General features: G+C 42.3%; 1 protein-coding gene across 1 annotated transcript; it reads left to right on the top strand.

Moving 5' to 3' along the window:
• Positions 1-36,764: 36,764 nt before the first annotated feature.
• Positions 36,765-55,735, top strand: CHMP1B (charged multivesicular body protein 1B). The gene is made up of 8 exons (XM_065410391.1): positions 36,765-36,904; positions 42,309-42,406; positions 45,849-45,995; positions 50,072-50,140; positions 50,226-50,333; positions 51,151-51,194; positions 52,628-52,700; positions 54,007-55,735. The coding sequence occupies exons 1-8, from the start codon at positions 36,889-36,891 to the stop codon at positions 54,049-54,051; spliced, it is 600 nt and encodes a 199-aa protein (XP_065266463.1). The 5' UTR covers positions 36,765-36,888; the 3' UTR covers positions 54,052-55,735.
• The last annotated feature ends 14,046 nt before the right edge of the window (positions 55,736-69,781 follow it).

Below are 69,781 nucleotides of genomic sequence, written 5' to 3'. Positions count from 1 at the left end.
TACAGTGCTTTGTGACCCTCAGCGGGACACAGATGTTTACCAGTTCGTGGTCATACATTTCTTAATAGGGAATGATTTGTAACTATTTAGCTTCCGTTCTGGTCCAGAAAGGGTTCTGGGTTGGTTGGAGAAAGCTGTGAATAGCAAATACAAGTCTGCTTGGTGTGAGTGCTCATTTTATCTAAAACCAGGACCCAGCACAGCTTCCAAAAAAGATCAATAGAGAGATGAGAAAGAAACTTCAGACTAGGCAAGTATCAAAGGGGTAGCCGTGTTAGTCTGGATCTGTAAAAGCAGCAAAGAGTCCTGTGGCACCTTATAGACTAACAGACGTATTGGAGCATGAGCTTTCGTGGGTGAATACCCACTTCTTCAGACTGGGCAAGTTTCCATTGACAGATCTTGTTGCATTGATAACCACAAAACTTTCTTAAGCCCCTATCTATCCTTGGCTAATGTATCTCTTGTAAACTTAATTTTAAAATGTAAACATTTGTTTTCCTTGGCTGCCGAGGGTGAAATTCCTCACGGGGCAGAGAGCCTTTATAAGGCCTTTCCATAGAATCATAGATGTGTAGGACTGGAAGGGACCTCAATAGGTCCTCTAGCCCATTGCGCTAGTCATTGTACACACAAGAGACAATCCCTGTCCCAAAGAATTTACAATCTAAACAGACAAGACAGAGAGAGAGCAGGAGAAAGGCAATATCATTATCCCAATTTTACAGACGGGGGATTGAGGCCTAGAGAGACCCAGAGACTTGACTAAACTCACACAGGAAATCTGTGTCAGAGTCAGGAGTTGAACACGGGTATCCTAAGTCCCTTGCACCCTATGTCCTAGTGGATCTTGCCCCACATTGACTTTGCTGTAGGAGGGCCCCTCTATACATGCAGGATATGCCCCCTTTTGGTGTAATATGAAACTTGACTTGTTTGGTTTCAGTTGCAAATGGCAGATTATAAAAATCAGTCTTTCAGCAGTGAGCGTTTATATTTTATTATCTTTGATCAATTACTTAATTGACTGGAATAAAATCTACACTGAATGAGATTACAGTGTTTGTGATTTTTTTTAATCATCTGTATCTTTTATTGTAATATTAAATGTCTTAATTTTGTTGTTGTACATCTCCTTAGTTGAACCACAGGCAACTAAAATGGCTAAGACTTATATCGTGATTGATTTTGAAAAAAAGACAGATTCAGTACTGCAATGACTCATACCAATGGACATACTTGGGAAAAGGTTTCAACAATATATTAAACCATATTTTATTATAACTACTTAAATAATATATAGGAGTACTACTCATTGGTAGACACTTTATCTACTCTTTGGCTGGCTCTTGGGCATAGTACAGACTCATCATTTTCATCTTATATCTCAGGAGCTGTACAGTCCTTTGCAATGAAATCTGGCACATTTAAACATAAAACCTCCAGATCAGCTGCTACTTTTTAGAGCCCTTAACAAACAAAATCAGTAGCTCCTTCCCTTTCAAAAACAGTTTTGCTCATCCAGTGATAAGTGCTGTTACAGTAAAACTGCATAATTGTACAGGAATTTTAAAATATTTCTTGGGAATGGCCTTCTTTAAATCTTTAAGGTGTTGCAAATAAACAATAATTTAGTACTCTCATTACTTTATGCTTTGGAGTTTTCCCCATGAAAATAAATTAAAATTAGATGTTTTATTGCTCCCAGATGCTCTTAAAACTGAAATTTAAAGCAATTCTTGGTTTTAACAGCTCTGTTTTCCAGCAAATTGGCTCTGCAGTAGCTGGCCTGTTGAAGCCTTGCTAGAAGCTAAGTAGGCCTAAATAAACAAAACATTGTCACAGCAGTTATTCTACATGTCCCCTCAAACCAACCCCCTCATCAGAAGGAAGCCTGTAGCTCTGCAAAACCCAATTATCTTCCATAGCAATCAAGTGATTAATCAGTCAGATTAATTAGTTAGTGGTTTTACTGCATTTTGAAAATAAGTAAGTGTTAAATAAGAACTAAATATTATTCACTTATGTATTTATTTATTATTTAAATATCATTAGGCAGTTGCTAGAAATGTCAGGTGGCTGGAAGGGAGGACTCCTCTGTATAGATACAGAGCTGGGCTTTCTCTGAATGACTGACAGGTCTAATTATGATGTCAGCCAGGCGGAGCTGTATATCTTGGCAATGTGCCTTTACCTCCTTAAGCATTGTAGAGGAGGTAAATATACAGCCCCACAGCTCATCCTTGATGTCACCATGAACAGACCTGTCAGGCAGGCCCGGGAGATATTCAAAGGAATAGCAGCTATCCACATGTTTTTGAAACAATACAAACATGAGAGGGGGCATTAAATCACGGGGAAATATATCCACAGGATGAAATCCTGGCTCTACTGAAGTCATTGGAGTTTTGCCATTCACTTCACTGGAGCCAGGATTTCACCCATAATTGCTTTATGTTTGTTTTGGAAATGAGGATTCTAAAGACAAGCCCCCAAGCTTGAGTTCTCCACTGCAACAGTGTTTAGCACACCACTGCAGAATGTAAAAGAAATGTCACTTTAAAATCTGGGTTTCTGTCCTCTCCCTTCACTCTGGCTCTGATTTAGGAAAGCACATGCTTAAATCTATCCCAAAATAGCAAAACATTTTAAGCACATGCTTAGTTTTAAGCATGTGCTTAACTTCCATTGATTCAGTGGGACTACTTATGGAGTAAGTTACTCCTCACTGTGACTTAGAATGCAAGAATATAGCTCTGAATCTTTATTGTTTATACCAATTATTATAACCTCAGCTTAGTTGTCATTTGGCAAAGTGACACAGGATCATTGATTTCTTCCTTAATAAAATTTTGGATGTGCAGCCAGTTTCCCACAAAAGCCTGAAATTATATTTTCAGACTGTTTTTATGAATACACAGCTCAAAGCCCATAATAATGTACCTGCACTGAGGATAACTTAATGTAGAGTAATATCTTTGTTGACATAAAAACACTTACATTGTGTTAAACATCGTCCCTAGTTGCAAAGCTTTGGACCCGGTCCAAGTTTCAAATTTTCCCAAATTTCTTGAGGATTTAGATGTGGGGATTTTGTATTGTAGAGAGAGGGCCGAAATGTAAAGGTCAGATCCTGATCTGAATTTCCATAGTGCTCAAGTGTGTTTAGATCTTGGTTATATAACAGGACCCCCTCTCTATATCATGCATAACTATAGTGGAAGAAAATAGTTTATCTTGTTACCTTTTAAAATTCCACCACCGAAGTACATTTTACTTCAAAAGCTCCAAGATTCTATGTAATTTGATGTATTCTCTGTTCCAAAAGTTGTTGTAAGAGGAAATAAACCTATGACCTGACTGCTAAGTTAATACAAGAAAAAAGAAATGCAGCTTCCTTATTGCAACTTTAGACATTCACTTTGCTGCTCCACAAAATGCTTCCAAGCACAAATCAAAGAGCCAGTCCTTTCCAGACCACCACAATGATGTCACCAGATTCCACACAGTGCTGTCATCCCATTCTATGCTTTCCCTGTTGCTATAGAAGACCCTCTATTGCTGAGGGCCCTAAACTCAAATTCCAAAGGACAATTTTCACTTTTCTTTCCTGCTCAATATCTGGGTTTATATATATACGAGGCACTGTGTGATAATCAGCTCTCACTGAGTCAGAGTGAGTAGCAGGGGACCATTTAATGTGCACATCTCTCTTAATGAGAGTGGAAGAAGTCCTGTCCCCTAGGTTTAGAGTTTCTACAACTCCTATTGCCTGATTGGACTTCTGTAAAGTTTTGCTTTTCAGGGTGAAGAGAAAAGGATGGGTTTTCCACCTTTCCTTTTATGTTTATTTATTTTTTGTATAGACCTCAGGTGGGAATAGGGAAGGGCTAGGGCTATCTTTCAGTTCATTTTAAATGTATGTGCTTTTAAAATTCAGGTTGTTTTTTCCGCAACTGCTGCTTAGAGCAATAGCAAGAATGAGAGTGGCATGACGAGAGATTAAAAAGAATGGGACTATTCAGCTTGGAAAGAGCTGAATGAAGGGGGATATGATAGAAGTCTATACAATCATGAATGGAGTAGAGAAAGTGAATAAGGAAGGGTTAGTTGCCCCTTCACATCATAAGAACCAGGGGTCACCCAATGAAATAAATAGGCATAGGGTTTAAAACAAACAAAAGGAAGTACTTCACACAATGCACAGTCAACCTGTGGAACTCGTTGCCAGGGAATATTGTGAAGGCCAAAACTATAACTGGATTCAAAAAAAGAATTAGATAAAGTCATGGACGATAGGTTGATCACTGGCTATTAGCCAAGATGGTCAGGGACACAACCGCATGCTCGGGTGTCCCTAAGCTTCTGACTGCCAGCTGGAGCAATTGGACGACAGGGGATGGATAATTGCCCTGTTCTGTTCATTCCCTCTGAAGCATCTGGCATTGGCCACTCTCAGGAGACAGTATATTAGGCTAGATGGACCATTGGTCTGACCAATATGGCCATTCATATGTTCTCATGGTAACAGTTAGATCTTTTGTCTCAAGTCTTTTCCTGCCCAGAGGCTCAACTTTGATTTGTAAGTAGCTAGAGAGTTTTGTCACTGTGCTGAAGGGAAAAAGTTCAAAACTCCCCAATTTTAAAAAAACAATATTTTAAACTTTTGCTCAGAAAATTGTGTGTGTGTGTGTATTCTGAAGCAATTTTCTATTGTAATTATTTTAGTTTGAAATAGCTTCTAAATTGTAAGAAAGGGGAAAAGACACATTCAGAGCCCTATACAGAGCAAGTTTTGCAGATGCAATAGGCAACGCACTATAAAGCAGTTTAAAGGGGCATATGTGTAAGGTTTAATTTTAAAGGGAATTTAAATTGGTAGGTTCTGCATGAAAAATATGAATACAATAGCTGTCTATTCAAAGATGTGCTGTCTTCAGTCTAGTCCAGTTTGAACAGAATTGAGTTTGGGATGAATAAAGGAAACCCAAAATAGTGCTGTTTGAAAGGGAGTGGGGGAATCCCCTGACTGTAACTAGAAGAGATATCTTATTATTCAGAAAGGGGATGAACGATGTGACAGAAGATATGGTTCCCTGTACTATGATTCAAGTGAGGAGCCAAGATGGAGAAATGGCTCTGGGACATTTACCTCTCTCTGATCCATCTCTTGGATTTCACAGAGGCACACATAATTACAGTTTTTAAACTTAACTTTAACAATACCCCTTGTTGTCAGGCTATATGCTGTTGAGAATGAGCTGGGTATCATGACTGTGTATCAGTGTTTGTACAGTAATTTAGTAAAGTGGGGAAGAAGCTGATAATTCAAAGAACAAAGCACAGTGAGTTCAGTTCTGCTGTCTTGAGAAACAGGAAAGAATCTGGGGTCATAAACCTGATTATCCTTCTAAATACAGCCCATAGCAACATTAGACAGTATTGGAAACACACATAGTCCAGTGCAATGTGCACAACACAGCATATAAACTTAATTACATGGTTACATGAAAGAAGAAGATCCTGCGTCATGTTTTGATTTAAATAGTAGAGTATTATGATGAATCAGCAAAGTGCTATTGCTTACCTCCTCAAACATCGACAATGCTGAAGTCTGGAGCAATTTAAACTAATTTGACTGCATATGTAAATAGAATACGTCCTCACCAGTTGAATTTGAGTTCAGTGTAAACTATTATCCACCTGTGATGAGACAATTGGAGAGCTGTTCTATCAGAGGCAAAGTATAGAATTGCTTGGACCTCTAACCTCCTCTTGACTTCAAAATGTTATTTCCAGAGAAAAACATTCATACTCAAGAAATCTGAGAGAGAGATTTCCATATATTTTTTGCTAAAACATTCCCAGTCAAATTTTGGTCTGATTTAGAACTGTGGAGCCACATGGCAGGAAATGGGACTGCACAGACATAAATGTTTTGCCCTGGTGTTTTAGCTATTAGGGGTCAAATTGTCCTCCTTGTGCAAAGCTCAAGGAATTTGGTTTTGTGCAAAGGAGGTCCTGTAACAGCTGGGGAAAGAGATGAAATCCTGCCCTGCATGCTGTGACTTGACTGAGGAGTCACTCTGATGTCACTGCTAGCTCCCTGCGTAGCTATTGGAGCTACAGAGTTAGGTTTCCATCGGTCACTCCTAAACCCAAATACAATCCCACACCTTTCCAATATTCCCTCCGAAGTTATCATGGATGGAGCTCTCTTGGAGCATAGCTCTGTGGCACAGAGGGGATGTAGAGCTTTCTGTTGGTTGTCCTTGTCTGCTTCACACAATATTTCTGCACTCTGGACCACACAAAGCCACTGACAGGAAGCATAAATGTTTGTTAATGAGTAAACAGCTTGTTGCAGACTCTCAGCTAGATTTACTAGTATGCTCTAGTTGTTTTTGTGCTGCTATAGCAATGTCAAGCAGCTATAAACTCAGATTAACCAGCCACTGGATGATTTCCCCTTGCACAGGAGAATCCTTAGGCAGCATAGAGTTGTCTTGCCTTCTCTTGGCCCCTGGCACAGGAGGCATACCTGAGGAAGTAAGAGTCGTGTGGGGGATATTTCTGCACCCACCTGATCCCTAGCTGCTGTAGCTGCCTCTGGGGGGCTATTGGCAGATGCTGCAAGACAGAGCAGCCTACAGGCTGCTCTAACATGCTAGGAAGTGGATTGGAAGTAGGATGGCCACAGGATTAGATTCTCCTGCCCTCTAATCATGTATTGATTATAGCTCAGCCAAACTGGAGGATCAGTGTTTGTACAGTAATTAAGTGAATGCCTCTATCTTTCACCATATTAAGTAGCTCCAACTCAATCAAATATACTACGTCATCTTTAAAATAATAATAAAATATTAGGGGAAAACAATTCTGTTATTTCTCACAGGCACAGATAATAAAGTATCCCTTATTTTTGGAGGACAGACCTCACTTATGATGCAATGTTTATTAATGACTTTGATTTGCTTTTACTGATTATTTTCGCCATATATATATTTTAAGCAGATATTGACTTCTGTGGAAGAGAGCATCAATATTTATTGATTTGAGGTGTAAATATTCACCACGGTGAAACTGAAGTCAGTGTTTACCTTGAGAAACAATAAATCTGGAAGTTCACTGATACACAAAGTCAGTACACAGTATGTATTAGCATGTGTATGTGTGCATATTCTGAAGGCCAAATCCTCCTCTTAGTTATATACATGAAAACTTGTAAAAACCCAGTGAAGTCAATAAAGTTGGCTGGGTGTTAATGAGGGCAAAATCTGGCCACAAAACTCTAATTCTGCATTCATCCTATTGGCCAAAAAGTATCAGAGCTCATGGTGAGGTGTCAAATGGTGGCTGGCCCCTTTAAGAGGAGATGGGCCCAGCCCCATCTGTCACATAACCAACTTTCCTCCCCGAGTAGGGAGAATGAGGAGGGTCAAGTGGCCAAATCAGGCCTAGCATAGATAAGGAATGGGCTTTGAGAGAGAAGGTGCCTGAAGAGAAGGGGATGGGTGCCTGCTGTCCCCTCTCAGTTTGGAGAGGAATAAAACAAAGAGGAAGGCAATCAGCTAAGTGAGGGCTGCAGCTGATTGGGATTAAAACAGCCTTGAGGAGACTGTGGGGCTCCTTTGTGAGGAAGAGAAGATAGCAGAGAACCAGAGAGGACAGTTCTGCAGGTAGGAGGACCTAGGCCTTGTTGGGGACTGGGCAAAAGAGACTTTCCTTTGGACTTAAAGTAGACCCCAAGAATGGGAACTTTCTTATACTTTTGAACTCTCTATAGTCTTATTAAGGTGCCCTGAGAGGAGGTGACCCTGTTTACAAGGGGTTTGAAGAGTTTCTTAAGAAAACTACTGAACAACTGGCAGAGCAGGTAATGACAATTCCTGCTTTTTGAATTCATCACCTTTTTCAGCTGAAGGTACTGTATTAACATCCAAAATTATAGTCAGCATGAAGCCTTGTATGTATATTAAGTAACTTAGATTTACTCACCTAAGGCTAAATCCTTAAGTGCCTCTTGCAGTCAGCCAAGGTCAAAATGCAATTGAAAATAAACAATTATTGGGAAATGGTGGTGGGGGAACCTCCCATCTGTAGGGGATCTATCTGTGAAGGAGAATTCCCCAGCCCTCTGTGTGCTAAATAAATGATTTTTATGTCACAGGTGTGTACAAGAAGACATGAGGGGGATGAAAAGTGGGTGTGTTTGCTGCACATTGGAAAGCAAGCAGTGGTTCCAAGTATAGTGCAAATCTTCACAGCACAAACTACACACAGTAAGAAGCAGCAGGTGTTTCCAGTACCCTGGCCCCAGTGCTTAATTTGTAATGAAAGAGGTGTCTGGGCTCAAGCAAAAAAAATTTTTTAACTTCCGTAACTGACACAGCACGCCCAGAGGTGCTGGGGCTGTGAAGTGTCAAGCCTAGAGGAAGCCCTGCAAGAAATTAAGCACTGTCTGGCCCCCAATATCCAGCAAGATCTGTCTGCAAGCCAAGTACCTGAGTATTCTAGATCAGCATCACATGTAGGGTCTGAAGATTCTTTTCCTGAGCTCCATCAAGCTGCAGCAGAATTTCAAGTAGACAAAGCTTTTCTGTTTAGGATTGGGTCCCCATTGAATAAGTATAACTAGACTGTCAGTATGATTTCATTCCTCCAAGATAATACGAGTTAAATATGAAATGGCTGTGTTGTGTTTACTGTAAAACAATGTATATACTCTGAATCCAGTGTCATTGCAAAGTGACTAAGTGCTCCTGTAACCATGACTTGACTTAAGTGTGCACAAAGTTAAACACAGACAGAATATTTTATACAAGTAAAATGTTTAAAAGAATATTGATCTGTATGAATGATCATTATATACAATGGTATTTGTTGGTTAAATCACATACATTTTGTCATATCAATGTAGAAATTAGAACTGGTAAATAGTAAGAATAATACTCAGAACTTCTATAGTACTTTTCATCGATAGTCCTCAAAGCATGCTATAGAGGTGGGTAAGTTTCACTCTCCCCATTTTAGAAAGGGAAATTGAGCACCAGGAGTCTTTGCTTTGCCTACAGTCACACAACAAACTAATGATTCCCAATTCCTAATCTTTTGTCCTATTCACTGACCACACTGAGATCAATTAGTCAGTCTAATCCATGCTCTTGTTTCTAGTGTTATGTCCAACTTACTCTTAACCACGCATTGAAATAAAAATAAAAGTTTTACTTAGAACTTGTCTAAACACAAAAGTTGTTCAGCTTTAACTATACTGGATAGTTAGTGATGGGTTGATGTGGGATGCCACCTGATGTGCTGTGGTTCCACTGAGCCTGTTCATTCCACCAGCCTGGGCTTCCTCACCCTGTCCTTACTGGGCCAGGTCCTCAAGCCTTCTCTAGCCCACACACAGGTAAGGCCACACCCGGCTGCAGACACAAACTGAAATCATCTTTGTGAGGGAGGATTCAGCTTGGGAATTTACCCAGAACTCACGTGCACACCTCCCTGGGGGTGTAAACCCAAAATAATACTGTCTTGTGCTGTATAGCAAGATCTGCACAGCTCAAGCTCATAAAAATTCACCCCCTCCCTCAATGTGGAGAGCTTCCCCTCCTCTCTCCCCCCCGCCCCAGATATGAATTACACAAACTGGGTTTTTAAATAAACAAGAAATAAGTTTATTAACTACAAAAGGTAAATTTTAAGTGATTATAAGGGATAGCAAACAGAACAAAGCAGATTACTAAGCAAATAAAACAAAACACGCAAACTAAGCTTAATACACTCACAAAATAGGTTACAAAATGTAAGTTCTCACCCTAAATGTTGTTTTAGGGAGATTGCAGAGTTCCTGTAGCATAGAGTGCCAGTTATTTCTCTTTATAGACTGGATCTCTATCTCAGCCTGGACTCAGTCCCTGCCTTTCCCTTCAGGTGTTTTTTTTAGCAATCTTCCTTCTTGGACAGGGAGGCAATGGAGAAAAGTCCTGGTTACCTTACTCCCCAGCCTTAAATCAAATTTACATAAGGCGGGAACCCTTTGTTTCCAGTGGAAAAATACCAGCAGTGTCCAAGGTTGTACTATGTGCCAGGTGACATCATCAGATGACCCTGAAGTGTCAAAGCAACATCCCAGGAAGCTCCTCAGGATGGTGGGAGATTAGTATCTTCAAAGTTCTATTGTCCTTCTTAAATGGCTCATTCAGGCTGATTGCCTGTTGTCTGGTGGGCGTTCCCCCAAATACACACAGTTGTAATTGTTACAAAGTCAATATTCCTAACCTCAGACACAGAAATGATACATGCAGACAAATTGGATAAACACATTCAGTAGATCATAACCTTTTCAATGATACCTCACATGACCCATCTTGCATGAAACATATCTTAGTATTGCCATATATCATATCAATGTTTCTATGAAGAATATGGGATGTAATGTCACAGTTAGCATAATACAACTTCCCTGGTGTGGACAAAGTTGTACCAATATAGAGGTGTTTTATACTGGTATAGCTTATTCTTATAAGGGAAGGACAATAAGCTACATGGGTATAATATACCTTTATACCAATATAACACCATCCATACTAGGGGTTGTATTGGTATAACTGAAAATTATTCTGGTACAAAAACTGTATGTAGACTATGTCTTATTTACTTATTATGGGCAATATCCTGCATTCCTTACCCAGATGAAATCAATGGAAGCTTTGCTGGAGTAAAAGGTTAAGAATTTGGCTCCTACAGTAACTGGAAGAAATACTGATGCTTTTGGGGGCTGTTTTAACACTGACAGATATGAGTGCAAAGCGAGCAGCTCCCTTCCTGTGTCTGCATACCCACAGTCCCTGACAGATTCCTGCCTGCAACACCCTCCTATACTCTGGAAACTCTCTTTCAGGGTCTCTGGTCTTCTAGTAGACTCACTAGATGTACAATAAATGGATGCCCCCAGAGGACATAGGAACATAAGAATTCCCATAATGGATCAGGTGTGAGGTCCAACTAGTCCAGTATTCTGTCTCTGAGAGTGGCCAGCACCACATGCTTCAGAGGAAGGTGTCAGAAGCCTGGATCTCATCCTGCTCTGTAATGAGAGAGCTGCGGCAGGAGAATGAATTCAAAATATTGGACCAGTAAATAGAAGGAAGATTGGCAGCTACGTGGAATGAGCCCAGGACAAGAAAGCAACAGAGATAAGGGAGATCTGTTAGGGAACCTGTGCCTGATCTCCTGGATAGAGTATTGTATGTGAGATTCCATCTTGAAGCAGATCATAAAGTGTTCTGCTTAAATAAAATATACAAATATAACCTGTAATTCTTCTGCAAGGCTGTATGTTTGACTGCAGGAATAGAACAAGAATTGCTAAGAAAACTTGTGAAATATCATCTAAGTTCAGTCCATACTCCTAGTACAAATCAAGCCTTGCAGGACAAGGAGAAGAAGAAACAAGTCTTGATAGCTGAAGTTCAGCATGACCGGCTCTAGAGTATGTGAAGTAATTGGCAATGTCCTGTACTCTAAATCCTTTATTGGCGGCACGCTCAAATGTGACACTTGTATCTCCTTCATGCAACGTCCAGTACAATGTGAGTACTCATAAAATCAAGGAGTTGCAAAACCGCATTTAAAGTCAGGTTAAATCTTCATCACTCAGTTTCCAAATCTTCCTCTAAATCAAATGATTTTGGTTCCCTAGCGTGGGTATGTGAAGATGCCACGCAGTGACGTTACTCATTAATCTTGTTGCCTTCGGATCAAGGTATAGGAATTGTTGTTGTGGCCAGATGTTACTGCCCTGAAAGGGTAGGTTAAATTGGGGTGTTGCCGGGGTCTGAGCTGACTGAGGCAGAGATGAGGAAGAGTGCATACTGCATCTCCAAAAGAAGATGTCACTTCTAGCATCACTGCCTCCAACATCCTCAGAAACATTGTGCCTGCCACATCACCCCACAGGCAGAATGGCTCTGGCCACTCTGTCTCTAGTGCAGTGTATCTTTGTATCTGCACTGCTAGCATTGCTCCTTGTTTGCAAGGAGCAATCTAGCACTTAGCAAGGTCTTCGAGATTAATTTGAATTTGTTCCTGGCACAGGGTGTTTCAATAACTGTTCTCATGTTTAGTGTTAGAAATATGTAAACATTTATTTGGTCAGATAGGATACCATGATCAGACCTGAGCAAATAATACATATACATTGATTTGACCAGCTTAGTTTCTTTTTGTCCTTTCTGCTTCTCCACAAGCAGCTTACAATATTCTTGATGATATTTGCTGAAAAAAGTCTGCAAACAACTTTCAGTATGTTGGTTATTTGCAAGCAATTAATTGATTAATTGAAGATATTCCATAGTTTTTCTTCCAGCTAGAGTTATGCAACATTTTTGTTATGAAACCCAACTACATGAAACTCTCAAAATGTCTGATTTAGATAAAAATTCAAAACTCAGTTCGGGTTAGTTGAAAGGTTTGCTAAGTTTCTTGAGCTTCCGTGTGAACCTTACAGTGATATTAATTTCACACTAAAACTAGAAGAATGTTGGTGTTTCAGCTGAGTTTTACTTTGTGTTTGGGGGTTTGTTTGAATCTGAAACTCAAAGTAAAACTCAATATTATAATATGTGCAGATGAGAACTCAATAAAAAATCACACAAGCCCCAATAAGCCAAAATAACCCCATTTTGAATTTTCGCCTTATTGCCATATAATTGACAAAGTACCTGATCTTGTGGCTCTAACAATCAATGGTATTTGCTCTGGTTCTGAGTCAGACGATGTTGCGTCTTACAGAAGCAAAGCTATCATTTTCCTAAAACTTCAAAATATGGTCTTACCAATTTTTTTTTTTTTTTTGAAGAAAATTAAGTGAAGAGTAACGCCTAATGCAGTTTATCACTTGATGTTTGGTGTAAATTTACTTGATGTAAATACTGACAGCACTGCACTGTTCTCTCCTTTCTTATGAGAGTAGATGAGGCTATTTTTGTCAACAGGTAGAAATGTTTCACAGTACAGAACTTGGATACCTTATTAGCTCTGAGTGTTTGGCAGTCTCAAATAGGCAGAGTGAGAAAATCAGGTGTTCATTGTATAATCTGTCATGTTCATCAGAGGCTTGTCTGGATTTTCATGAACAGATTTTCTTCTATCTGTATGTGTGTCTATCAACCCCTTCTTCTCATCCCATCCAAAAATCGCAAACCCCATGTTCAAAGAACTTTAAGGTCTCGCACTCAGAAGTTTGGAAATGCCAGTATTAAGGCTGTGTATGGAACCTTAATTTGGCCTGCTTCTAGAAGTGCATGTAACTAAAGACGGTATCCTAATGCAAATGCTTAAGGGGGCTGAATGAACGTTGTACAGGCAACTTTAATTCTGGCATTGCCAAACTTTTGAGGGCTTGACTTTGCAACCTCAGTGTTCTTTTAACATTGTTTTTTAAGTGTAATTTCCTATTAAAAATTAATATTTAAATTTTGCATCGTGAAACCATATTGACCCCAACATGGGTAATCAACAGGGTTGGGTTCTTAATGTTCACAGCCTTGTCCTGTACCACTTGGGCTAACAGTAGCTGGTAGCAGGAGAAGGCTCTTGTCTTCTAGGTGGAGCTGTCATTAGAGGGGTATGGAAACACAGCACTGGTAGTCACATCTATTTGCTAGACAGCAAAGGAATGTTAAGTCCCATAAATAATTGGTTTAGCTCCAGGTTTGGGAGCGGAGCGTGCTATAGTGGCTACAGACCCTTCTGCCCATGTTCCCCCAATCTCTCCCTGTCCCCGGCTTCTATTCCCAACTCCCCTGTCACCATCCCCTCCTCAGCTCCTGCCTGTCCACATCATCCACCCAACTCCTGACCCTGTCCCCCTGCTCCTATCCTTCTGCCCCATGACTTCTGCCTTCCCCTCCACTCTATACTTCCCCCATGTTTCTATTTTCTCCTGTACCTGTCCTCACCTCTTAGCCCCCACTCATAACCCTCTTTGCCCTGGTTCTTTTCCCCCTCCTTTACCCCCATTCTTCACCCATTGACATTCAAATCAAGCTGCTTCCACAGTGTCTGAGCACCAGCAGGGGAAGTATGGAAAGCACAATAAAGTCTCCCTGCTCTCAGTTCTGGTGCCCAATACCACAGTGGCACCCTGGCAGCCCAGAGGAACAATTGTAGAGAAAGTCCTGCTCACCTCCATCCCTAGGAGGGGGCATGCTCCATTGGTTTGGGGGTGGGGGTGGCGCATTTGCAGCCTGGACGCAGTTGAGGGCTACAGCATGCTCAATCTTCAAAGAACTGAGCTGCCAAATTCTAATGAAAGTACCAAGCATGTGTGAACTGAGTTGTTTTTTTTTTTTTTAAACTTGGCCAAATTCAGATGAATTTTCACAGGGATGACAAATCATGTCCATGACATGAGGGCAACCCCTCTGCCAAATTTCAAGTCCCTACTCCAGAGTTTTGAGGCACTAAAGCTTCTCACTGAAACAGTAAGGTTTATTGGGCAAAATATGTTTTTCTCTAATCACCCTGTTGGAAACAACTAAATCATTTTAGCTGAAACTTTTCAAAAGAATTTGGCCTGAGGCAGACTCCCAGCATAGGAAACTTTATCCCAAAAAGTATAGGTTTGGCAAAGTTATAAACAACTGAAAACAGGATTTTTATAATAAGTGTCAGGAAACCTTAACTGTAAACTGTGCTGTGTGGGATTTTCAAATGCCCTGGGGTGGGACATTTAGAGCTGCCAATCTGTGTAACTTCACAACTACCAGTGGAACATTCTGTCAGAAGTAGAATAACCAAAATATATCCATTGCTGAGGGGCTTTCTTTAATATGTATCCATATTTGTCTTAATAGGATAGTATCTCTAGAATCTTCTGTTACAGCAATATGAGTAGTCCCACTTGAATCCTTTCAAACTTTCTCTGTCCTACTTAAACCATCTTTGGCTGGTGATATAAGCCCCTCTTTAAAGATCTCCAAAATATTTTCACAGTACAAGGCACCATTTTCATCACTACCATGCCAATTGTTCCTTTCCTGCTATTGTTCAGAGTAAACATTGTGGTGGTTTAATGCATGAACCAATAGCAATTGTGCATACACAGTGCTTTCTTGAGTGCCAGACGGTCACATACATTCATTGGATATCAGAATTAAATGACACAGGGAGAAAGACACATTTAAAAACTGTTCTAAAAGGCTGTGGAGAGCAGATTGGTGGCTATAATGAAGTCATGTGAGAAAAGGCTCATGCCCCTCCCCTTAATGATCAAAGTTCTAACGTGTGTAACAAGATTCTAATTCAGGAACACTATAAAAACACTGCAGGGAGTATAACCTTTGGAACACTATGGATGACTACACCTATCCATAGCACTTTTCACCCTATAGATTGCTTGATTCCTGTCAATCCTCCTCCTTCTTCTCTCCTTCAGAAGGAAAAGGAATGAGATCAATTGATATTGGTAGGGAGAGGTAACAGTCACAGAAGAGGAGGGGTATAAGAAGAAAGTAGGAAGAGTAGAGGAAAAGATATTTGAAGGATTGACTAACTGTTGACTCTTAGTGTTTATTTGGAACAAGTACCTATGATTAAAAACTTCAGCTTTTCCCATCTGAATAATCCATGTGCCAGCTACCATTTTATAAGGAGAAGAAAAGAATTAAGACAGTCCTTTACAAAGTTCTCCATATGAGCAGCATATGTGCTAGTAGCTGGGGGACAGACTTGGCTCTGAGTCACATCCAGTGTAGCCCTACTAGAGTCACTGAGTTCCATCAGATGTAAGTAAGGGTAGGACTTGGCCCTGGGTGACTCCATTTGTAATCAAATGGGAGATCAATATGACTTGACAGGTATGCAGCTGTGATGCTCACACTGACTTCAGAGCCCATTTCCCTCTCCTATGCATGACATCAGCAACTCATGAGTCATTCTGAGTAGACAGGAACATTAGTGGTTTCCACATTTACAAATTGGAAAATCTTGGACCAGATTATATAGTATCTCTAATAGAGAAATGGCCCAGAAAAACAGCAAAGCATATACAGTAGGTTGTCTCTTCAGGGCTATCCATGTATTTAAAAACATTTCATGCATCTTGTGACAATTTACTGTTATATGAACTACTGTAGCAATAACAACTGAAAAGAATAGTCAAGAGTGACAAACAGAGCAAAAAACAATCTTTTACTGAAGAAACCACCCTGACAAACTCTGATGTACTTTGGTCAGTTTTGAAATAGCATTTAAAATATGGAAAACATGTTAAGTGAATTAACTTGTGAAAGGTATTGGATTGACAGCTCTGATGATGCACATCCTCTGTTGATTCACCGAGCTGGCAGAGCATGAATAACAGTACTGCAGGCTTCCCTGCACTGCTGTCAGGTGGTTTTTTGTTTGTTTGTTTTGTTTTGGAACTCCAAACAACAAAAGTGCCAACCAGTGACAACTGTGATGGTAATTTTGAGAGGTTGAAACCACAAGCTCATGTCTAGAGCTGAGCAAAACTCAGCTGTGATTTGCAGAGGTTCCTGCTCAGAGCTCTCAACTGTAAGGCATCTTACATTGCTGTTTTTCTCTGCTGCACAGAATACTCTCCTGTGTTCTCCAGCCAGCCAGCATCCCTTCCTGGGGAGGGGGGCTGGGGGAAATGTTCCTGTTGTTGCAGCTCTACAAGGCTTCCTGTCTCTATCTTCCCCATCTCGCCACCAGACAAGAGAGCTGCCCAGGAACTGATATTAGATTTTTAGGTAGGAGAAAGGGTAAAGCAGCTAGGCTGACTCCCTATTCATGAGAGGGCAGGGAGGAATGAGAAGATCTGGCTCTGAGCTGGTGGTAGGGTGACCAAATGTCCCGATTTTATAGGGTCAGTCCTGATATTTGGAGCTTTTTCTTATATAGGCTCCTATTACCCCCCCCCCACCCCTGTCCTGATTTTTCACACTTGCTATCTGGTCAGCCTAGCTGGTGGGCTCTTTCTATTTCCTCCCATTCAGGCTTCTGTGTCTCAGGAGGAGAGCTGAGCAAGGAGCCCAGAAAAACTGCAGCAGTAGCAGGACCAACTTCTCCATCATTTCCCTGGAGAGGAGCAGCAGATTGAAGGTCCACAGGCTACAGTATGCAGTGCAACAGTTGCACCAGCCCTAAAGTAAGGGTTGGGGCTGTTTTAATTTTGGGGGGTGGGAGAAGGGCAGTCAGCAATAATGTTGGACGAGGCAGCTGGAATTAACTGCATGTCACTGAGTTGAATGGGTTGGCTGTACTGATTGACTTTAGAGACAGTTACAGCAGGTCCTTACTTTCCCCCTGCAGACTTTCTTCCTCTGATGCACCATGAAACACCTGCAGAACAGGAACCTCTCCTCTAGTAGGGCCTCCCAAATGACCCAAAGTGAAACAAGTGTATTTCTTTGTGGATCACACCATAAACCGTATTTTTTGTCTGAAATATGTTTTAAGACTGCTTTCTCACCTTGAATCAAGTCAACCAGCTCTGCAATCTGTAAACAGCTGTCCCCCACAACCTGTTGCCATTAACTTGGTACAGATTGCAAAACTGCCTTACTTGTTTTAAGGTTGTTTTCTCACTGTGTAAATCAAGTTTTAATGTAATCTTTCAATTATGGTGCAACATGAAATGCATGCCCACATTTTGGTCACTTTACACATTTCAATGCACGTGTCTCACACTGGCAGTTCTAAGGACTGAGAAGCATTGTTCATACCAAGCTTTCAGTTTTGGTTTCAGTTCAATGGATTCACACACTTGGAGTTTCACCTTGACTTTCAGGTTTAATCAATCCCACAGATTGAAAACTAAACAGGCCCAGTTTCATGTGAAAACCCATGCAAACTAAGCTTCAAACAAAAGCATAAACTAGGTCTGTGTTCATGCAATTTTTAGCAAACTGGGCTCAGATTTGTAACACAAACAGGCCAGATGGACATGATTTTAAATGAAAAGTTTGTACAGTTCTGTTCATCTCATATCTTCCACCAATGAGAATAACTTTAATTCATTTCTGAATGGGGCTGGATTTGGACTGGTAACATATAGATGAAAGTCTCATTCACTGACCCATCTGCATAGTCTCTGTCACATAATTTAATGGCCCAGATCTGTCTTTTTCACTGCTCAGGCAATGCAAAGTGGCCAGATTCTGGCCGGAAATGACTAGTGAAGAATTTCCCTTTCAGAGGCAAGCTCCCTTCTGCAATAATGCTGGTGGAGCCTGCTCAACCAGCAGGCTCGCCACCCCAACCCTGATGTAGGGAGCATGGTGCGGGAGGCAGATGCGGCAGCGCTCCATTACACTGATTCTCCACTAGCCTTAGCTTCTCTAATTAATACTGGGACAGGGCTGGCACTGAATCAGTGAGAACTGAACCCAATATGTAACTCACCCTAAGGATGCAAAGGAGAGCTGAGCTGTGCAGCTCTCTTCTGTGACACATTGTCAATACAAAAATAAATACTGAATTGAAATAGTACAACCCAAATGCTCCATTATTTCACTGAAAGCGGTCCTACAGATTTTCAGATATTGTTCATGTGGTGATTATTTTATGGGGATCTAAGATATTGTTTGACTGAGTCATAAAGATTCTCACTTGTCAAAAATCCCAGCAACTGATTGTATGTACATCATCACAAATCTGTAGTTTCCTTTAGTAGAAACATTCAATTGCCAAAATAGATCTTTAGGAGTGAGTGTGTGTATGTCGTCCTTTTGTTTGTTGTTTTTTAAATGCAAAGGATTAACTCCTTTGAAGTAGTAAGTAATAAGATTATAAACATTCATCCTAAGTGTCAAGATGTCAATTTTAATACACCGTACCAGAGGGAGGCAATAGTGTGCATGCGCAGAGGCAGGAATATAGGTGCCTAGTGAACTTTTACTGCAAAAACATAAGAGCTGAATGAGTTTAGGTGCCTACAGGGTTAGGCAGTAGCCAAGCGGGAGTTTTGTGGATCGCAGTGGTGGTGCCTAAAAATGGGATTTAGGTGCCTAAGTGCCTTTGTGGATCTTATCCCTAGGGCTTGGTTTTCCAGAGGCTCTGAGTACTCACCACTCTAACTGAAGTCAACAGGAGCTGAGGGAACCCAGCATTTCTGGAAATCAGGTCCTGAGAATTCTGGGAATAGAGCACAGATCATTTGACTCTGTCCTGCACCTTAACTACAGGAATACTCCATTTCTGTGAAGAAACCAGATTAAACTGTCTTAAAATGTATTTTAGAAATACACACCACTTGTTCTTTTCTTTTTTTTAAAAAAAAGAAATGTTAAATAAATGATTAGAAATTAACATTTACTGACACTTTAAAATTGGCTAATTTTAGTCAGCTTAGATTTACAGTGTCTTTCACTTAACATTAACAGAGGAGACAGCAGGCTGGGAAATGGTAACAGTAGCTCTGAAGAAGGGAGACAAAAGTAACTGCTGCACCTGGTTCATTAGCACTGTAATTACTTCTCAAAACTCTTCAGCTGTTAACTGGCCATCAATAATTAATTTGTATAATAAAGGACATGAAACAATAGCTTTTTCCTGTTTAAAATATTGATTTATTAATCACTTGACCAACTGATAGCTAATGGATAATTTGCATTTTACTGACATCATTATAGTTATTAACAGGACTCTGTACATACAGGGCCAAACCCTCTGCCCAGCACTCAGTGCAAGTCACTGGTCTAGCCACTGTGGAGAAATCCTCCCTGAAGTCCTTGAAGTAGCGATGGAGTTGTTCCATGGAGGCTAGTGATAGCTCAGATAGATGAAGTAACTTTTTTTGTAGGCCATTACATGATCCCCTGAATGGAGAAAATATGGTGGGAGCAGGTCTGCCAACCTCGCCTATCCCCCTAACCTACCCAGGCCCCAACCCCTCCTGCTCCATGCGTCCAGCCTCACTCCTGCACTGCAGTAGTGTACCAGTTCCACTGCTCTGGAAGCTTCTGCACTCAAGGAGGATGGAGCTGGATTCTTCTCAATTTTGCTCTGGTTATGGCTGGATTAAGCTTGCCTTGGTTTCCAACAGAGAGATCTGTGGAAGTAATACGCTGAATACAGAGGAGTCGCTGTTGGGGAAGTTCCAGGGAGCACTATGTTCATCCAAGGTACAATGCCTTAGAGTGCAGCCTGTGTGCCACCCTTTGGAAAAGGTCATCACCCCTTCTCTGCTGTACAGGGCCAGCACTATTGACTATGATGGACGGGACTGAGGCCAAAGTCGTCCTCCTTCCTCTAAGTCAAGAGAGAGCCAGCAAGTGGAGATTAGACTTTTGAAGTGGTTGCACAGCACTCCCTGAGGGCAAGGACTAGGATTTAGGATGCAGACCTTGCATGGGGTATGTGGAGGTGGTGGGCAGGGCCGACGAGAGGAGGGGAAGCCGGTACAAATTACCGGGGCCCGGCGGTCCGGAAGGGGCCCCGGCTTCCCCCCCCCCCTTGTCAGCCCTGTTTAGCCAGTCCGCCCTTGCTGGGGGGCAGGAAAATTTTTTTTCACCGGGGCCCAAACCCGCTCTCGGCGGCCCTGGTGGTGGGAGAGGTTCCTTGTGCTTTCTTGGCCTTGCCAAGCGGGCACAGTGGGGCTGAGAATTTAACATTCATGGGCATTTTAGTCCATCCATTTTTCACACACCCCCACCCACCCACCACTACAATTATGTAACCTCTTACATATATTCATTCCTGGTCCTACAAGTCACCTGCTACTCTGTCAGTGAGGGGGAATAAATCTCTAGACCAGTGGTCTGCAAAGTGGGGTGCGCAAGAGGATCCTTGGGGATGCGCGGCAGGAGGAAAGCTCGTGAAGCTCGTGAAGCGTAGTCAGCTGCTACAGGCTAAACGTACGGGGATAACATGTGTCCATGGGACAGTTAGTTAGAGGTGACTTCAAAGGAGGAAAAAAAATGAGTCAGGGAACTACGTGATTGTTTTATTCCCAGACTGGTGCTCTAGCTCACAGTTTCATTTTAAACTGTCTATACATGCCTGGTTGTAATGTGGGATAATAAATGAGCTATAATTTTACTGGGAGTGATTCCGTTTTTGACATAGTAGGCTCGGAATGATGATCGGTAGGCTTGCACTAATAAATCTAAGGTAAATTTTTCAAACATCCCTAAGTGACTTAAGAGCCTAAGGGCCATTGACTTTCAATAGCTTTTGAAAATGTTACACAAGTGATTGATTTGTAAACCCCAAATTTATTTCATTGTCCTTAATATTTAAAATCAAATACAGAACTCCCTTGGACTCCGTGGGGCAGGATCAGACTGTTAATCTTTAAGGGCCCAATCCTTTAAAGTGCTCAAAACTCACCAGTTCATTAATTTTATTTTTTAAATTGTTACAATATAAAGTAACTTAAATTTCAAAATGAAAAGATGTTTTGACCTGAAAAAATGGAACTTTTTCATTTAGAAAATGTCAGAGTGGGATGTTTTGACAATTTTTTTCAAAGCCAACCCTTTCCCGGGAACAGTTTCGGTTTTGATGAATCAGCATTTTCTAATGGAAAAAACTCTTAAATGGGCAAACAACTCTAATAAGTATCCTGTAGACACTTTTGCCTGTGAGTGACTTCACTCATGTGAGAAGCCCTATTGCTCTCAATTAGTCATGTTTGCAGGACTGGACCTATTAACACTGATGCGATTACCCCATTAGCAAGAACTGTCATGGTAATTTGGCCCTGCAGGTGCATTAGGACTGGTACAGGGATAGACGGAGGGGGGGATGTATTTCCCCTATTCTGAGACTGCTGTGAATTGGGTACCAGTTTGGGAACTGTCTTTGGCTTGGGTAGTTCTGAAGGTTGCTCTAACTTGTATCCCTACTGCAGCGGCCCTTAAGAGCTGTTGCAGTGGAACAGAATTGCTAAGAAATGTTACCCTGTGCACTCGCTTTTTGCCCTCTCCAGATCACCCTGGAATGCTCTCTGCACTGGGTCCTTGTGTGAGAAGAGGGCAGAGGGGGTGCAGAGCTGGCTCTGTGCCGTTCATAGAGGGCATCTTGTGATGATTGTGTTCTCTGGGGGAAAGTGCCACAGGATAATCTTGAATCAAGAAGCCCTCTCTCTAGTAGTATTTGCAGGATTGGGTTCTAAGGATCAAGTTCTGCCCTCAGTTACACTCATGAGGTCATATTAAAGTCAATGGAGTCCCGTGGCTGACAACTGTTGGGCAACAAAGTGATTCATGTTTGTGTTAGGATTATGGATCAGAATGTAAAGGTATTTACAGTACTTCATTTATAAGAAAAGCTATTCATTGTTTGTCAAGAGGGCTGTCGTCAGTGTTCTGGCTGGCTACATTAACTGTTAAATGGAAATCTATAGGACTGGTTTTTTTGTTTTTTTTAAAGGAACACAGTTTAGTGCTGGTGGTAGGCACCTTGGGATTTTTGATAATTATGATGCTTGTTATTAAATTACTACCATCTGTGCCAAAATACACTTCACCTGCATGATCAATTTGCCTCATAAAGCACATGATCAGATTTTTCCTGTTCCCTAATTTATTTTTCCAGTTCTGCATTTTTGCTCTCACAGTTGCTTTTTCCAAGACTTAACAAGCAACTCTGTAAAACTCCAACATGTACTCTTCCCAGTATCATCCCTTGCAGATCCATGCAGAGAAGAGGCCCTATAGGCATAGAGCTACCCCTGCGCATGGGAAAGGGAAGCGAATCTCTCCCCTTTCCTCCCCCCCCCGGGTCCCTGGACACCTTAGTGCCTCTTCCACTTGAGCTAAGGGAGTATTTTAGCTGTGAGTAAAGAGCAGGCTGTCAGTTACTGGGGTAACATTAGAAGACGGCATGGTCAAGTGCTAAAACAATGTATTACATCAACATCTGGGTCTGTAACGAGCATAGATTAATGGGGCCTCAATCCTGATTGGAGCAAAATGCCAATTAAATCATCATTCTTGTCCACCATCCCACACTGATGGTGATTGAATCTATGGGGGTTCCTTGACTCAATTTGAGATTAGGGAATTCCTGGTGCAGAAATTAATTTGGAACTACAGGCCATTGAAAATTTAGGGCTTAGGTGGGCCTATATAGTTAGGCCTCGACATAGTTAGGACAGTCAATTTATCTGCGTACAAAAAGTGGATTGCTAGCACCTCCCCACTTTCAGCCCGGACCAGTTGCACTTAGCTACTAACTTTATTAAACAGAACTGAATGCTCTGTGGCCTGTAGCCATTTTCGGTATATCTGGTGTGTCCTCATTGTTTCCTACCATAAGCAATTTTCAGGTATAACTGCATTTGTTTCAGAGACCATCTGCTGTAATGAATATTGCAGCAAGTAGGAAGTGGGCAAAGATTGAAATTTCTTGTGCCAGTGTTCCCTATTAGAGAAGACTGAGGAGGCCAAACTGTCTGACTAACTTAAATATCCAAAATAATTCAGCTTTATGTAGCCAATTCTTTGCCTCTGAGACGCTATAATGCGCTGATTAAAAAAAAAATCCCATTATTCCGAATGTTTGTATTATTTAAATTTCTTGTTATTTATGGATGTTCAATACAACTTGACATGAAGCCTTATATTACTTTTATTCAGCAACTGGCAGGAAAATGGTATGTCTTAATCATCACAATGATTTCCACAATGTTCCCCTTGAGTTTTCAGGGGTGTCTATATTATATGTATGCTTATTCCATCTAGTCTGCTGGTTTTAATCCATCCAGTTTTCTTTTTCCACATTCACTTTCTTTAGTTCTTCATGCATGACTGATATGAACAACAATTTAATTGTATTGATTAATTATTGTAATTCAAATCAGTCCTCTCCTCTTTGCAATCTGCTGTTAGATTCACAGTAGACAAACCAATGCATGTGTGCTCTCGTCCTGATAATGCAACCTTTATGCATTAAGGAAAAAACATTGAATACAGTGGAACTTTTGCTGGAGTAGAAACTGCAATATTGGACCCATCAATAGGAAATAGTGCACATATATCAGGGTTTCTCAAACAGGGTCCGGCCGATCACGGCTCCCACTGGCCACGGATCACTGCTCCGGGCCAATGGGAGCTGCTGGAAGCGGCGCGGGCCGAGGGACTTACTGGCTGCCGCTTCCAGCAGCTCCCATTGGCCCGGAGCAGCGAACCGCGGCCAGTGGGAGCCGCGATCGGCCGGACCTGCGGACGGGGCAGGTAAACAAACTGGCCTGGCCCGGCCCACCAGGGGCTTTCCCTAAACAAGCGGTGACCCCGTTTGAGAAACCTGACATATATGATTTGTTTGCTGTGAGTCTAACAAACTGCATATCTGTTTCTATACATATATATAGTACAGAAATATACCATTTTTTATGGCTAGTGTCAGTACTCTGGGATTTTATTCCCAGTTCTTTCTCTTGCTTAGCGTGTGACCTCTGCCAACTTGTTTAACAGATCTCTGCCTCAGTTTCTCTTTATATAAAATGAGGATAACACCACCTATTAGGGTGACAAGACAGCAAATGTGAAAAATCGGGATGGGGGTGGGGGATAATAGGAGCCTCTATAAGAAAAAGACCCAAAAATCGGGACTGTCCCTATAAAATCAGGAAATCTGGTCACCCTACCACCTATGCAGCATGATGAGACCACTCATTGCATCCTCTCATCATCCCCAAGGGTGCCTCTGCAGTTTCCCAGTCCTGTCTTCTCCTTCACAGGGCTCCTTAAACTCCACACAATCCAAAGGAAGATTAAAACATTCCTCATCTCGGGTTATGCAGTCCACACTGACACTCCAGGCCCTAATCCCATTTCAGTGTCTCTCCCCTTAGAAAGGGGTTCCCAGTCCTCTTTCCCAGAGCTGGGTCACAGTTCAATCTCTTTGCAGGAGCCAATCTTGCTTCCTGCAACAACTTCTTCAGCCAACTACAGTATCTCTGGCGTCTGAGCATTCCCTTCTTGCCTCTGGCAGTTTCAACAACCTTTTCTCAACCACACCTTTTCTATGCAGCTTCCTGTTGCCTTTTATACTTGAATTACCTGATTCCCCTCAGGTGATGAGACTCCTCTTGTAATCAGAGCTAGCTTAGCCCCAGGCTCTCCCACCCAAAGGTAAGCTCCTTGTTACAATCCATCTATGTAGTGTGTTTTGAAATCCTCAAATGAAAGGCACCAGGTAAACACTAATTATTTTTCATACTCTGCTTTGTATGGTTCAGCTTGCCAAAAAACAAGCAACAATGAACATTATTATATTATTGTGCCCGCAAGGGGGGCCGTGATACCGGCGAAAGAATGACACTCAGGCTTGAGAGTAAAAAAAGCAAGGCTTTACTGAAGGAAGAACTTACACTCCAAGCTGCGCAGGGAGTCCAAGGGCACGCGGTGGGGCTGCAGGGAACTCTGACCGTCCGGGACAGATGGCCAGGCAGGACTCCACTGACGGGAGTCCACTGCAATGCTATATCCCCCCGCGCTTATCTCAAGGTTACATGGGGTCAACAGCTGGCTACATTCATTGCATTCTGTGACAGACACAGACCAGTGGGGTACAGGAGTGGGGTACAGGGCAAATATACTGGTCACTGGATGAGTAGTTTTCTGTTCCCTGAGTGACCAGAGCAGGGGCTGCACTAGAGTAATCAGGAACCTGCTAGAACCAGTTAAGGCAGGCAGGCTAATTAGGACACCTGGAGCCAATTAAGAAGAAGCTTCTAGAATCAATTAAGGCAGGCTAATTAGGGCACCTGGGTTTTAAAAAGGAGCTCACTTCAGTTTGTGGTGAGAGTGTGAGGAGCTGGGAGCAAGAAGCGCAAGGAGCTGAGAGTGAGTGGGTGGGTGTGCTGCTGGAGGACTGAGGAGCACAAGCGTTATCAGACACCAGGAGGAAGGTCCTGTGGTGAGAATAAGGAAGGTGTTTGGAGGAGGCCATGGGGAAGTAGCCCAGGGAGTTGTAGCTGTCATGCAGCTGTTACAGGAGGCACTATAGACAGCTGCAGTCCACAGGGCCCTGGGCTGGAACCCGGAGTAGAGGGCGGGCCCGGGTTCCCCCCAAGCCTCCCAATTGACCTGGACTGTGGGTTCTCCCAGAGGGGAAGGTCTCTGGGCTGTTCCCCAACCCACATGGTGAATCTTTGAGGCAAGAAAATCCGCCAATAAGCGCAGGACCCACCAAGATAGAGGAGGAACTTTGTCACACTGGTGTCACGAGTGGGATCTTGGGGTGCACAGCGCGGCGGAAGAAGGAGGGTGATTTAAACAAAAAAAAGGAGAGGGTTTATTTTTTTGCACCACAATGGATGACGTAGTGCGGGCACTGATACAAGCTACGGCGGCCCAGCAGGAGGCTACCCGTGTCCAGGCAGCCGCCCAACAGGAGGCAGTGTGGCTGCAGCAAGAGACTAATCGCCTGCTGATGGACCAGGCTGTTCAAGACCGAGCTATGTTGTGGGAACTGGTAAACTAGGTAAAGTCCCTTACAGAGCTGAATCGCGGCCATGATGGGACACGGCTCATACGGGCCAGCCATTGGCTGCAGAAAATGACACGGGAGGATGATGTAGAGGCATACCTTCTGGCCTTTGAGAGGACAGCCCTACGGGAGGCCTGGCCTCGAGATCAGTGGTCTGGCATCCTTGCCCCATTCCTGTGTGGGGAGGCCCAGAAGGCCTACCATGATCTGCCTGAAGAGGCTGCGGCAGACTACCCCCAGCTGAAAGCAGAGATCCTGGCCAGATCTGGGGTAACGACAGCAGTGCGGGCCCAGCAGTGTCACGGTTGGAGGTACCAGGAAGACAAAACCCCGCGGTCCCAATTGTATGACCTCATCCATCTCGCACGAAAGTGGTAGGAAACAGAGTCCCGGAGTCCGGAAGAGATACTAGCGGTTCTGGTCATCGATCGATACATGAGGGGACTACCACCAGACCTTCGTGCCTGGGTAAGCCAGAACGAACCCTCCACCTATGATGAGGTTGTCGCCCTGGTAGAGAGGCGAAGGACAGCGAGGGAGCTGACCCGACCAGTTAAGGAAGAGGCACCCCGGGTTAAACTAGCAGCACCAAGCCCTAAAGTTCGGGTGACTGGGCCACCAGGAGGGCCCAGGTGGAAAAAGAGAGAGGCTGAAGGCCCATTAGAGACCACAAAGAGTCGGAGCACTGAGGGAGAAGAGGATCGTGATGTTAGACTGCCCAAACCAAGAGACCGGGGAACGCCTAGGGCTCCATACAGATGTTATGCCTGCGGGGAGTGGGGACACATAGCTGCACAGTGTCCCAATGCTGAGGAGCCTATGCAGTGTAACCTGGGGAACTGGGCAGATCCATGCTCCCTAATCCACCTTGTGGGGGTCTCACTAACCCCACATATGTATACCAGACCAGTGAAACTAAATGGGGTAGGGACCACGGCACTAGTTGATTCGGGGAGTGCTATCACGCTTATCTCAGGGAAGCTCGTGAAGCGTAGTCAGCTGCTACAGGCTAAACGTACGGGGATAACATGTGTCCATGGGACAGTTAGTTACTACCCCACCATCCCAGTAAAAATCGAGATCCAAGGGAACACTACTGAGATAGCAGCAGGGGTAGTCCCTAAACTCCCATACCCGGTGCTCATAGGGAGGGACTTCCCAGGGTTTGGAAACTTACTCCCAGTAGGGGGATTGGAGAAAGATGGGGACCCTAACATTGATGAGGCATCCACAGCAGACTGTCAACCCCCAATCTTCTCTGAAATATCCCCAGATTTGTTCTCCACTCCCAGACAGGGTAGAAAGACAAAAAAGGAAAGAAGGGCAGCTAAGGCCTTGGGAACCCGAATACTGACCCAAAGCCAGAGGGTCGCTCTTGTAGGTAGGCGGACCCGTGCAGCTGAAAAGGAGGCCACGCAGGAGGGAGAAGCACCTGAGTCTGACCCCCACCCTAATGCTTCTGAACCAGTAGAGGCAACAGAGACTGGGCCCCTAGATCTTGGGCAGATTAGCCCCGGGAGAGGAAATTTTGGATGGGACCAGGCAGAAGACCCAAGGTATGACAACATTAGGAAGGAGGTGACTGAAATAGATGGGATCCCCGTGGAAGGAAAAATCCAGGGACCAGGACCCTACTTCATAATGAAGAAGGATCTCTTATACCGGGTTGCACCAGTACAGGGGCAGAAGGTACAGCAGATCCTAGTACCTCAAAAACACCAGAACGCTGTATTAAGTCTTGCTCATAGTCATCTTTTTGGGGGGCATTTGGGGGTAGAGAAGACCCTGGCACGAGTCCTACGACGGTTCTTCTGGCCCGGAGTACATGAAATGCGGAGGTACTGTGCCTCCTGCCCGGAGTGTCAGCTGCACAGTCCCCGTCCCCACTTGAGGGCACCTTTAGTACCCCTTCCCATCATAGAGGTCCCCTTCGAGCGAATAGCCATGGACCTAGTGGGACCCCTGGAGAAGACGGCTCGGGGCCACCAATATATACTTGTTGTTTTGGACTATGCTACTCGCTACCCAGAAGCCGTCCCCCTGTGGAACACGGCCTCTAAAACTATAGCCAAAGAGCTGGTGGGGATCTTTGCCCGAATGGGGCTACCGAAGGAGATATTAACCGACCAAGGAACCCCATTTATGTCGAAGCTAATGAAGGACCTCTGTACGCTGCTCCATATACATACCCTGAGAACTTCGGTCTACCATCCACAGACTGATGGGTTGGTAGAAAGGTTTAACCGAACCCTCAAGGCTATGATAAGGGAGGTGGTAAGTCGGGATGGGAAGGATTGGGACACCCTACTACCCTACCTTATGTTCGCTATCTGGGAGGTACCACAGGCCTCAACTGGGTTTTCCCCCTTCGAGTTATTATACGGGCGTCACCCCCGTGGCATACTAGATATCGCCAAAGAGATCTGGGAAGAGGAACCCAATGAGGGGAAAAATATAATAGAGCATGTAATGCAGATGCGAGACCGGATAGCCTGGGTTACCCCTATTGTACGGGAACATTTGGAGAAGGCACAGGAGGCCCAGCGAACCCATTACAATCGCCAGGCAAAAGTGCGACAGTTCCAACCAGGGGATCGGGTTATGGTGTTGGTACCCACGGCAGAAAGCAAGCTTCTGGCCCAATGGCAGGGGCCCTATGAGGTGGTTGAACCCATGGGGGAAGTAACTTACAAGGTGCAGCAACCAGGACGCAGAAAACAAGAACAGATTTATCACGTTAACCTTCTGAAACCCTGGCATGCACAAGAGGCATGCACAACGGTCCAAAAAGACCTAACCCAGGAAAACAAGCCTTCCAAACAGGTGAGAGTGTCTCCCGATTTAACACCAGACCAGAAGAATGAGGTGTCTGAGATGATCTTCTGGAACCAAGATGTGTTCTCAACAAAACCGGGTCGAACAACCGAGACATATCACCACATCGTCACGAACCCTGGGGCCAGAGTAACAATGAGGCCTAATCGGGTGCCAGCAGCAAAAAGGTAGGAAATAAAAGCAGAAGTAAAAAAAATGCTGGAGTTGGGGATCATCGAAGAATCCCACAGTCAGTGGTCCAGCCCAATCGTGCTGGTGCCCAAACCTGATGGCACCACAAGATTTTGCAACGACTTCCGGCAACTAAACGAAGTATCCCAGTTCGACGCGTACCCCATACCTCGCATAGATGAGCTAGTGGACCGTCTGGGTAATGCCCGGTACTTGACTACCCTAGACTTGACAAAGGGGTACTGGCAGATTCACCTTGCAGAAGACGTAAAGGAAAAGACTGCGTTCTCTACACCAGAGGGTCTTTTTCAATATACTGTCCTCCCTTTTGGACTACATGGGGCCCCAGCTACCTTCCAGCGCCTCATGGACAAGCTATTACGCCCGCATAACAGTTATGCTGCTGCCTACTTGGACAATGTGGTCATTCATACCCTAGACTGGGAAACCCACCTGGAGAAGGTGGAGGCAGTCCTCAATACCTTCAGGCGAGCTGGCCTTACAGCAAACCCTGCCAAGTGCGCTGTAGGGTTTACAGAGGCCAAATATCTTGGCTACGTTGTGGGAAAAGGTCTGGTAAAACCCCAAGTGAACAAGTTAGAGGCCATCCAAAATTGGCCCCGACCAAGTCGCAAGAAACAAGTCCGGGCGTTCCTAGGTGTGGTGGGGTATTACCAATGATTTATCCCCCACTTTGCCACAAGGGCAAGCCCCCTGACAGACCTAGTGAAAGCCCGGGGACCTGATCTGGTGAGATGGTCTGACGCAGCAGAGGAAGCATTCACAGACCTACGGACTGCCCTCTGCAGTAACCTCGTACTGATAGCCCCTGATTTCACCAAGGAGTTTATCCTGAAGACGGATGCATCAGCAGTAGGGTTGGGGGCCGTTCCATCACAGATGGTCGGGGAGGAGGAACACCCAATTCTATACCTCAGTTGGAAACTCCTTCCAAGGGAACAAAAATATGCAGTGGTGGAGAGAGAATGCCTCGCAGTAAAATGGGCCATGGAAACATTGCGCTACTACCTGCTCGGGCGCAGATTTGTCCTCGTGACCGACCATGCCCCTCTTCAATGGATGCAGCGGAACAAGGAGAAGAACACAAGGCTGACCAGATGCAACACAGAGCAGGGAGCCGTCATGGCAACGCCAATGGCTTGTCACGTGTGCACTGTCTGGCGTCCCAAGCTGCCCAACCCCTTGGCGTTGAGCAGGGGGGAGGGATATGTGACAGACCCAGACCAGTGGGGTACAGGAGTCTGGTAGAGGGCAAATATATTGGTCACTGGATGAGTAGTTTTCTGTTCCCTGAATGACCAGAGCAGGGGCTGCACTAGAGTAATCAGGAACCTGCTAGAACCAGTTAAGGCAGGCAGGCTAATTAGGACACCTGGAGCCAATTAAGAAGAAGCTTCTAGAATCAATTAAGGCAGGCTAATTAGGGCACCTGGGTTTTAAAAAGGAGCTCACTTCAGTTTGTGGTGAGAGTGTGAGGAGCTGGGAGCAAGAAGCGCAAGGAGCTGAGAGTGAGTGGGTGGGTGGGTGTGCTGCTGGAGGACTGAGGAGCACAAGCGTTATCAGACACCAGGAGGAAGGTCCTGTGGTGAGAATAAGGAAGGTGTTTGGAGGAGGCCATGGGGAAGTAGCCCAGGGAGTTGTAGCTGTCATGCAGCTGTTACAGGAGGCACTATAGACAGCTGCAGTCCACAGGGCCCTGGGCTGGAACCTGGAGTAGAGGGTGGGTCCGGGTTCCCCCCAAGCCTCCCAATTGACCTGGACTGTGGGTTCTCCCAGAGGGGAAGGTCTCTGGGCTGTTCCCCAACCCACATGGTGAATCTCTGAGGCAAGAAAATCCGCCAATAAGCGCAGGACCCACCAAGATAGAGGAGGAACTTTGTCACAATTCATAAATCATACATATTATATAAGCTGACTTGTTTACAGACAAAAACATGCTGAACTATACTAAACTACATTTTGGCAGGATCTGCCGGACAAGGTTCATTGCACAGCCTTCAACTGCACAGCCTGCATCTTCCGCTCACATTCAGTCACATACTCGGTCCGCCACTTAGCTCCTTGCCAATCTTCCGCACCCTTTCCCCTACAATTATGAATTTATATCAGGTTGGAGCCTGTGGGGTAGAGAATACAGATGAAGAAAGGAAAGAAGAGCGTCAAAGAGAAAGTATGAGATGAGAGACATTAGGGAGAAAGGGGGAATGAACAGGAGAAAGTAGGAGAGGGAGAGCAAACAAAGGTGGAGAAAACCATCTGGTCAGAAACTGTTGTCGTTATAAGAAAACAAAGAAAAACATAATAGTTGAGGTCTAGGTCAGCTGATCTAAACAATAATACTTATTTTATGTAAAGAGTAAGAAGAAAAGGGGAAACATGTTTCACATCATCTGTTTTTCAGATACCTTACAGGTAAGGACTCGTAGACCTCCTGCCAAGTATGTGATTCAAATCCAACTCCTTGCCTTCACATCTTTTGTATTAATAGTATTCTTGAGGGTTGAATGATAGCTTAAAAGTATGGTGGTTACTTTCCTGGAACATAATATGGACAGCTAGTTGCTATCTGGGAGTTTTTAAAAGCTGCCACTTTTATAACTGAATTAAAGCTGGAGTTTTCATACCTGAAGTTTAATATTTTTGTTGCTTTATTTTCATACCTCAGCACTTTAAATAAAACTAGTTGTGTTTATTCTAGGGACATTTTAACTCTTGCTACCTTAGTTTATATCCTGAAAACCACCACCATTTCAGAGCATGTGGGGTAAAATGACAGGCCGGGCTAAGCTTTTATCACTTTAGGAAACTGAATTCTTCTACTCTAGTTGTCCAATGTGGTTGTTCAGGAATTATTTATTCTAATTCATCCTCTAATACAGCCTAGTTTGTCAATCTTGTTTCTCAAAATTACCAAGCAGATAACATCCAAATTGTATTATTATTGTATTATTTATTTATTTTTTTTGTTCGTAGCACCCATAATAACACAAAAGAAGTCATAATTCATATGTACACAAAATAAATTGTATTGTCAATAAAAACTGAAAACTGAGAGAAGGGATGGAGGAATATCCGAATTACTTCAATTTTTTTTTAAGTTTCCAAAATAGAAAGCACTGTATATGCTAAAATGTCCATAGCACTTACTTAAACATTTTTTGACTGAAAGATATAACTTCAGAAGACACTGAATCACCCCATCTTGAAATTCTGAAAGACAACTCAAGAAAATAACTCAATTTTGTCATAATTTACCAAAATAGTTTTTCATGATTTTTACAAAGTAGTACCTGTAATAACTAGTGAGTGAGCATAAGAACTCCCATTGGTTCTTTCCATTTCAAGCAACCCACTAAAATGTTTACATGTGTTAGCAATATATTTTTGATTAGCTATACTTCTGAAGAAACAATCCAACCTGCAAAACTTGAATTAACTTTTTGACTAACCTGATGGATATACGGTTTTTGTGTCAGATGCCATTGTAGCGATACCATGTGACTCATGGCCCTGCTCCTGCTCCACTAGAGTTAATAGCTTTTCCATTTACTTTAGTGAGTGTCAGTTCAAACCCCATGTACGGAAAGTTAATCATGTGGTGTGCCTGTTCATCCTAAGCATAGCCCTTGATTTCCCTCTTCTTGGTGCAGTAAAATCCTGAAACTACTATCTAGCTTGAAAGAGAACGTAACATGTTAAAGTAAAGGTCTTTCATACAAGTCTGGTGCCAGATACTCAATTTATGTAAATTATCATAGCTCAACTGCCATCAATGAAGCTATGACAATTTGTTGCAGCTGAGTATTAGATAAAATCCTGACTCCACTGAAGACAGTAAAGCCAGAATACCCCCCATTGTCTCAAGTCTATTAAAATACTTTTATTATTCTTATTTTCTTCTGTAGTATATTTACAGAATCCATTCAAGATTACTTGCCTGCCATCTGTTATGCTAGTTTCCATTTTTAAACCGACCCAATGGTTTCATCAGGATAGTTGGACAAGGTGACCATGAGCAGAAATGGTGAACATTGAAAGTAGTATATAGATACTGGCAGCATTTTTAAAGGCTAGGAAGATATTCTAAGTAGCTTCTGTTCTGGGAGTTTTGCAGGTATGTGGTTTTGGGATCTCTGCATGGTCACTTACCTATTAAGAATGAGAAAGTAATGTGCAATGAATAATGTGTTCAGTGAATGTTCCTTTTGTTGTCGAGAAACACTGATGATTTTTTTTTTTTTGCAAATAAAGGACTTGATCCTACAACTTGCTCCATGAGAGTGACTTCAACTGGGCTCTGCATATGTGTCTTCACAGAGCAGTTTACGGGATTGGAGTCTTATTCTTTATTCATATTTATTCACTGAATAATTTCAACTGACAATTCTTGATTTGTAGATCTGAACATGTGATAATTAAATTCATTGTTGGCTAGTTATATTGGACCTATACAGGTCACATAGTATTGTTTCTGGTCTCTGTATAGATGACCATAACTCTCATAATAAGCTTTCTGGTGCAAATATTCACATGTTGTACATAAACATCACTTTCCAGGAATATTAATTGATATTCAGCTAAAATTCATTGACTCCGATTCTCTGCTGGGGTAAATTGGTGCAGCTCCATTGACTTTAATGGAAGTATACCATTTTACACCATCAGAAAATTTGGCCCACCGTTTCCACAAACCTTTCTGCTGGGGAATATGTTCATGGAAAGCAAACACAAAGAGGAGTGAACACAGCCAAAAAGAATTCAAACAAATATTCACAAACAATTTTTTGAGGAATTTGTTCATCTGTTATAAATGGGTCTACTTTAAATGCTATTTTCCCAGGATATTCAAATCACATTGTAGAAAATTGCAAAAATGGTAAATCTGCTGAAATGCAAGAACTCCATGGCTAGAGAAAATGATGATGTGGGATTTATTTCGCAGCAACATGACCAGTGGAGCTGTCCATCTTTAGTATAACTTACAAAAATTGTTTATGGTTAACTTCAATCAGTTACACATATTGTGTTCCATTGCATTTGCATTACACCTGTTCTGTTAGCTATTGGCAGCAGCAGACATATTTGTATAAAGCTTTCAACATATTTTCCCCAGCATATCAGAATTCCTTGTTATTGTCCCATCAATTTTTTTTAAAGTTACCACTAAAAAGGCATTATAAAAAGATATTACATTTCAAATGAAACAACACCATATCCTGAAAACAAATAATACACAAGACAGCAAATAAAATTAGGAGAATAAATAAAAATATATAGGTAAGAAAACCAATACAAATGCCCTTTGACTGTGCTATCCTTATCCTTCATATATATATATATATATATATACATGGATAAGTAGACTGCACTCAACTGCATATAAAATAGCTCTAGCCCCCCCCAAAATACACTAATGGTGTAGGCCCCAATTTAGTAAAGTACTTAAGTACATGCTTAATTTTAAGCTTGTGAGTAATCCCATTGATTTCAGTGGGATTGTTCACATGTTTAAAGTTAAGTATGTGCTAAAAAGCTTTGCTTAATAGAAGCCTAAATGAATTAGAGTTTAGAAAACCTTTTCTTTTGCAGAGAGAAACAGTTATTTTATGCTCACCAAGGAATAAAAAAATATTGGTTTATCATGTGTGCATGCTCTCTGAATAGTCAGTCATATTTACATTACTGTTACACATAACTCAACACTTTCACGAGACAAATCAATATTCAACACTTTAACATCACCAATCAAAACTGTTCTGAGCTGAAACTTAGAGGTTCTCTATCTAGAAATTAGTTAGCTGAACAAATTTTGACTAAATTATGCAAATTCTTTGCTGGCAGTTCTGTATAATAAAAAAAGTTTTGGGTCAACCTGAAATAAACATACTAAGCAAACTGAAAAGTTGAAAAAAATAACAGCAGGTCAAACAAAACATTGGATTAGACCTGAAATTTAACATTTTAATTTTGAGCTTTTTAAAACATTTTTAATAAAATTGAAGGAAATTTTAAAATGAAGTCATTTTGACTGAAACAAATGAAATCTGTCAAAACTAAACTTTAGAGGCACTGATTGACTACAATTAATTTGGTGAAAGTGACATGATTTCACAAAATGTTTGTCAACCCAAATCTGCATTTTTCTGTGGAAAAAGGTTTGGATGGAAATTTTCACCCACCTCTAATCCTGAATGTTCAGCACTTTGCAGGATCAAGCCCCAAGAGCTCAGCATGGAACCTGTTCGGAGTCCTACATTAGGTAACGATATGAGAAATGGAAGAGGCCCATTACATCAGTGAGTTGATTTCCACTGTCAGGCAGCTTGATGCCCCAGCAAGAGGACTTGCCAGATAAAGTGGGGCTACAATTAGTATTAGGTGAAAGGCTGACTAGAGGCAATCCCTTCCCTAATTCAAGCTATAGTTGAGGAGGAAGAGACCTTCAGTCAGGGAGTTTAGGGTGTGTGGGTATTCAGTCCTTAAAGTGGCCTGAAAAAAAGGGATCTAGCATGAGGTGGGAGCTGCACCTCTGCAACCTCGCTCTACTTAGTTATTCAGGGTGTCTGTGTGGCCCCCTCCCTATGTGTGAGCTGGGATAGAGGGGAAGGGTGCAGCATGTGGGTGTGTGTGTGTGTGCTGAAGTTTCATCATACGCTGTAGTCTTTAACTCCTCCAGAGACTGGACCTTAGCATCTGTCAGTCAGGAATGGGTGGGTGGGTGGAGGTGTGTGTGTGTAGGTGTGGGGACAGAGCCGGGAGAGATGAGGTGGGGTGGGGGGTGTATCAGGACCGAGGGCACCCAGGTGTTGGAATGGGGGGGGGGGGGTGTGCTACCTCACTCCTGGCTTGGTTTCTATCATATACAGGGTTTCCAGTTTGGTTCAAGGGCTCTCAGCACCCCCATTATACAAATTGTTCCAGCACCCCTAGGGGCACCTGAGTGTGTCAGGCTAGACCACTAGGGATGTGTGTGGGGGTTCCGGATAGAGCGGGGGGGGGCAGCGTCTGTGTCGCGACAGCCCAGGTAGTGGGGGAGAGGGGGTGTCGGGATAGAGCAGGGCGGGGGCAGCCGCACCAGCGAGGCACTCCCGGCACCCATTTCCACACACCGCGAGGAGGGTGGGGTGTCGCGCGCACCCAACCCCAGCACGGCAGCATCAGCGGAGTCTCATCCGGGGATTTCCGCTCCGTCTCCTCCCCCGGCGGTAGCGCGCACGTTCCCTCCACCCCACTGCTCGGGCGCCGTCGCGGAAGCGCCAGGCCCCGCCCTCCCTGCGCGAGACGCAGCTCGGGGCTGGAAAGACGGAAGTCGGCTCCCAACAACACCCGAGAGCCGGGTAGCGCTGAGTTCCGATCCAGAGCGTCCGCCTTCGCCGGCCGGGTCGGGCCTGAGGAGCCGCCGCCATGTCCAGCATGGAGAGTATCCTTTGGGCTGAAGGGCAGCGCGCCCGGGCAGGGCGAGACGTGGCGGGGAGGGTCCCCCGAGTGTCTGCAGCCCCGCCCCTGGAGACACCCACCCTGGGAGAGCCCCCCCGGGGGGGGGGCAGGGCCCACCCCCCCGAGAGCTGGGAGAACCCCCCCGGGGGGGGGGGAAGGGCCCATCCCCCCTGAGAGCTGGGAGAACCCCCCCGGGGGGGGAAGGGCCCATCCCCCCGAGAGCTGGGAGAACCCCTTCGGGGGAAAGGGCTGCCCACTCCTCCCTGGCACTGTTGTTGAATGTAAGGATCTATTGAGTGACAGACACACCAAACCCCTTCCTCACCAGACAGGCGATGGGCTGGCACTGAGCACTGCCATTGGCTAAACTATCAACTTCTCCCACCCCGAAGAGGGACTGGCTACATTGCAGGGAGCGGCCTGAACCGTGTGACTATTTCTGGGTTCCTATAGCCCAGTGTTTTATTTCAGCATGAAAGCAAAATATTCATTCAAGCCTTGACATGGGCTCAGACTATCTCCTTTTACCACACCAGGCCGGCTGGAGGCATGTGATACAGGGTGGAAGTCATAGCAAGTGCTTAGGGTGCAGTGTTTCGTTTTGATCTTTGATTATGTGGGAAACTGGAAGAACCTTGAAATGATCCATAGTAGAAACTGGTAATTTCCTTCATTGTAAGACATGATGAAGGCAATGGTTTAATTATAAACTGCTCATTTTCTATTAGTACCACAACAGAAATTGTATTGTTCTATTCTTGGATACCAATTCGGGCTGTCAAGCAATTAAAAAAAATAATCGCACTGTTTAAACAATAATAGAATACCATTTATTTAAATATTTTTGATGTTTTCTACATTTTCAAATATATTGATTTCAGTTATAACACAGAATACAAAGTACAGTGCTCATTTTATATTATTTTTATTACCCAATATTTGCACTGTAAAAAACCAAGAAATAGTATTTTTCAATTCACCTAATACTGTACTGTAGTGCAGTCTCTTTATCATGAAAGTTGAACTTACAAATGTAGAATTATGTACAAAAAATAACTGCATTCAAAAATAAAACAATGTAAAACTTTAGATCCTACAGGTCTACTCAGTCCTATTTCTTGTTCAGCCAATCACTCAGACAAACAAGTTTGTTTACATTTGCAGGAGATAATGCTGCCCACTTCTTGTTCACAATGTCACCTGAAAGTGAGAACAGGTGTTCTCATGGCACGGTTGTAGCTGGCATCGCAAGATATTTACCTGCCAGATGCACTAAAGATTCATATGTTCCTTCATGCTTCAGCCACCGTTCCAGAGGACGTATCCATGCTGATGACTGGTTCTGCTCAATAACAATTCAAAGCAGTGCCGACCAACAGATGTTCATTTTCATCATCTGAGTCAGATGCCACCAGCAGAAGGTTGATTTTATTTTTGGTGGTTTGGGTTCTGTAGTTTCCTCATTGGAGTGTTGCTCTTTTAAGACTTCTGAAAGCATGCTCCACACCTCATCCCTTTCAGATTTTGGAAGGCACTTCAGATTCTTAAACCTTGGATCGAGTGCTGTAGCTATCTTTAGAAACCTCACATTGGTATCTTCTTTGTGTTTTGTCAAATCTGCAGTGAAAGTGTTCTTAAAATGAACATCATGTGCTGAGTCATCATCCGAGATTGCTATAACATGAAATATATGGCAGAATGTGGGTAAAATAGAGCCGGAGACATACAATTCTCTCGCAAGGAGTTCAATCACAAATGTAATTAATGCATTTTTTTAACAAGCGTCATCAGCATGGAAGCATGTCCTCTGGAATGGTGGCCAGAACATGTAGGGGCATATGAATGTTTAGCACAGGGGTTCTCAAACTGGGGGCCGTGACCCCTCAGGGGGTCCTGGGGTTATTACGGGGGGGGAGGTTGTGAGCTGTCAGCCTCCACCCTAAACCCCGCTTTGCCTCCAGCATTTATAATGGTGTTAAATATATAAAAAAGTGTTTTTAATTTATAAGGGGGGTCGCACTCAGAGTCTTGCTATGTGAAAGGGGTCACCAGTACAAAAGTTTGAGAACTACTGGTTTAGCATATCTGGCATGTAAATACCTTGCAGTGCTGGCTACAAAAATCCCATGCAAATGCCTGTTCTCATTTTCTGGTGACATTATAAACAAGAAGTGGGCAGCATTATCTCCCATAAATGTAAACAAACTTGTTTGTCTTAGAGATTGGCTGAAGGAGAAGTAGGACTGAGTGGACTTGTAGGCTCTGAAATTTTGCATTGTTTTGTTTTTGAGTATAGTTATGTAACAAAAAAAAGAAATCTACATTTGTACGTTGCACTTTCATGATAAAGAGATTGCACTACAGTACTTATATGAGGTGAATTGAAAAATACTGTTTCTTTTGTTTATCATTTTTACAGTGCAAATATTTGTAATAAAAATAATGGGAGCAGTGTACACTTTGTATTCTGTGGTGTAATTGAAATCAATGTATCTGAAAATGTAGAAGAACATCCAAAAATATTTAATACATTTCAACTGGTATTCTATTGTTTAACGATACGATTAAAACTACAATTAATTTTTTTAATCACGATTAATTGTTTTGAGTGAATCGCGTGAGTTAACTGTGATTAATTGACAGCCTAATACAGATTATAGGTGGAAATAAGTGAATAATTCCATTTTTGCAAGGAAAATAAACCTGCTAGATGGGAGAAGGAAGGACTTCTTTTGCCAAAGGAATGTGGGAAATTCCTTGGAATTTTTCCTGTATTCATGAATGACACAAGTGTCTTTGCCAAAACTTAGCTTCCCAGATGGGGGTAACATCAATTTACTGCTGCAGGGCTAATAGAAAACTTTTTTTTTCTAGCAGTATATGTTCTCCCCTCCCCTCCCTTCCCCTCCCCTTAGCAGTGGGATGTGAAGAGAGTGAAAGTTATTTTGTTTACAAGAATATGTTTTATAATGTGTTTGTAGTGAGAGATTTCTTATATCTAAAGTCTCTCTTCCATTCGATCTTGCCACTCTTCAGACTCCCTTTCCATTTCAAGTCTGACTTGTTTTATGTAATGGGTCTGATCAATATCCACTTGGCACTGTATCTTAGTGGAGGGACAGGGAGAGCAGCAAAGGTGGCTTTACATCACGCTTTCATTCCCCCAATCCTGGTTGGGCTGGGGGATGCCAGTTCAGTCCCTGGTGCAAACTTGCACCTAACTGCCAGCAGCACCGAAGTGCTGTTCTACCAGCCAGGAATAGTTGAAATGCCATAGCACTCTGGTCTTGCCCCTATGCCAGAGTCTGTGACGGGGTGACATTGAGCCAGTTACTCTAGCTTTATGTCAGTTGGGGTTTTCCCCACACAACAGGAATTGTTAGCTGGATGGATCATCTGGCTTTGAGGCCATAGCAGGAGCTTCATCAGTAGTTCTAAGGATGTCAATAAGGTGAAATGTTTGAACAGGTTTCTAAATAAATTATGGTGAATATAAGAAGAAGTTTGGTTTCATCTGAGTTATCCTGTATTGAGATAGGTACATTTAAAGGTTGGAGCAAGTGTGCCATGGCATGAAAGATCTGTGAGGCAACAGATGATGTATTGTGCTATCTAACGTAGAAACATTGTGAGTAATTGAGGAAGTTTAAAAATAAAATCCTGGTGTGTGTCACAATGACTCAAAGCCATTGATTTAAGGAAGTGATGTAATACTTTACATGGTCATTCTGATCATTGACCTGAGCTGGATTGCAGTTGACAACCTGTAGCTGAAATACTTTATAGCCTATTATCAGTCCCTAGGCCAAAGCAGTCTAACTTACGTTACATTGGCCTGATTAAATCTCCCTTCTCTTTTTGTTCCCACTATTTTCATTCTCTTGTGGTGTCTGTCTTCCAGCCTAGTCAGGACCTAAAATGCTAATGTAGAAACAAACAGAATGCTTTTTTTGGTGGAGAAATTTTTCAGGCCTTTTTTACACATTAGAAACAAACAAAAAAGTACAGCTATCTCTTTCCTTTGCAGCTCACCTTTAATTGGATTTATGATTTAATCAATATTCCCATAATGTTCAAACTTTAAATGTGTGATGGTACAGTGACACTATATGGCCTTGCACACCAAACTTATACACCTCTCTGTTACAAAAATGAGGCATCATGAAGTCAGTTGTTAAATGTTTTCTTCATATTCAGCTTCAAGCCAGGGTCAGCTATGCAACTTTGATGCACAAGCCAGAGACTAGAGTGTGTGATTTTAGGGGGGGAAATCCTGCAATTCTGCAGAAGATTATCATTGCATTAATGTTTAGTTCAGTTAACATTTCTTATTAACAAAGAAAAGATTGTTCACTTGTGGTCAGTGTGCCAACTGATGAGTGGATGTTAGGGTGAAGAATTACACAGAAATAATACACACATTATTTCAGCAAAATAATTCTTTGCCTCCTAAAAGGAAAATATTCATCCTTCCAGGGACTTATATAAACATTTATTTATGACAGAGAACAATTTCTTATTTACATGTGATGAATTTTTGATATTTGGTTAGTAGGGTACTTAAGGGCAATGCTGTTCCATTAAACAGCACGTGTGACAAAATGATCCATTGTCATCTAATAAGAGTAAAGAATTTATAACTGAAGGATGTTGTAAAGCCTCACCTTGTCGTGGACAGGTGTTATAGCACACATGGTGGGTAAGATTTCTCATTTTTCTCCCTATCTGATAGGGAGATGGGGAGCTGAAAAAGAATGTCACCGTAGCTTTGTTTTTCATCTCAAATTTGCCCTAATTTTAAGCTGAACCCTTTTGATTTTTCTGTGTGGGTTTGTGGCACCATAGCATTCCTTGGAGCAGGAGGTAGCATCTTAGTAGGGTTTTAAAGTTAAAACTATATAGATGCTGTGTGAGTGCTAGGGATGGAATTTTCAGAAGTGCTTAGCATTGCGATGACTCTGCTCCCTTTGAAGTCCATGATAGAACTATCATTCTCTCCAGATTCCCAGGACTTCAAAATCACCCTACCTGTATGTGCACATGTTCTAAAGACCAGCATTTTTTATTCCTTTTAACTACTTGAATTGGGTCTTTCATCAAAGTAAGCTAATTTTGGTTGTGAACTTGTTTTTTTAAAAAAGTGTCCAAACTATGGTTTTAAGCTAAGATGACAAAAGAACATGGGCTATGTAAAATTAAAAAGAACAAAAAAACGCATCTTTGTTTGCTCAATTTCAGTTTCATGCAAATTAAAGTGGCTGACCTACCAATATTAAAATTTGCAGAAAGAAAGTATGCATGTAGTAGGCTACTAAATCCAATGGAAAGCGACATGTTCGTATTTTAAGTATTGCTACTATTTTGTAAATCCTTAATATGCATTGCAGAACACCTGTTTAACTTGAAGTTTGCTGCCAAAGAGCTCAGCAGGAATGCAAAAAAATGTGATAAAGAAGAAAAGGTTGAAAAGACTAAAATTAAGAAGGTAAGTAATGAAACTAGGTTGTGTGTATATACTTAATTTTTCTATTTTATGCTAGTCAGGTCCTTAACTTGTATTTTGTAATGGTTTTCCTGGTGTGCATTGTAATAAAACAGGAAGTGTATGTAGATTGGCAACATATGTCCTATTGGCTGTAACATATTTGTTACACACAGACTGTGGCCTGGTCTACACTACACAGTTAGGTCGACATAAGGCAGCTTATGTCAACCTAATTATGTCAGTGTCTACACTACAGCCTTACTGCTACCGATGTAAGGGCTTGTCTACACTACCGTCCAGGGTCGATCAAAAATACACAACTTCAGCTACGTGAATAGCGTAGCTAAAGTCGATGTACTTAGTTCTACTTACCGTGGTGTTTTCACTGCTGTAAGTAGACAGCTGATGCTGCCGTCGACTCTGCTTGTGCTCTTCGTTCTGGTGGAGTACCGGAGTCGACGGGAGAGTGCTCAGTGGTCGATTTATCGCGTCTATATGAGACGCGATAAATCGACCCCCGCTGGATCAATCACTGCCCGCCGATAGTGTAGACAAGCCCTAAGTGCCCTACTACACTGACATAATAACTCCACCTCCACAAGAGGCTTATGTCAGTTTAGTTAGTGACACGGTGTCTGTAGACACTGCATTCCTTACATTGGCTGTTGGCTGTAAGTAATTACTGTGGTGGCTGTAAGTCAATCTAACCTACATTAATTTAAGATTGTACTGTAGTATTTTTTATATTCTTAAAATATTGTACATATTAGTTAACACTGAAATGGAATGTTTCATAACTTTTTCTTCAGAATATGTATGCTGTGTTCTTGTAGTGCAGTTAATTTAGAGCAACACTGTCAAGGAAAAAATTATCTTAATGTTTATCATATACTATTAAATGTGACCTGTGAAGAAGATTTTTAAAATAGGGTTCATGTCCTTTTTGCTGCTTAAAGCTAGCCTGAAGTTTTTCTACTTGTTTTAACCTTTTCAATAAAAGGAATATCAACTCCTGGAGATCTTTTTGAGCATCTTATGTGGACTGAGAGGTCCCACAGTCCCTATTTGAAGTGCTAGGAGTGTTGACTTTTCAATAAAACCTTTCTTCTCCCAAGTGCATGTTAAACATTGGCGTTAAATAGGTCTTGAGGAAAGCTTTAAATGGTCTGGCTAATAACTCAAAGCTTAGTTGCTCTGCTTTTAGTCTCTGGTCTCATATCATAATTCCATTAATTTTCCAGTCCATAAAATTCAAGTGAGACAAGCTGAATTTCAGATGAAAGAAATAAGTGCAGGAAAACCTTTCAGGACTTCTTATATTGTAAAGAAGCAAAAAGGACACAAACCCATTTTTTTCCCCATTTCTAACTCCTCTTTAAAATGTAGTCTAGAATGACGAACTACATTAATTCATTATTTTTTGAAGTTGAGATTTATTTTTTTCTTGTTTTTTACAGTCCGGTGACAATGCAAAGAAACTGTATTGTGACATGTTAAAGATAAATTTCACTTAATCATCTGAAAGTGTGTTTTGTACTAAAGTTGTGTGCGTTTGTGTATCGGATTTTCTCAGTACTGTACTAAATACTAGTCTTGCAAACTCACTTGGGATCTGAAACTTAAACTGAGTTCTTTTCTGGTATAGCTAGCTTAAGGTGTTCTATCATTGCACATCATCGTAGAGCATCTTCCATGTAAAATCAATAGAGAAGTCCCAAATGGACTTCTTGGAGTCTTTGACACTTCTTCCAATTTGAGGTAAAAACTTTGTTTTGGGTGGAGGTTTTTAATTTTCATTTTAAATTATTTACCTTGTTTAGGTTGATTTTTCTGAGAGGTTTAAATTTTTTTTTTAGTTAGGTGGGTTTTTTTAGGTAGAAAGGGGTGTCAATGTTGACTGTGAACATGGTGGAAAGGTCTTTTCAAAGAGGAAGGTATTTTAGTGTTTCCTAAAGTCTCTGACTCATTATTAGTAATAGATCTTGCTTACTAAATTCTGCCTCTTCAAGTGCAGATTATATGGATATAACTGAGGGCAGAATTTGATCTTTCAGTTTGAATTTAATTGTCAGTTCTGTTGATCTATGAGAATAATAAGGAATAGAGTCCAGCTTCCTATTTCATTGCTGCTGGACTGGCTTTTTTGTTTTTATTGGGAGACTTTTTTCATCTCCAAGCAGAGACTTTCATTTCCCTGTTTGACACCGGTAAAATGGATTATGGGAGCCAGTAACTTGACTTCCAGCTCTGCCTTTGCATTTCTCTGCAGCAGAGAGAACTAAAAGAAGAGTGTTAAGGTTAACCTGTAATGTTGGGTTATAATGACAGGATTAGTGTGTTTGCATTGCTTTGAATATCTAAAGCACTTCATATACAGTGGGTTCTGCTTTTTAGCAACTTATTGTTATCCAAGAGTGGCCAATAAGCGAAAGGCATGTTTGTGGGGCTGCAGCTAGGGAAGGAAGCACTGGGGCAAGCAACCTTTGCCTGCTTCACAAGCCTGCCTGTAGCTTGTGCTCAACATTCCCAGAGCTTTCTTCTGTGGCTGCAGCCCTGAAAACCTGGCTTTGGGGCTACAGCCCGGGGAAGGAAGCTCTGGGATGTGCCGAGAGCAGGGTGCAATCAGAGCATGCAGGGGGAGGTACCATGCCACTCTAGGGGACCTCAGCACCCCCACTCCCCATGAAAAGCCCAGCATCTGCTGCTACCCTGCCTGCAGCATCCCCTCTCAGCCCACAATGACAGGAGATCCCATTGCATGTGGATGTGGGTGCTGCAGCCCTTTACCTTCAGTGTGGGCTTCCCTTGCCCCATAAACCTGCCTGCAGCCAGGGTCTTTCTTCCAAAAAAATAAAGTTGTTAGCAAATGGCCTGTCTGTTGCCAGTAGCCAAATCCTATTAACCTTAAAATCAATGGGATGGGGTTGGTTCCTGGCAAAATGTTGCTGTTAAACAAAAATTGTTCATATATGGATTGCTGTTAAGCGGCATCCACTATATACACAATGAGGTAGGGATACTTTTTGTTCTGATTTCATAAACAGAAAGATACTGTAATGAGGTATACATATTCATCTTAAGTTATTTGTTTTAGTAGTACTAGAAGTATGAATTTTGGTGAAAAACTGGGTGCTTAATGTGTTTTGAAGGTTAGATATTTGTGAGCATATAAATCCAGAATGATACTCCATAATACATCTGTAGATTTACTGATATTGAGGCTCATGGAAGTAGCTTAAAGTTTCAGGCATAATTCCTTGTGCATAGAAGATGCCATCTAGTTCACATCCAAGTCAATTACAATCTTTTCATTGACTTCAATGGGAGTTGAACTGGACCTAGAGTTCACTTGTTTTGCAAGTATAAGTTTTTTGAAGGGCTTACCGCTGCTGGGTAATTACTGCTAAGAAGGGTTAGCAATAGTTTGCTTTTATTTAAACAGGCAATCCAGAAGGGTAATACTGAAGTTGCAAGAATACATGCAGAAAACGCAATCCGACAGAAGAATCAAGCAATCAATTTCTTGCGCATGAGTGCCAGGGTAGATGCAGTAGCAGCAAGAGTTCAAACTGCAGTAACAATGGGCAAGGTAAGCATGTTTTCATACTTCCATATATAAACTCTACAGAAAGATAAGGCCCCTGATTCTCTTTTAAACTGTCTTAATTCTATCCCTAAAACAGTGAATTAGTAAGCTTACTGGGATGGCGTGGCAGTCTTCAATTGTGGCCCACAGTAAACTAAGTTGTGTGTGAAGCATTGGCTTGTGAGAGTTATGAATTAATTAGTTGGGTTAATGCCACCATCCTTCATGTGTTGTTGATGCCATTGTTGCATGTTTCTCCTAGTACTTACAGGAAACAAATGTTTCTTGTTAGCTAACCAGTGCGTCTTAATTTAAATCAATGTCTTGTGTCACAAATTTTTAAAGATAACTGTCCCTTCCATTTTACAAGTAGATGCACTTAATAAATTGATTTCTTGTGGGTTTCCAAAAAGGCGCATAGAAAGTATTTCTGTTTTGATCTACTATAGCAGGGGTGGGCAAACTACGGGCCAGATCCGGCCCGTCAGGGCTTTGGATCCAGCCTGCGGGATTGCCACCCCTGTGGCGCCGTGGGCCCTGCTCTGCTCCGGGAAGCGGCTGGCACCATGTCCCTGCAGCCCCTGGGGGAGGAAGGGGGCAGAGGGCTCCGTGTGCTGCCCTTGCCTGAAGGCACCGCCGCCCCCCACCGTCCCCCATCGCAGCTCCCATTGGCCAGGAACAGGGAACTGCGGCCAATGGGAACTTCGGGGGATGTACCCACAGGCGAGGGCAGCGCGCGGAGCCCTCTGCCTCCCCTCTCCCCCCAGGGGCCGGAGGGACATGGACCCGGCCACTTCCTGGAGTGGAACGGGGCCAGGGCAGGCAGGGAGCCTTAGCCCCACTGTGTGCTGCTGCCAGCCCGGAGCCGCCCCTCCTGCACCCCGCTCCCCAACCCCTTGCCCTGAGCACCCTGCCGCATCCCACACCCTTCCTGCACCCCAACCCCTTGCCCTGAGCACCCTCCTACACCCCAACCCCTTGCCTTGAGCCCCTTCATGCACATCGCACCCCCTCCCACACCCCGCATTTCCTGTCGCACCCCTGCTTTGAGCCCCCTGCTGCACCCCTCCTGCACCCCAATCCCCTGCCCTGAGCCCCCGCCACACCCTGCACCCCTCCTGCACCCCAACCCTTTGCCCTGAGCCCTTCCTGCACACTGCACCCCCTTCCGCACCCCAACCCACTGCCCTAGCCCTACATTCATGGCCCTGCATGCTATTTCCCCACCCAGGTGTGGCCCTCGGGCCAAAAAGTTTGCCCACCCCGCTACGGAGTATGCAAAATAGATATGTAACAATAGTTTAGAATCTTTTAGACACTAGAACACTTACCTTTTATGGTCCCAGCTCAAAATGACCTGTCTAGTGACTGCATTTTTAAAATAGACTGTCAAGGATATTTCTGCAGTCCTGTTACTTTAGTTTACGATCTTATTAGATAGCATTTGGCTGGGAGATCCAAGGAAATTGTAGGTACTGTAGGAAATTAATTAAATGGATTTCTTACCTCTCCATACTGAATCCGTGCCCTACAATGATGCTACAAAATCTTTAAGATGAGAAATAAAATGGAGATCCTGAGCATCTATGGTCAGTAAAGATGCTATGGTATGAAGTAGTGATGTTATTCCTGGTTTATACTGTTGGAAATAAGTGGCTTAGAAATACCTAAGGTAAACATACCATATAACCTAAATTCCCTGTGCAGTTTCAGTCATATGCTGTTTTTGTTTTTTTCTTACTGTTGTGCAATGTTCCTTTTCACTGTTAAATACTCCAGATGTGGCTACACTTCAATGGCAGATGAAATAATTCTTGTATATTTGAAGTATGTAACAGTTATCTTTTGGAAGAAAAGGAACATGAGATTATTATTGCAGATCAAAGGCCTGAAAAGCTTTTTAAAAATTAGTTTTTTAAAGATTCCTGGACTTGTTTGTGGTGGTCTTGTTTTTATTGCATCCTGTTGTAATAGTTTAGATAGACTATATGGGCTCAAAGATTTAAAGGTGTTAACATGACTTTAACTGTCCAACGTTAAACAATGTTAAACAGAGTTTGGTGTACAGATACCTCAGCCTGCTTAATACCATGGGAGACCCACCATTACATTAAAAAAAAAAAAAACAACTATTTAAAAGATACAGAAAAGTAGGAAAATCAGTTGAAGCATTTGAAATTTAAAGTATTAAGTAAGGTTTTTATTTTAACGTGCCTTGTTTCCTTTCCCTGTGTCTGGAGAGAGTTTTTGAAAGGAAAACCCCTCTTTGTTGGATAGTCTTTTAGATGATATTAAAGATGGTAATAACTCTCCTTTTTAGGGAAAAGAGAATTTAGGCTGTGTCTACACTGCCACATTCAGCGCTAAAACTTTTGTCATTCAGGGGTGTGAAAAAACATAGCTCCCGGCAATAAAGCTGTATAACATAGCTCCCGGCGATAAAGCTGTATAACATAGCTCCCGGCGATAAAGCTACCACCGCTTGTTCAGGGTGGGGTTTTTTTATCACCGTGAGAGCTCTCCCCTGGTGATAAAGCGTGTCTATACTGTCCACCTCATGGCACCGCAGCAGCAGCGCTGTAACGTGAGTAGTGTAGACATACCCTTAGTTGAGAGGGTCCTGGAGCTGTTGCTGCTGTTAGTCTGATCCTGCTTCCTTTAAGACACAACAAGACAAACACACAGGGAAAACAAAACATTAAAGATAGAAACTGCAGCTTCTGTCTCTGGTGTTGACTTTTGCTTGCATCCTCATTGCTGGAAAAACATGCACAGCCGAAGGTATTTTCAAGACCTGGCAAACTTGTATCAGCAGTAGGCTGTTTAGGGCATCACATTTAGCTGATTCTTTCTGATCACAGACTTACAGCAGTGAAATGTGCAGTCTTGGCCTGCTAAACCAGAATCTTATTAGTCAGAAGGAAAAAGGAGGCTAGGAAAGAGAAGAAATAAGGTAGAGAAGGAAAAGGAGACAGGAGTGAGGAGGTAAGGGATGACAGTCTCACATCCCGGGTGGCATTTGGAAGTTAGCTGGAGACAGTGGAGGTGACAGTGTCATCTGGGTCCCTCTCCTTTGGGCCTGGTGTGGTCAGGACATTTTACAGTCAGGACAGTGAAAGCCCAGTGGTATGACAGTGAATCCTGGGGTTCCAGGAGACAGTGGGAGTGTCAGCCATGATGATAAAGCTCGCTCCTTCCCCTTCTCTCGTCTTTGTCAGTCAGCGTCTACATCCCTCATGTTCCCAGGTCTCTCTTTGAGGATACCAAAAGGAATCAGTGGATGGAATAGCCTTTGGCACGCGACCCGCTAGGGTAAGCCCCCTGGCGGGCCGCACCGGTTTGTTTACCTGCTGCGTCCACAGGTTCGGCCGATCGCAGCTCCCACTGGCCGCGGTTCGCCGCTCCAGGCCAATGGGAGCTGCGGGAAGCGGACACAGGCCAAGGGATGTGCAAAAGGTTGCCAAAGGTTGCTGATCCCTGGCCTATCTTATTATTTTTGTTCACCAATTAGACCTAATTTCCAACACAACAACATTGGTCCTTTGGTTTCATGTTTACCAAGTATGAATTTAACACAGATCTTGAGTTATATTAGTAGGCCTTTTTGTTGAGACTAATTCAGTCTGTTGGTCTCCCTTTTACATCTTTTACCCTCAAAATTCATTTGTTATAGGCTGTTGTGACATGTTCTGAATTTTTATCCACTTTCTCACAGTTACTCACAACTGGGGTAGGCTTACTAGGCCCCAGTTATCACTACAATCATAACTCAAAAAATGCTATATAGATTTCAGTTCTTTGTTATTTCTGAAATATCTTTATTTCTAGAGATTCAGCCCAGAGCATGTTGTTTTTTTGTTTTTTTTACAGCTAAACTGTAAACTTCTGAAAAGCAGGGTTTATAGTAAAAAGCTGATAGACCTGAAAACAGCTGTGTGACACAACTATTACAGAATTGTAAAAGTTCTTTGGATGAGAACAGACAAGTTTACTTCAAAACAGAAGGGTTACCAAACTAAAGATTGTTTATTATGTGATTTTGTAATAGGTTTATATCTTTTTTACTTTATCTTTTTTAGGTAACAAAGTCAATGGCAGGAGTAGTTAAATCTATGGATGCTACATTGAAGAGCATGAACCTGGAAAAGGTAGACATACATTTTAATCATTTGGAATTCAGGGGTATAAATTCAGTTTTATACTTTTGCTATGACAGTATTTGTTTATCTGCAGATATCTGCCTTAATGGACAAATTTGAGCACCAGTTTGAAACACTAGATGTTCAGACGGCACAGATGGAAGACACAATGAGTAATACTACTACGTTAACAACACCACAAGTAAGAATAACTGATATTGCAGCAAATAAAATACCATGTTACTCAAGTGTACACAAATATTGTCATTTTCTCTTCTATACCTTCTGCCTTTTGAAAGCTATAACAGGAGTTGGGGCATTCTCAGTTTAACATGAGAAATATTTACATGCTACCTTGTGACCAAAAGAATAGTTTGAGCTGCTAAATGCTCTGATAAAAAATGTACATATTATGTATACTGTCTTAAGCTCCCCTCTTACAACTAATGTGTTTGAGTGGTGGTATAGCATAAAACTTTCTGCCTTTCCGTTGAAATTTATGGAACTTTTGACTAACTTTTAGTAAACATTTTTAGTCAAAAAACATACCAACATCAGCTATATCACAATTAAAAAAACATAGTTCCAAAAGAGTGTAAACATTTTTGTTTTAAGGATTATATAAAGAAGTCTGCTGAGGGGGAAGATGCTTCCTGTGTCCTGATAAAGGACACACAATAGTGATAACTATAGTAACATTTCTGTAGTTGTGATATTCAAGTAGATGTGATTTGTACAGACAGGATTAGACTTAATCATATTTGGAAATATTACAGATCAGTAATTGAATTTGGAGAACTGATTTGCATGGCAGCCATAGTATGAGATGTGCTCCTTGTATTCTGAATTCCTGTAGCTCCCTCTGGTGGTGAAGACTGTAAATGTTCAAAATCCACAGAAGCGCCTTTCTAAATCAGTTTTATTAAGACAGTAGAATTTTTGCTTTTTACAAATCATACGGTTAATCTTGTATTAAATACAATAACAGAAACTGATTCAGTTTTGATTTCCTGTTCTAGAACCAAGTGGATACGCTTCTACAGGAAATGGCAGATGAAGCAGGGTGAGTATAATATAAAAATTATTGAAGAGTAGTAAGCAACAGAGGGTCCTGTGGCACCTTTAAGACTAACAGAAGTATTGGAGCATAAGCTTTCGTGGGTGAATGCCCACTTCATCAGACGCAAGTGGGCATTCACCCACGAAAGCTTATGCTCCAGTACTTCTGTTAGTCTTAAAGGTGCCACAGGACCCTCTGTTGCTTTTTCCAGATTCAGACTAACACGGCTACCCCTCTGATACTTGAAGAGTAGTAGTAATTGTGTACCTTAAGGGAAGTCGCATCTGGCTCTTATACTTGATTTTAATTAAATTAACATCAGATTTCCCTCACTTTAAATGTGCTAGTCTTGTGGAGCTAAATAATCCAGTGGTTGTCTATATGCTGAGCTTTCACCTCTGCATATCATGGCTCAAATCTTCATGAGTGAAAATGGATAAAAGTTATAACCCACCACATAGTTTTGGCATGATTATTTATGCTAAAGTCTAAAACTAGAACAGCTCATTTCTGTCATAAAAGCACTTTACAGAAATGGACCATGCTGAGATAATTAAACCTATTTAGGGTGCACTTCATGTATGTATGAATAGGTTTAACTATCTCAGCATGATCCATTTCTTTATAGTGATCTTACAATAGAAATGAGTGAGGGCAAGGCTACATAAAATTTTAAAGTACAGATGTTTAATAGGATTGTGCTCTCAGCCTTTAAAAAGGCAGTGAGGGACATCTGGCTTAATACTAAAAAATAATTGAGCCCAGGGTAGTGCAATCAGACGATCAGTGAACTCTGCTTATCTATCTATCTAATCTAAATGTGTTTAATTTGAATTGAGAAAATTGCCAGTGATAGCAGGGCCTGGACTTGATGACCCAGGAGGTCCCTTCCAGTCCTTTGCCCTATGTTCCCATTACACCCCTTTCATGTCTTCTTTGTAAGACGGGAGCTGGTGTTACTGCTTTGTTGCCATAAATGCACTGCCCCATGGGCACGAAAACAATGTCCTTGCTGCTGGACTGGGCTTTGCTGGGGATAAGGGAGGGATGGAGAATTAGTGCACCATACTACTACTGCTGCTGGGTTGCCTTTATTTGACAGACTTTGTATTAAAACTGTGATGTAGAATTTGATACCTTATCACCAGTCTGAGCCCTGCTTAACCCATTGGTACTATCCAAAAGCATCCCCAGTAAACAGAAATGTTGCTAATTGTCCCAGCAACTATTACTGTTAGACAAACTCTTTGGTGATCACCCCACTTTCCTGATCAAGCTTGGCTAATTAATTGGAGTACAAAGTATCAGGGTGTGCTTCAGACACTGATGGCCGCACGCTATATAGAACACCATTTTTCAACTATTGTACACCCTGTTGTGATCTGTCACTATATTTATTTTTGTGATATATATTTGTCTTCTGTTTTTAATTGTAGCCTTGATCTGAACATGGAACTACCCCAGGGGCAAACAGGTTCTGTTGGCACAAGTGTTGCTTCAGCAGAGCAGGTAAATATTGCTTTTGTAGTTTTTCTAATAGATCATTTATCACATTTATGTAGAAGGGTTACTGTTGTATGTGATATTTAAAATGGAAATTTATTTGCAAACTTCTAGGGCCATATAATAAATTAGTTTTATTTTTATCAAAATAAATGCAGTGTGTAAGTAAAACAAGGTTTGCTTGCAGGCATAAGGGGTGTGTGTTTGTGTTTTAATGAGTCTACCAGTTGTGCACATATTTTAACTTTTCCTCTGTTCACTAACTGGGCCATCCGATGTATATACTGGGTCAGGTCCTCTTCTCTTGCTAAGGTCCCCTACGCTTCTGAAGCAGTGCAAAGGGGCCTTAAACTAGCTCTGAATGAGCAGCTCAGAATTCCTCTGGCCCTGGGCAGATCCTCAGCAAAGGTAAAACTGGCATAGCTGTTAACACCCCCTGCTCTGGCAGAGGAAGATTTGAGGGGCTTAGCTTTTAGAGTAATGTGCTTCAGTGATCTTGCATTGGTGAATGATCCTTTAGGGAATCATTTTAGCCAAAGTATGTTAGAGGACCGTTCCAGCTTGCACTAAGGTCTGATTTGGCCATTGGCTGGTTCTGGGAATGGCAGAGGTACCAGGTGGTACAGAGCCACCATTCTACTTCAACATCTGAAGAAGTGAGGTTTTTACCCACGAAAGCTTATGCCCAAATAAATCTGTTAGTCTTCAAGGTGCCACCAGACTCCTTGTTGTTTTTGTAGATACAGGGCAGGTCTACACTAACCCCCCAATTCGAACTAAGGTACGCAACTTCAGCTATGTGAATAACGTAGCTGAAGTTCGAAGTACCTTAGTTCGAACTTACCTCAGTCCAGACGCGGCAGGCAGGCTCCCCCGTCGACTTCGCGTACTCCTCTCGCCGAGCTGGAGTACCACAGTCGACGGCGAGCACTTCCGGGTTCGACTTATCGCATCCAGACAAGACGCGATAAGTCGAACCCAGAAGTTCGATTTGCTTGCCACCGAACTACCGGGTAAGTGTAGACCTACCCTCAGACTAACACGGCTACCCCCTGATACCATTCTACTTCAATTTCTCATCCGTGCTGAGTTTGAGCTTGGTTCATTTGAGGATGCAACCGAATGACTCAGTTACAGTGGAGTCAATTAACACTTGTCTCCTAGAAATGCAAATTCTTATCTGGCTCTTGCTTGTGTCTTATTTACTGTTGTGTTTGTGGTGTGACCTTGGATAGTACAAGTCTTTTCATTTATCTTTTTTTAAAACTAATACATAATAATGAATATAACTTTTTATTCTGACATTCTGCAGGATGAGCTGTCACAGAGACTGGCCCGCCTACGTGATCAAGTTTAACTTAAGTAATCAAAACTGCAGATCTCTGTATATGCTTCCAAAGCATTCACTCTGTATACATATTATGCTGTATGCAGTATGCCCTGGATCTCTAAATATTTGTACTATATGATACTTCACTTTTGGCTTGCTGTCCTTTCTAAATACATTAAGAAATTCAAAGGTATCACAGCCCTTTAATGTTTTTCTAGGTCTGTACAGTACATTTTGAAGTTGGGGATATATTTTTGCAATTATCTTTTCACAGAACCAAGCTAAAATTCTAAGTCAACTAATAATGTTGGCTCATTCTAGTTGAAGGAAAAGCTGAACACTATTAACATGATATATAATATTTTAAATTATAAAGTGGGTTTTTTAAATTATGAAAAACATGTACAGTTGGGGAACTGATGCATGCAGTTCAGATGATGGTTGCAATTAACTTGCTTACACAGCAAAATTCATGGAATACACAGATGGACGTGTTGTCTTTGTTAATAAGCATATTAAAACACATAGTTGGACTTGAATCTGTTTTTATGGTCTTTTAAAACTACATTACTTGCAGAACAACTTAATGGGCCAGTTAAAAATTAGCTACCAAAAGCTGTTTTCACCGAACTGGGAACTTGTATAGTACCATCACTTCAGTACAGGAGGAATAAAATTTATTTTTCAACATTTTTGTCTAGATTGTTTGATACATGTATATTAGTCAAGCAAAGTGACTCCATATTATGTTGAGTTAAGGCAACCATGTTAAAGTATCTTTGAACTGTCATCCTTATATTCTGTGAGAATATAGACTGAGTTTTGCAGATGTAACACCAACACACTTTGTAATGTTTTTGCTATGATGGGTGGTAGCCTATTTTAGACTTTACTATCTACTTAAAAAGTAAACCAATTCAAATATATTCTTGCTTACTATGAACTTCAATTTAATGTTGTCAGAAGTATCAAACTCTTCATACAGTCCTAATTCACAGAAATAATTATAAAAATGTCTAGTTAGAACTACCTGTGATGTTATGAAAAACAATGATTTATGCCAAAAAAATTACTCTTAGGCTCCTAATTACTTTGTAGCTTCTTTTGTTGTAGTGACGCCTCTTCATTACAGTAAGCTATAGTGAAGTTTATTAGATTTTTAGAAGTAGTCTTTAACTGACAGAGGTGCAGGGTGTCACATAGCTGCAGTCTTCTAATGTTGCAAAAATCTTTACATAATTCAAACAGGATTTCTCTGTAAATATATAAATATATAAACCCATACTGAAAACCCAATCCATTCATGAAATTGTTTAAATAACAAAGGCATTCCAAGTACAATTAGAGGCTTTCACAAGATGATACGTAACTGAGCATTTGGCGTTCATACAAAATATTCTTCACTGAGAATAAGGTTATATTTCAGCAAAGAATAGTTAAACCTGTGTGCAATAAGGTAAGCTGCTGTTGGTCAAAGCAACAATCTTGGATCCATAGGTTTCTTGGGATGTACTTGCCATAACACCGAAAGTTTACTGACTTTGAGATAGTCCACCAAGTGTTATTTTCATCTTATTAAAACAGTCCTCTTAGTCATCTGTATAAAGTATAGTTTATAGTCCTAGGTTGTTGAGGTAGAGATCAAAGCAGGGAAAAATCATTCCTGAAATATGGATTTATCTTTATTTTCCATGAATAAATTATTTTGACTGTCTAATGGTTATTATTTTGATGTGTGTCACTTGCTGGAATGTTAATGCATTGTATATATTTATCAAACTGTAAATGCTTCCAATTTGAATAATTAAAATAGGAAACAGATGGTTTTTAATCTGGTAGCCTTTAACTTTATTTGCTACTTTCAGTAATGAAATAATTTTTCTTTTCAAAATATCTCAGATTGGAAAATGAGGAGTGACCTTTAACATTTTTATTTTTATGCACTCCTACTAAACATGTAAACATCTTCCCCCCCAACAAAGTTGTAGGAACTAAAGATCTGGCTTGTGTGGGCAGGAGGTGGATAATGCAGTATAGAGACTCTTCTCTCTCACGTCTATAATGACCAAACATCATCATTTGATGGCTGTTTTTCCCTTAATGTAAAATGACTTGGTGAGCTCAGTGCAGCTTTTGGTTGAACTATCCATGTGTTCACAAAAAAAAATTACCACCATGGTCATTAATTGGCAATCTCAAAAAGGCCACTAACTGATTATGCTGGACTATTATCATTCATAAAAGCGACCCCTCCAGAAAAAATTTCCTGGCCTGCTAGCCACTGCACTGCAGCTACATGTGTTCTAACTGTTCTGTCTCTAAACAGAGGGATTAGGTCTTTAAATCTGGCACCTTTCATCAGCATGAAATTAACTTCAGGGGTTAGAAACTATTGGTTTTTCAAGTGTTTTTTGCAGTTGGCACATTTACCAATTTATCAAACAAGATCAGTTTAGTGTGCAATAATGTGAAGGCTGAATGTCAATAGCGGTCTGGCTGCTCTTTTTTGAACTACACCAGGACTAATCATTTTATTAAACACAATGTCCTGAAAATTTGTGTTTTGGAAGATATTGTCAAGTCTTTCACATAACAGTTTACAGTACATATGAAAATGTTCTATTAGACTTGCACTGTTCTCTCATTGTCTTCCTCATTCAAAGAAAGCTGCTTTGAAAATTAAAATAGCTTTGAAAGTATGTTGGGGATAACTGTATATCTGGGAGGAATTAAAACAGTCCATAAGTCCCAAACAAGATATTGACAGCTGAACACAAGGTACATTATATCTAAGTTCTTACACTGTGCCCATCATGTCTGTGGATAAGCAGAATAACAGTGCAGGAAAGACCAATCACAATGGGCTAAATAGTGTTTTCAGTTTCTTCAGAATGACATTTTAAATCAGTTATATTTATCAGCTGCTCAGCAGTTGGTTTGGATCCCTGGAATCAGTCAGTTCTTCACCCTATTCTGCCTGCATTAAACCCCACTATAAAATATCTTTAGTCTGTTGCTGCTGATAAACTTTTCCTGGCTGCCTGGCTTTTCTTAAGTTAGCCAGGAAGCAAGTAACACATTCTCTGATTTCGCTATTTGAGCATGTTGCATTTTACCTTGTGAAGTGAATGTGTTTAGCTTTCTGTAGCTTTTCAAAAATGGATGAAGAAATGATTGTAACTACAGGTAGCAGCCAATTAAATAAATAAATACATATTATTTATTTATTTTGCTAGGATGAACACAGATAATATGCAGTGGTTCTCAAACTTTTTTACTGGTGACCCCTTTCCCATAGCCTCTGAGTGTGACCCCTCCTTATAAATTAAAAACATTTTAAATATATTTAACACCATTATAAATGCTGGAGGCAAAGCGGGGCTTGGAGTGGAGGCTGACAGCTCCATGTAAGAACCTTGTGAGCCCCTAAGGGGTCCTGGCCCCCAGTTTGAGAATTCCTGTGCTAGACGAACATGTTTATGGCTCTCAAGCCCTCCAAAGAGTTGTGCTAACCAACCTTTCCAAAATGCTTAGCAGAGTCTTCCCAATGTCATTTTTTTCAAAGCAATTCATAACAGGTAAGTAGATCTGAAGGATGATTCAGATCACCATTTAGCATTGGTGCTGCTGAATTATGGTCCAGTTGTCTGAAGTGTGCATGCTTTGCTGATTTGAGCAGCAAGTGTGTATTTTCAACACCTAGAATGAAATCCTGGCCCCACTGACCTTAATGTCAAAACTTCATTCACGTCACTGGGGTCAGGATTTCAGCCCAGCCTTATATTTAGCATCTTCTGTGTATAGATGTTCTGCCCTATGTTGGGAAAATGGCATTATTCCTTATCTCCTAGTAAGCACAAGTGTGTGTGTATATGACAAGGGATTTGGATCCAGAAATATTTAGCAGTAGTATGTTTAGCGCTAGCGGATTTTCTATTTCTAATGAGTCCTTGGAAGTGCTTAAAACTGAATGTTAATGAATTTAAGTGAAAAGCAAGATTTTTTTTTCATATAATAGAATTAGGCATATTTATTGAGGTTTTTGTAGAGGCTTAGTATATTTTGGTGGGGTTTTGCATGGGAGATTCAAACATCCAATAAAAGGCCTTTCGTTTCTGTTGCAAGAAAAAATGTATAGTGGGAACAAACTTGGGCTGATCTTCATAGTTGGAATAAATTCATCATCTCGTCATCAAGTGTTCCAGGAGAGCGTTCCTGATTGTGGATTGTAACCAGACATAAGTGCCACCCTGCAGTCCAGACTCAGACCCCAAACTTTTTAGAGGGGCAGGGTTCAGGACACACCCCTCATTAGCATCTCCCATTGGTTAATTTAGTTGGTTCCCCACTTAGCATGCTGGCTTTTGTGGATTGCACTCATAGGCACCTGTCTCTCCCCATTCATTGTAAATGGAGCCTATGTGCCTAACCCAGCTTTTATGGATCCCATTGTTGCCCCAGTGACTTTTCTAGGGCCTAAAAGTTAGGTGGTGGTGTGCTGGGCATTGTATGTCCCTTTGTGTATCTGTGCTAGTTCCTTCTCTGTCCTCCATCTTTAGAGTTCCAGGGCTAGTTGTATGGGGCTGTGGAAATTATTGGTGTAAAACATATTGTAGCAAATAATGCTTCAGCATTTGTGCTTACGTTTGTGAGCAGGCACACCTAAAGAGAAATGTAGTTTGGAAAACCATCCCCGCAACAAAGAAAAAGGCCTTCCAATTTATACTCCCCCCCCCCCCCCCAGCATCTGACGCATCAGTATTTTTGTCTGATCATATTTATAAACTTCCAATGTACCCCCAAGCTGCAATGGGGTAAAATTGTTAGGCATGGATATTGTGTTGGGTTAGACGTAGGTATTGTATGTGTAGTGATCAGTACAGCCAGAAGATGGTGGGATTTGTTTAATAGAGAGGACAATTAGGTGGAAAATTGTATCTGAAATTTTACGAGAGAGAGAGACTGATGAAATAGCTAGAGCTTAAAGGGAAATCATGATTGTACCTCTGCCACGTTTCATTTTGGTGCTGACATTTAAAAAAAAGAAAATAGCAGTTTGCAATAACTGGGAGTAGAAAATAGTATTAAACACCAGTAGCACAACAAACATGCCCCAAGGCTTACAATTTTATTCACTATAGCTTGTCTCAGCATACGGATCTAGACAAATTTCATCGTGTCATGAATATCCTTAAGTATTTGTTTCTCCTATCAGAAAAGAATTTGGAAATCAAGTTCTTCTGGATCTCAGCGTAAGAATTTAGGGAATTAAATAGGTGTCGTCCCAAAAGGCATGGTGCTAACATTTGAGGGATTACTTATGAATGATTAAACATAAAAAATTGACTTTAAACATTTCTCATAATAAATGATAATGCTTTGATCAGGTGATTAATACTTTGTCCATCATTCTGGACTGGATTATGTTTTTAATGTTTCCACTGTTTTTAGAACCTCCTCATAAGACAGAAGGAAAGATAATTTGCTATTGATTTTTGTCCTCCGTATGAAAGCCATTGGTGGGTGTGTCTGTCTGTCTGTCTCTTAGGCCTGGTCTACACTACGAGTTTAGGTCGACTTTAGCCGCGTTAAATCGAATTAAGCCTGGACACGTTCACACAACGAAGCCCTTTCTTTCGACTTAAAGGGCCCTTTAAACCGGTTTCTTTACACCACCTCCGACGAGGGGATTAGCGATAAAATCGGCCTTAGGGGGTCGGAATTGGGTTAGTGTGGACGGAATTCGACGTTATTGGCCTTCGGGAGCTATCCCACAGTGCTTCATTGTGACCGCTCTGGACAGCACTCTCAACTCAGATGCACTGGCCAGGTAGACAGGAAAAGCCCCGCGAACGTTTGAATTTCATTTCCTGTTTGCTCAGCGTGGAGAGCACAGGTGACCACGCAGAGCTCATCAGCACAGGTAACCGTGATGGAGTCCCAGGATCGCAAAAGAGCTCCAGCCTGGACCGAACGGGAGGTACGGGATCTGCTCGCCATATGGGGAGATGAATCTGTGCTGGCCAAACTCCGAAGCAGTAAACGAAATGGCAAAATATTAGAAAAGGTCTCCAAGGCCATGAAGGACAGAGGCCATAACAGGGACGCACAGCAGTGCCGCGTGAAAATTAAGGAGCTAAGGCAAGGCTACCACAAATCCAGAGAAGCAAATGGAAGGTCCGGGGCTGAGCCGCAAACATGCCGCTTCTACGCGGAGCTGCATGCCATTCTAGGGGGTGCAGCCACCACTACCCCAACCGTGTGCTATGAGTCCCTCACTGGAGAATCACACAGGGAAGCGGGTTCGGGGTACGAGGAAGATGAGGATGGAGATAATATAGATAGCTCACAGCAGCAAGGAAGCGGAGAAACCGGTTTCCCCAACAGCCAGGATATGTTTATCACCCTGGACCTGGAACCAGTAACCCCCGAACTCACCCAAGACCCTGTGGGCACACAGGGGACCTCTGGTGAGTGTACCTTTGTAAATATTACACATGGTTTAAAAGCAAGCGTGTTTAATGATTAATGATTAATTTGCCCTGGCAATCGCGGCCAGTACAGCTACTGGAAAAGTCTGTTAACGTGTATGGGGATGGAGCGGAAATCCTCCAGGGACATCTCCAGAAAGCTCTCCTTCATGTACTCCCAAAGCCTTTGCAAAAGGTTTCTGGGGAGGGCTGCCTTATCCCGTCCGCCATGGTAGGACACTTTACCACGCCAGGCCAGTAGCACGTAGTCTGGAATCATTGCATAACAAAGCATGGCAGCGTATGGTCCCGGTGTTTGCTGGCATGCAGACAACATCCATTCCTTATCGCTCTTTGTTATCCTCAGGAGAGTGATATCATTCATGGTCACCTGGTTGAAATGGGGCGATTTTATTAAGGGGACATTCAGAGGTGCCCCTTCCTGCTCTGCTGAACAGAAATATTCCCCGCTGTTAACCACGCGGTGGGGGGGAGGGGTGAAGTGACCATCCCAGAGAATTGGGTGTGGGGGAGGGGAGTTAGTTGGGTTTGTGCTGCATGTTAACCCTGAAACCGCAGCCCCTCCTTTTACATTGCAAACCCATTTTAAATGGCCAACCCAACGGGTGCTTGGTATGGTTAATGAGAGCAGTACTGTTTGAAACCATCCCCACTTGTTAACAAGGTTAAAAAAGCCAAAAGACTGTGTCTTACCATGGCTGCCTGCAAGCTGAAATCTGTGGCCTGGCACTGCGTGAGTGATCTCTCACACCAAACCTGCAGGCTCTCAATATAAGAGGAAAAATGTGACCTTGTAACGAAAGCACATGTGCTGTGTGATGTGAACAGCAAAATCTAACGTGAAAGAGTGTACCCATTGTTCTCTAAAATGTATCTTTTTTAACCATCTCTCCCTTCTCCTCCACCAACTGCAAATGTTTCTCCGTCACAGAAGCTAGTGAATATTCAAAAGTGGAAGCGAAGGACGCGCAATGAAATGTTTACTGAACTACAGACTGCCTCCCACGCTGACAGAGCACAGCAGAATGCGTGGAGGCAGTCAATTACTGATTTTAGAAAAGCCCAATATGAGCGAGAGGAGAGGTGGCGTGCTGAATCGCGGGCTGAAGAGCAGAGGTTGCGTGCTGAATCGCGGGCTGAAGAGGAGAAGTGGCGTCAGCTTGTAAACAGAAAGCAAAAGTCGATGCTCCGGCTGCTGGAGCATCAAACTGATATGCTCCTGCGTATGGTTGAGCTGCAGGAAAGGCAGCAGGAGCAGAGACCGCCGCTACAGCCCCTGTGTAACCAACAGCCCTCCTCCCCAAGTCCCATTGCCTCCTCACCCAGACGCCCAAGAACACGGTGGGGGGGCCTCCGGCCACCCAGTCACTCCACCCTAGATGATTTCCCGAGCAATAAGTTTTAAAGTTTTAAACTGCAGTGTGTCCTTTTCCTTCCCTCCTCCCCCACCCATCCCGGGCTACCTTTGCAATTATCCCCCTAGTTGTGTGCTGAATTAATAAAGAATGCATGAATGTGAACTAACAATGACTTTATTGCCTCTGCAAGTGGTGCTTGAAGGGGGGAGGGTGGGGTGGTTGGTTTACAGGGAAGTAGAGTTAACCGGGTGGGGGGGGGGCGGAGATTTCATCAAGGAGAAACAAACAGAAGTTTCACACCGTAGCCTGGCCAGTCACAAAACTCGTTTTCAAAGCTTCTCTGATGCGCACCGCGCCCTGCTGTGCTGCTCTAACCGACCTGGTGTCTGGCTGCGCGTAATCAGCGGCCAGGCGATTTGCCTCTACCTCCCACCCCGCCATAAATGTCTCCCCCTTACTCTCACAGATATTGTGGAGCGCACAGCAAGCAGCAATAACAATGGGGATATTCTTTTCGCTAAGGTCTGAGCGAGTCAGTAAGCTGCGCCAGCGCGCTTTTAAACGCCCAAATGCACATTCCACCACCATTCGGCACTTGCTCAGCCTGTAGTTGAACAGGTCCTGACTCCTGTCCAGGCTGCCTGTGTACGGCTTCATGAGCCATGGCATTAAGGGGTAGGCTGGGTCCCCAAGGATCACGATAGGCATTTCAACATCCCCAACGGTTATTTTCTGGTCCGGGAAGAAAGTCCCTTCCTCCAGCTTTTGAAACAGAACAGAGTGCCTGAAGACGCGAGCATCATGTACCCTTCCCGGCCAGCCCACGTTGATGTCGGTGAAACGTCCCTTGTGATCCACCAGGGCTTGCAGCAGCATTGAAAAGTACCCCTTGCGGTTTATGTACTCGGTGGCTTGGTGCGCCGGTGCCAAGATAGGGATATGGGTTCCGTCTATCGCCCCACCACAGTTTGGGAATCCCATTGCAGCAAAGCCATCCACTATGTCCTGCACGTTTCCCAGAGTCACTACCCTTGATATCACCAGGTCTCTCATTGCCCTGGCAACTTGGATCACAGCAGCCCCCACAGTAGATTTGCCCACTCCAAATTGATTCCCGACTGACCGGTAGCTGTCTGGCGTTGCAAGCTTCCACAGGGCTATCGCCACTCGCTTCTCAACTGTGAAGGCTGCTCTCATCCTGGTATTCTGGTGCTTCAGGGCAGGGGAAAGCAAGTCACAAAGTTCCATGAAAGTGCCCTTACGCATGCGAAAGTTTCGCAGCCACTGGGCATCGTCCCAGACCTGCAACATGATGCGGTCCCACCAGTCTGTGCTTGTTTCCCGGGCCCAGAATCGGCGTTCCACGGCATGAACCTGCCCCAGTAACACCATGATTTCCACATTGCTGGGGCCTGTGCCTTGTGAGAGGTCTAGGTCCATGTCCATTTCCTCATCACTCTCGTCGCCGCGCTGCAATCGCCTCCTCCTCGGCTGGTCCCGGTTTTGCTTTGGCATGTCCTGGCTCTGCATATACTCCAGGACAATGCGCGTGGTGTTCATAGTGCTCATAATTGCCGCGGTGATCTGAGCGGGCGCCATGATCCCAGTGCTAGCTATGGCGTCTGGTCTGAAAAAAGGCACGAAACTAGTATCTGAAAGACCAGGGGAAGGAGGGAGGGATGGAGGGAGGGGCGAGTGACGACATGGCGTACAGGTACAGGGAATTAAAATCAAGAAAGGTGGCTGTGCATCAGGGAGAAATACAAACAACTGTCACACAGAATGCCCCCCCCCCCCGAGATTGAACTCCTAAGCCTGGGTTTAGCGGGCCGTTGATTTGACGGAGGGAGGGGGGAAGGAAATGAATACAGAACAAATCTATTTTTTACATCTTAAGACGACAGTTCAACATGACTGATAGCCCTCAGCATTTTCTGGGTGCTTGGCAGCAAATACTGGGCGCTTGCCAGTATGATGATGACGGATACAAATCATAATATACTATTTACTGCCAAAAGGCAAGGGGTTGCTGCTGTGTAGCAATGTAGCCCCACGTGTGCCAGCCACATGTCTGCCAGCACCCAGATCGCCCTTGGCCTCTTCTGGGTGCTTAGCAGACAATACTCGGCAGAAAATAATATACTATGACTGATAGCCATGATTGTCCGACGAGGACGGTTACCAGTCATAATAAACCATCTACTGCCAAAAGGCAAGGGGCTGGTGCAATGCAGCCCTACGGCTGCCAGCCCCACAGCTACCAGCATCCCGATCGCCGATGAAGGCTACCAGTCATGCTGCACCGTCTACCGCCAAAAGGCAGTTAGCTGCTGCTGCTGTGTAGCAATGCAGTCCCACGTCTGCCGGCACCCGGATGACATATGGTGACGGTGAGCTGAGCTGAGCGGGCTTTTATTTTAACTTTTCTTTCCTTTGTTGCTTAAGCACCAGTAGAGGGAGCCTAAGGTTTTGATTTTTGCATGGATCCTACACAAATGGTTATCTTAAAGTAAAGACAAATGGTTCAGAGTGCACTGTCCACCAGTTTCTTACCAGTTAAAGCTACTGTACATCAACTTTGGGCCATAACTTCTTAATAGTATCAAAGTTAAACAGGCAGTTACACTTTTTACTATACGTCCTTCAATTAACACCAAAATATTATACAAAATGCAAACTGCAAATATGTTGCATAATGTTTTAAGTATTTGTTTAAAATGTTTTTGTCCAAGATTACATTTTTGTTTTTTTCCTTGCTGTTTCCTTGCTTACTAGGGAGTTAAGTTGTGCCTTGGAGGTCTCTATATTTCTGGTAGGAAGGGGCCGATGGAATTTTTGAAGTGTAATCTTTGATTAAATGATATGCAGATCAGAGCTGGTTAGAAATATATTTTGGCTGCCCTCTAGTTTATCCTTTTAACCTGTGACAATACACTTAAGACAATGTTTATTATGTAAGGAAATAGGCATGCATGTTTGCTGAGTCAATGGTATATCCTGCAAGCATGATTCTTGCTTGAAAGTGTCACCTATGTTAAAATAGATTTTTCATTTTAAAACTAGTTGGAGGCAGAATGTGCCCATTTGCTGTTGGTTCAAGTGCTCTCCAAGTCTATACATGTATTTGTTCTTTAGTGTTTGCATTTATCACACGCAAAGGTTTAGTTTTAGCTCCATGGAGTGAGTTGTGCAATACTTTTTTATTTTTGGTCAACTGATATATTTTTTCAGTAAGACCTCAAGAAGGGTCAGTGGCCTTACTTGTATCGGAAGCAGCTCTCCATTACCATTCAAATAAAGGAAAAGACCTATCTGGGCAATCTGCAACTAATTTCAATTGTCAATTGGACCCTTTTTAACTTGGAGGGAGATGCAATAACTGAGTTTAACAGGCTTTAGTTTGACCTTTACTCTTCTTTATTAAGCAAGTCATGCTGAATCAGCAATGACATACAGTTTAAAGATAGAAAGCCAATGGGACTTAGGCTCTTAAAAGCGCCAGAGCGACTTAAACTGTACCCATGTTCTACAAAAGTGCTTTCTCTTATGGCTGTGGACCATTCTTTTCAGGTATGTAATCACATTTTGTCTTGCTTATGGTCAGAGTCCATTTTCAGCCTTTTCCTTACATCAAAATAATTATTTCTGAGTATGATAATATTTCACTACTATAGACTTTTAATCAAAACAAGTGGGTTTCTGTTGGGAAGATCCAGATCTATATTAGGATGAAACAATCATTTTGCAAAACCCTGAAACATAAAAATGACACAAAAGGGATATGATAGGACCATGCTTTTCCGCTTGATATAATTATCTTAGGCCTGGTCCACACTAAGCCCCCAGTTCGAACTAAGATACGCAACTTCAGCTACGTGAATAACGTAGCTGAAGTCGAAGTATCTTAGTTCGAACTTAAAGGTACTTACCGCGGGTCCACACGCGGCAGGCAGGCTCCCCCGTCGACTCCGCCTACTCCTCTCGCGGAGCAGGATTACCGGCGTCGACGGCGAGCACTTCCGGGATCGATTTATCGCATCTAGACAAGACGCGATAAATCGATCCCAGAAGATCGATTGCTTGCCGCCGAACCAGCCAGTAAGTATAGATGTACCCTTACTAATTAATGGAATTTTATGAGCAAACATTTTGAGGTTATATTAGAACAGAGCAGCAGTGGGATAGGAAATATTAAGAAAGCACTCAAAAGAACTTTGAATGTTTTCTTAAATTTTTTTAAAAATTATTTTCAAAATTTTAGATGGGGATTTATATTTTCTATGTAGGTATTCACTTAGCCCTTGTCAATGTAGTGATGGAATTTGTCATCAGTTGCTGCAAAACAGGTTACTGCTGTAATGATAATTACGTTTCATTACTAAAATCAGTTATTTTTGGGAAATTTTCAGTTATCTGTATAAAGTCCTAACATTTGATTTGAAACTCATAGGAAAAGCAGACATTTCCATCATGAGTGTTGTAAATTAGTTCCAGTCTACAGGAGAATGCTGTAACTAATTGATATGACCTGGAAGTTGACGAAGTCCATAAAGGCAAAGTCAACCTTTCCTCCAATAACTTGACAAACATAATCTCTTTTAATGTCCCATGTAGACTGCATACCCTGCTCACTTTTTTGTAATGGGCATTGTTTCAGCACTTAAGTGATGATTTTCCAGACTTCTATTGATTTGTACAGCAGGTGCCTTAATTTATTAATGCCAGAAGAAAGGAGGAGGATATTCAATAACAAAAAGTCTGATCTTTGGCAGAAACTACATATCAAAGTAATTGATTATCCGGTTACACTGCCATAATTGTCTGAACACCATATAATTATTAGATCTACTCAATGCAAAATGACATTTAGAAATATCCTAAAAAGAAAAATCACATAGGTCTGCAAAGATAAAAGGGCTACGTTTATATATTAAAGAAAAAGAATCTACTGTGAGCTTAAAAACAAGAACAATATTCTCACTAAAATCTCAAGAGTGTACTGTTACAACCAAGACCAGTACTGATTTAAGATTGGCTTCATTCTTTGATACCCTTAGAAGAAGGCAAGTTTGTACCATGAAAAGACAAATTCAGTGTTACGCACTTTTCCTTTCAACTTAGCAGTGCGTAGTCTATGAAGGGGGGGGGGGGGGGAAAGCTGGATGTTACCTCTGCTCTCTCAAGCTCCTCACCCACTAATGAGCTGTTCTGTTCAGAGGCTGAAGAAGGGAGGAGAAAAGACAGATAGGGAGTGAATAAGGAAACAATGGGATGAAAACTAAAGAGACTTGGAAGGCAAGGGCCAAAGAGGCTGACAGACGTGCTGCCCACAGGAAAAAGATAGTGGAGAGAGAGTACAATTGCTAAATAATTTAGTGTTCCAACACAGCCTTTGACATTCGCCATCTATAATTTCCAGGTAATAAATACACAGGTATTCCAAAGCTCTGGGTGGGGGCTATATATTCTGGTGACCACCTAAATAGGTTTCTCTTGACATAGAGGGAAGCTGGATATTTTCATAGTCTAACTACTACTTACATTATTATTTTTTACTATTTTGTAAGCCCCACATGGCAAGGTGAGCCATACAAGAGGATTCTTAGCCATATTGATTAGGCCTTAATTGCTAGACTTCACCTATAAACATTTAACACTTCACTATCTTTTTCCTGTAGGTGGCACATGTCTGTCAGCCTCTTTGGCCCTTGCCTTCCAAGTCTCTAGTTTTCATTCCATTGTTTCCTTATTCACTTCCTATCATCTTTTCTCCTTCCTTCTTCTGCATCTGAACAGAACAACTCATTAGTGGGTGAGGAGCTTGGGACAACAGAGGTAACATCCACCTTCTCCTTTTCCCCCCTCTTCATATACTGAAATCCCATTTTAAGAAGCTGTAAGAGTAGGTGTAGGATACAGATAAACAGGGATATTTTTAGATCATGAAGATTAGGAGACAGGCATCCTCAGTTCCACTTCTAGCTTGTTTTGTAACAAGTGCATCACTTAACCTTTGTGCCAGTCTGCCCTTTTGAGAGGGGTATTATGAGGCTTATTATTTGTAGAGTGCTTTGAGGTTCTCCATGTATGAAGTATTATACGTAGATTAATAAGATTGTGGGTATAAAATCAGTCTGAGAATGATTGTAAGATTGGGATAAATATGGATCATGCTTTTTTGCTTCTATAGAGAGCTGTGCAAGTCCATCCATTTAGCGCTGTGAAATTCTGTGTGTGGAAGCTGACTTTTTTGTGAAAATTTGTGAATTTTGGCCCATTTCCATGAGTGAAGACAGAATGACCTGGGCAAAAAATGGCAAACTTCCATCTTAGAACAAAGCACAATTGTTTTACAAGCATGCCTCAAGTGAAATGTCACCGTTTTCACAGAAAATACCACCATTTTGGGTGCAGAATTCAGCTTTCCAAGGCAAAGTAGCTGTCTTGTAAAAAATGCTTCTCAATTTCACAGGAAACAGTGAAATCTGAGGTTTTTCATTAAAATGATGAAAATATGATTTTGCTCATATTTTGCTGCAAGTTTGCCAGAAGTGAATATTTTAAATAGTTCCACTCCTAAAAGGCCTCAATTCAGGAGAATGCCCCTATTCAGGATAGCCAGTAAGCATGTGTTTAAGGAATGAACTAATAACACTGACTTGAATCATACTGGCCAAGATTTTTTTAAAAGGCTTCCTAAACTAGTCTTGTAAGTACATATTTAGACTCTGATTCTGCAATTAATTCCACAGAAGCAAACCCCTAAGCCCAGGTGGAAGTCCTTGTGGGGGCACTGGTTTGCCCACATGGAACAAATTATAGAACTGGGGCTTTAAGCACCAGCATATAGGAGGTGTTGGGTACTCAGCAACTGTGCACCTAAATTAGAATTAGGAGGGTAACCTGGCCATGCTGCAGGTGGTTGACTGCAAGTCTTCTCACAGAATGGTGCCAAAGCAGCCCTTTCCCAGCCTATTATGTCCTTGTCACTACAGGGTTCACCATGAGCAGAAACTGTCAATTATACTAACCTGTGTAGTAGTCTTATAGTGAATATAAAATCTCCACTAGTATGAGTCAAACAGACGATAGGCTCCCTGTTTGCTTGTGACCGAGTGGGATGTGAACCTAGGTCTCCGAAGGTGAGAGGTTAGGGGATGTGTGTTTTGTTTACCTGAGGTTTTCAGATTGTTTTTCTTTAATGTCTTAGGCAGACTCTCTATTTTGTCTCATGTCATAGAATGGAATCACTGGTGAAGCATTTAATTCCCACCAGGCCATATATGATGTGACTGATACAAACAGACATGAAATGTCAAAACATGATTTGTCAGCCAGAAGGAATTCAGAAAGCCATTTATTTTTTTCCTTCTTTAATAGAAACATCATTTCACAGGTGCTTTAATATCTTGTTTACAAAACGTTCACCTGTTGAGAGAAATTCATGTTGGGCAACTTTACAATAAACTCAGAGCCAAATATTTATAAGATCAGATACTATTTTAAAATGTGCCTCAGGAGATACCATATTTTGCCAGAGGCTTTAAAATGCAACTTTATTTCTTTTAAAGGATATAATTTGTAGGCACACAGTTAATTCAACTATCATAACATTTGCTAGCCTTTCATGTTTTTCTGAGGCTTTATTCTTCACTGTAACTGTCTGTGTAGACATGGAATTTTATTACATACTCCAGAAAGTAGTTGAACTTATTTTCCAGTATCATTATAAAGCTGTTGTGTCTGTATATATTAGTTAACTATGGTATATGACTTGGTCATATATTATGTTAGGATTGGTTCACAGTCACAATAGGATAGGGACATTGCTGCAAGGCAGCTGGTAAACATATTTGGGGTTGAATAGTTAGTCACACTTCTGGAGTTTTAATTGAATTACCTTTGACA

This window comes from Emys orbicularis, chromosome 9 (assembly GCF_028017835.1).
Source record: "Emys orbicularis isolate rEmyOrb1 chromosome 9, rEmyOrb1.hap1, whole genome shotgun sequence".
Lineage (NCBI taxonomy): Eukaryota > Metazoa > Chordata > Testudines > Emydidae > Emys > Emys orbicularis.
This window is presented reverse-complemented; position numbering and strand designations above follow the sequence as displayed.

Excerpts from the sequence above, each read along its gene's own strand:
- CHMP1B (XM_065410391.1), top strand. Across the intron at positions 45,996-50,071 it reads CTGCAGTAACAATGGGCAAG|GTAACAAAGTCAATGGCAGG; the intron begins GTAAGCATGTTT and ends TATCTTTTTTAG. Across the intron at positions 50,334-51,150 it reads CTACGTTAACAACACCACAA|AACCAAGTGGATACGCTTCT; the intron begins GTAAGAATAACT and ends TTCCTGTTCTAG.